A 56,351-nucleotide genomic window follows, 5' to 3' on the forward strand; every position below is an offset into this window, starting at 1 on the left:
TTTCTAGAATGACTTACAAAGGCCCTCTTACAGTATACTAATCTAGATCCTGAGAACCCAGAGGGCAAACAGCTCCTTATGACCCATTTCTTTTTGCAGAGCTTCCCTGACATTAGGGCTAAACTTAAGCATCTGGAGAGGGCCCCTGACCCCAAAGACAGAAGTCTTAGTGCTGGCTTTTAAGGTGTACCATGGGAGAGACAAGAAAGCCCATAAACAGGAATACCAAATGCTGGCCAAGGTCATCTGACCGGCTGCCTGAGGTTCCCCCAGGTCCTTATTTTAAATGTGGCTGAGAAAGTCATTAGGCTTGTACTTGCCCTGCCCCACATGGGCCACCAGGGCCATGTCCAAAGTGCCACCAAGAGGGGCACTGGTCAGTTGACTGCCCCCATGCACCACATGGCATGGGGGACATCAAATGCAGACCACCCTCCAGCCAACCTTCTAGGCTTGGCTATGGATGATTGAAGGCTCTGGTCCAAAACTGTTATCTCCCACAGGGAGCCTTGGGTAGCCATTACAGTATCAGGGTGATCCATTTCCTTTCTCATGGACACTGGGGCCACTTACTTGATCCTGAGGGAGTTTTGGGGACCCACCTCTCCTTGTATCCCTATTGTTGGGGTAGGGGGACAGCCTTACCTACCTTATCAGACCCCACCACTTAATTGTATTTTCAGGGGGATCCCTCTTACTCACACATTTTTGGTCATACTAGCTTGTCCTGCGCCCCTAATGAGAAGAGATTTTTTTAGCCAAGATAGGAGCTTCCATTTCATTTGCTTCCCCCATTGCCTGACCCCAGACTCGCCAGCAGCTCTCCTCCTCCTCCTCCTCCTCCTCCTCCTCCTACTACTACTACTACTACTACTACTACCACTACTACTTCTACTACTAGCCTTTACCCCACCCCCAACCAAGGGGAATTCTTCCTCATACACAGTGACATAAACAGAGCCCTGCTCTCTTAAGTTCCAGAAGACACTGAGATCAACTGCTTTGTTTCCAATTCCAGAAGAATGAGGTTTCATCCCACAACCGTACTCAATTCCACTGGGTTGGGAATGCCATATGTTTTTCTTCCTGATTCCCCCTCTGCATTCTCCTGTCTCGACCAAACACATTCTGCTTCATCAGTTTCCCTCTGTGTCTCTAACAACATATTCAAATGTCTAATGAACCACTCAGCTCTGTTACAGGACCATCAGCCATACAGCCAGAGGTGCAAGGACCACCAAATACACTCAGGCGGTAAGAGACAGTAACACTCCCGAGGTATTCACACCCCTAGACACAAAAGGGTCTGGACTCTGCAAAACAGACTTTAATATAACAGTTTATTACTGTTAATTGCCCTCAGCGATCAATCACCTGTGTCTCTTGGATGCTGAAGTGATACTGCAATAACGAAAGGAAACAGGTGCCTTAATGTTTGTCTCAGGTGAAGATAGGAAGCCTAATTGACAGTAATAGAAAAAAATGAAGCATGTTCCAGATTTATCTTTCTCTTTCTCTTCCTTCACTCTCATCCCCAGGGACTGGTCCCTGCCCCTTCTCTGCCCCTTCTCTCTCCCCTTCCCCTCAATAAACCTTCTCCATGGGCCTTGTTGTATGGTGTGATTCCTTCCTGCTGTTTTTCAAATACAACATCTTATACTTAAATTAACCCATAATTCTTATCTGTGTTTAGCCACAATGGCTTGGTACCTTTTCTCAGTATAGCATTCTCATCTTGCTTCCTTTGACTCCAGCTGGTGACTCCCAACTCCGCCCTTCTCCTTCCCAGCATCCTTAGTTTGGTTGCCATGCCTATACCCTTTTTTTTTTTTTTTTTTTTTTTTTTTTTTTTTTTTGGAGCTGAGGACTGAACCCAGGGCCTTGTGTTTACTAGGCAAGCGCTCTACCACTGAGCTAAATCTCCAACCCTTCTTTCTACTCTTTACATGGCTTTATTGACACCCATTAGCTCAAGATATTTTGCACATATTCTCCTTCAATCATGCCACTTAAATCAATAGATTTTATCTTTAAGTTAAAACATTCTTGTAATCAAAAAAATTGCTTTCTTTTATTTTGTACCTTAAAAATCCTTTTCAATCAACTTGTATTCTACTTCCTTTTATAGGGATATTCAAACTTCTTTTGAAAGTTATATACAGAAAAATTTTAAAGATTATATACGGAAACATGTATTTATTATGCTGGGCATTCTCTCTATATTCTTTTCTTCAGAAATCTCAACATACCTTAAAATTTCATAATGATGCCCATTATTTTATACAGTTAGCATATGCAAATAAAAAATAAATCTCAAGAAAACTCTAAATCATCCATATTCATCCCTTACTTTAAATATTTATAGAATGGAAGTATTTTTCTGTGCATTAATTTCAGGTAAACTCTAACATTCTAAGATACTAATATTTAAGATAATCTTAGCAAAGAGTTATCCCAGGTAGAACAAGCATAAGACCAGTCAGGTCTACTATCATGACAACATTTGGGGGAAAAATTTTATCTATAGGTAAAAGAAAAGTCCTTTAAGCTAAAATAAGCAAACAAAAACTTTTAATACAAACACTCACACATATACTTTAAACATATTTTAGAGATATTTTAAAATATGTAAAAAGCTTTCCAGAATTGGAGAAATGGACTCAATGGTTATCAATTGCTCTTCTAGAAAACCTGAGTTTGGTTCCTAGCATCCATGTCAAGCAGCTGACAACCAATGTAACTCCACTTCCCCAGAAATCAGACACTTCTAGACCCTGCAGGCACCTGCACTCAAGTGCAGTTACCCACTCACAGGCACACCATACATACAGGCATAATTAAAAATAATAAAAATAAATCTTTTTAAAAGGCTTTTTACTATAGACTATTCATCTCTACTGATAAGATTATTATTATAAACAAACACTTGAACAAAAATTTAACAATACAAATTGTTTTCATCTTTACACAAGACAAATCTTATTTTTTTTACACATTACTAACTCCAACATGTCTCTATTGACAGAATTATAGACAATTACAGTGTCAATTACTGAAAACTGGATAGTTTGTTTTCACTATCTTGAAACAAAACCTTTAAAAATTGTTTACACCCTATTGACAGAATTTCTAATAAATAAATAGTGATTTCAAAGCCATTTCAGCAGACGTAGGAACTATTAGGAGGAGGAAAAGAAATCAGCAAGACAGGGGCAAAAGGCACAAGAAAAGGCAGTGAGGTAGGGCAAATGAAAACAAATTATGCCGGTATATACATACAAAACTATAACACACCCCACAACTTTGCATATAACTTTTAAAAATTAATCACAAAACAGAAAAAATATTAAATAAAACCAGTAATATATATTCTTCAAATATATGTCATCATGAAAACCATAATTCAGATTTTCATGGACTGTTCCATCATGTTGTATTAATACTAAAAATTATAACAGTCATTACAATTGTTTTACCAATTTCCATATCTAGAGTTAAAAGACTAGGCAAAAACTAAAGGAAATATATAAAAAACAAGAGTCACTTGGTGGGAAAATATTTTCTTAAAATGAAGAAAGGCATTATGAAAGTCAAGGAGATCATGGATTGTCTGTAAGTTTATTTATTCTTTAGTTGTAAGAAATAAATTCAATGCAAGAATAAATCAAATGTTTTTAAAGTAAGAGGAAAATATATTGTCAAAAATAATTCAACTGTCAGGGAGCACATTTATATTAATCCAGGACTGAAAGGGACCTAGAGGCATTTTAATACCTTTGGTCTCTCTGTATTCACCTAATTTTCTTTTTTAAAAGAAATAATTTTGAGATAATATAATTACAACATTTTCCCTTTTCATTTTCTCTATCCAAACCCTCCCACATACATAGCCCTCCTTGGTCTTTTCAAGTCCATGGCCTCTTTTTCTTTAATTATTGTTAAATACAGAAATACGACCAGCTCAATTAATATAAAGTTATTTCTATGTTTGTTTTCAGAGTAACCATTTGGTAACCGACTGCCATGCTCTTCCCTAGGGGAGACTGTTTCTCCCACTCTCAGCATTCCTTAGCTGCCTGAGTGTATCACTTAATCTTCAAATACAACCCAGAAGCCTCTGAGAAACTTCAGAATTGACTTCGAATCTTTAAGACCCATGAACCTCAATATTCACATCAACAGGCTCAGGAGAAAGGGAAAGCATATACCCCAAAAGTCCAGCCCAAATGCCCCAAGGTTTATTCAGTTTAGAAGAGCTTTGGTCGCATCTTCTTAAGTAATATGCTCTAAATGGTGTGAGCTCACTAAGTCTTACCTGTGAAGTGAGGCATCAGGTCAACCCAATAGCAAATACTGTAGGAGAAGGAGCTGCACATAGACAAACCACAATTACTGAGCATCGTTGCTTCATATCTAATTATGTGACAGCTTACGCTTTTCCAGAAACCTCTTACACAGGATATTAAAGAACTTTACTTACTTTTTACTGGTTTCTGCCACTGCATAACAACAACCTTAGATTCTTAAAACAGTTATCATACCTAGTTATTATCTTACAGTTGTTATAAGTCCAAAGTCTAATATTTGTTCAGTGTGTCACAAAACTGAAATAAAAGTGCTATCTGAGATTCATTCTCATCTGGAGCGTGGGTCTATTTCCATGATTACTAGCTTTGGCAGAACTCAGTTTCTTGTGTTTGTAGAACTGGGCACTGGTTTTTTGGTCTACTAGGGACTGCTCCCAGCAACTAGGGGCCACTGTAAGGTCATTGCCTCGGTGGCTCCCCTCCAGTACAAAACCATCAATAAAGACCTTCTTTTGAACAGAAAACCTGTCACTTTTTCAATATTCTTACCAAGCTTCTGGCTCTGATCACAAGACACAGATTTTTAAAGCATTTTTATGACTCACTTAGGTGAGTTCCTTTATTAAAATAATCTGTAAAGATCCCTTCACAGCAAACATAAAGGCCCAGAATACTTTAGGATGATCATAGATTTCTTCCTGTCGCACTAATTAATTCTATATTTGCTTTTAAAAAGAATGAAGTAGGCAGGCTAGATCAAAGAGACTGCTATTTTTATAAGAAATCTATTTGCTTCATGGAAAATTTTACAAGAAGAGGTGGAAGATGAAGAAGGAGGAAGACACCAGGCGGAAGAGAAAGGAGAAAAGAGATGACTATGTCACAAGAAGAATCATCTGAAATGTAATAATAATAAATATTATAACATTTATTACAATTATTTCACCAGTTTCTATATTTAGATTTAAAATACTAATCAAAAACTAAAGGAAACTATAAATAACAAAAGTTGTGGGAAGAAAATAGAAAAATGAAACCAGAAGACACATAGAATTCTCTGGGATTTTATTTTAGTTGGATTTTTAAATTTTTTGTTTCATAAGCATGTCTAGTGACAAATATAAGGAACCTTAAGAGAAATAGATTTTAGGGGTATTTTTCAGAAAATAGATCCAGTTATAAACTAAATGTGGAGTATAGGTTAAGCACCTTCTACACATTCTTAGAAAGGACAGAAGAAAAGCCAAAGAAATTGCCCTTAAAATTCCAAATCAAATATTAGCTTATGGGAATTGTAATCATGGTGAATATTTTCTGTTTTGAGGTGATGAGCCACAGGAACCACATACAGCCTTTCAGGAAGGCAGCCCTACTTCCAAGGTTTGGGATGCAGAAGTGGAGCACTGCCCTCTAGAGGGACAAGCACTTCCTAAAGCAGGTAGCTATGTCATAGCAACCAAAGCACCTTTCTTCACACCACATCCAGATTTCAAGTAAAGGATTTTCTCTGGAGAATTGAAAAGAAATATAAAATACATTATGTGTAAATAATGGGAATTGTTTTAATACTTTCAGTAAGACTTTAAACAAAATACATACAGTAAAAACCTTTTACAGTGGAGGGCAATCTATAGGATAAGGAAGATTTCTTCACATGCCATGAAAATTACTTCTTCAACTCATACTCACCAGCCACCTCATGCTGACTTACATAATTAAGCAGGGCCCTCCTTACTTTAGGTATCACTCAAAGTGCTATGCTATATTTACAAACCTACACACATTTCAAAATATAAGAGTGGGAATATTTAATGATCTATTAAGGGAAATTAGCAACAAAATGTTCTGATTTGCTGTGTTGTTTTTCCACATACAAAAAAGTTAAATTAATCTTTCATAAAAGGGTGATCTGCAAAGCCCCAGCTCTTCCACATTTTGGTAAGTCATTACAGTACAAAATATCAGTCACTTGTTTTAAATAAAAGATAGACTAAGGCAGGGTTTTAGGACACAAACTTCTAGGCTTCCTTAGTGGTGGGATCTGAATTGTGCGGCTTACTCTATAACCCCACCTTGTCCTTCAATGAGAAAATTACCACCATTAGTTGCCCTACAACAGAGAGAATCAAACTGTCCCTGGCGTAGTTGCAGGAATCTCCATTTTTTCCTGATATGCACATTTACTGTCCTAAACTTCTGATGGGCAAGTAATTCTGAAGATCCTCTATTTCCTCAGCACTTCAGCTAAGCCAAATTCAACCCTCACTGCACTTCTTCAGCTTCCAGCCTCCTGATAGGCCAGTAGTAATCCCTCCCCCAACTAGACACTACATCTGTCTTCTTCAAAATAATTTCTTCCCCTAAAATAAGGTTTAAAATCAACTCTCTCATCAAATAAAATGTATGATATAACCAAGGAGAAGTAAACTCAGAATAAACATAGAATAATATTGTAGCCCCAGATTGAATAATATTGTAGACCCCATATTGGGGTCTAAAAGTTTAAGTGGGGATGTGGATTGGGAAATGGAGATGGAGAAGGTAGGAAAGAGGAAGGAGATGAGTTAATCAAACTAAGGATGTATTAAAAAGCACTATGAAACCCCACTAGTTTATAACTAATAGTATAGCAAAAAAAAGTAGTGTGAACTGAAGTACCTCATATTAGTGAAGAACGATGCTCCCAGAAGACAGAGGTTATTAAATGAAATCTTGGTGCTGGTTATGTTACCTCTTTACCAATTTTACTTGTCAGGGAAGCCTCAGAGACACCCAAAACAATACAAGATTCAGTTCTCAGTTGCCCACCCTGAGTAACTGGTAAGCTTCAATTGCCAAAGATATTGCACACTTTGGTTGTAGGACACAGACATACAGACATACAGGCACACACACACACACACACACACACACACACACACACACACACACACACACATACACAATTTTAAAACAAACGGAGTTCCAGGACAGCCAGGGCAGTTACACAGAGAAACCCTATCTCAAAAAAACAAAAATAAATAAACAAATGAACAAACAAATAAGTCAAAAGCAGAAGCCCAAGACTAGATATGGTTTATCTCTTTTCAAGCTGTTGGTCAGTGGTATCCCATAGAGCCCCTCACCAAACATCATAGACATCACCATTGCTCTTGGTTACCTCCCAAAACTAAACAGCAAGACCCTATTGACAAAGCCACCACATACTTGAATTACAGAACATGGAGAAATCAAGCTGGTACCAACCTGGAAACACCATCCCTACTGGTTAGCTTTTATGTGCTGGAAGACTCTGTATAGGATACTGGGGTAGGAAAGTCATCACAATCTTACCCAGATGTGAATTCGGCAAACTACAGTAACAACTAACCTTATCTCTATATCCATAGATTAGAGCATTTTCCAACTCTCATCAGAGAAGCTTTTCTCTGAAGTAGATGGCAATTAATGTCTCCTTACAAGTGGTCAAGTGCAGAGAATAAGAGGCAGTACTCAGCTCCAAATGGAATATCCATACCACACTCCCTCCAACCAAATCTCAGAAATCACTGTGGAAGAGAAGAGAGAAAGATTATAAGACCCAGAAGTAATGGGCATCTGAAGTCAAATAGTATTTGCTTGACATGAGAGGACCATAGTAGGCATGAACTAACAGCAGCTATGACTATATATACGAGATCAAGCCAAACAAAATCCCAGCACATGAAATCCCACCCCTAGCTGAGAAGCTATTAATGACTGCTTGGGGAGGGAGAGTCAGTTCCGATGCAGCCTCTTGGGCTAATTTATGCTCTAGTAGATGGTTCCATACATATACACACATCCTGGCATATATTAGAATCACTAAATGGAGTCAGTGTTTTTTCTTTCCAGCCCATGGACATAACATGGCTTCATATGGCAGCCCAGATATCCATGCAGCCTTCTGTGGGAAACAGACCACTGACATCCATATGGACTCAATCGCAGCATGGACGTCTGTCACAGGATGGTCTTTTAATTAAAAAAAAAAAAAAACAGAGCCAGATATCAAGATATCAGAGTGAAAGCTGAAAGATCAGAGAAGCAGAACAGCCAACCACTAGTTCTGACCTCTATGAAATCCTCAGCCTCAAGAGAGTGAGTTCCTGTTTCCTCACACCTTATATACATTTCTCTGCCCAGACATCACTTCCCGAGATTAAAGGCATGTGTATTTCCCAGTACTCGGATTAAAGTTGTGTGCTACCACTGCCTGACCTCTGTGTCTAACCTAGTGGCTGGCTCTGTCCTCTGATCCTCAGGCAAGTTTATTAGGGTACACAGTATATCACCATAGACCTTGGACCTCAACCTGGTCTCTGACTGCAGCTCAGACCACAGACATCAATATGGCCCTTGGCCACAACACAGACCACAGTCACCCTCATGGCACTGAGTGGCAACACAGGCCACTGACACCAACTTGGCTTCAGGTGGCAGCACAGACGACAGAACTCCATCTGGCCTTCAGTGGTAACATGGTCCATGGACATCAACACAGCACCTGCTTCCAAAAAGTCTAGCAAGGAAATATTATCCCAGAGATTCTTAAAATAAAGCAGAGAAGACCATCCATCAAGTTTAATTATAGTAAGAATTTTGCATCAACAAATTAGTTTTCTTCAGAATAAAGTCAATATTGTCTTCAAATAAATCAAGAGAGGGTACAGGTCAAGCACTATGCTTAACAGTACGTGAAAAGGAATATTTCAGCCAAGCACAATGGCACACTCTGGAAATCCTAGCACTCAAGCGGCTGAAACACTGAGAATGCTGAGTTCAAGGCCAGTCTGGAATACACAGAAGACTCTTCTCAAAACTTAGGCCAAACAAAAAGTATCATTTGAAACCATTCAAAGACCAAGTATTATCAATGAATAGTCTTCACTTAATTATTAATTCTTAGCATCCTCCATTCCAAATAGAAAATGAAGTCCTATACTTAGAACTCCATAAAGAACTATGCCTTTCAGTTTTGTCTGTTCCTTGTTCGTTAGTGCTGGTGACTAAATGTAGGGAGTCACATATGTCAATATATGTTCTGCTGCTGAGCCACCACCTTGTCCTCAGAATTCTGTTTGCAAAGTGTCTAGTTCCTCCACATTTTGTGAAATCTTCTATGTTCCTAAGTTGCTTAATTCTAAAAATTTCTTTAAGAGATTACTCTGCAGTTAAGAGCACTTTCTGTTTTCACAGAGGACCAGAGCTTGGTTCCTAACACCCATAACAGACAGCTAACAACTGCTTTCAACTCCAGTTCAAGAGACTCTAATGCCCAATTCAAGCTTCTGAGAATATCTGCAAATAGATACGTACATACACACAAGCAGGTACACCCATACACATATATAAAATATTTTTAATTTAAATAAATAAAATATAATATAAATATCTGAAAAGAAAAATAAAAATCACAGGAAGGTAAAGGAGCTTGGAGTAGAAACATAACAAATATATTTAACTAAAGGAAAAAAATAAAAAGAAAAGGCAGGGTATGGTGGCACATGTCCTTAATCCCAGCACTCAGGAGGTAGAGGTAGTCAGATCTCTGTGAATTTGAGGCCAATCTGGTCTACATAGTAAGTTCCAGGACAACCAGGGCTAGGTAGAGAAACACTGTCTCAAAAAAAAAAAAAGGCAAGTGCTGTGGATAACATTCTGTATAAATAAAACACTGATTGGCCAGTGACCAGGCAGGAAGTGTAGATGGGGAAGCAGAAGGCTGAGGAAAAGAGACACTGTCAGCCACCGACATGACAAGCAGCATGTGAAGATGCTGGTAAGCCACAAGCCATGTGACAAGGTATAGATTTATAGAAATGGATTAATATAAGATGTAAGAACAGTTAGCAAGAAGCCTGCCACAGCCATACAGTCTGTAAGCAATATAAGTCTCTGTGTGTTTACTCAGTTGGGTCTGAGCTACTGTGGGACTGGCAGGTTAGAGAGATTTGTCCTGACTGTGGGCCAGGCAGGACCAGAAAAACTCTAGCTACAGGCAAGCAAATATATATATCATGATATATATATCATGCCTATTAGAACTGCTAAACAAAACTAAGGCTGCACTATGAAATGATTAATTGCTTGCTTTTCTAAAGAATACAAGATCATAAACAAATAGATCATTTTTAAACCTAAATTCTATTTTTTTTAATTAATATACTTCTGAGGGCTAATTGATTGTCAACTCGACTGTGTCTGAAATCAACTAAAACCCAAGCAACTGAACATGCTTGTGAGGGATTTTCCTGACTGGATAATTTAGGGTAGGAAGACCTACCCTAATTGTGGGTGATACTTTTTGGTGATAGCTCACATAAAGGGACATGGAAGAAAAAAACTTTTGCTTTTCACCTGCTTGCCTTCACTCTCACTGGCAAATTTATGTGTTCTGCTGTACTCCTTTCACTGGTATTAGAATTTACTTTTGGATTCCAATACAGCCTGAAGACAAGCTCTCCAGGAATCATCTGGGATTCTAGAATCAGATTGGGACTGCTGAGACATCCAGTATCACAGATGGAACAAGTAACAGATTATTGGCCATTCCCTTGGGAGATAGCCATTGTTGAACTATGGATGGAACTAGAAAAAATCACCCTAAGTGAAATAACCCAGACCCAGAAAAATAAATATATGTGTTCACTTATATGTGAATATTAGCCATTAAATAAATGATAACCAACCTAAAATCCATAGACCCAAAGAGGTTAGGTATAGGAAGGGACTAGGGGTATATATGGATATCCCTGATATGGGTAAATAGAATCGATTTTGGGGGAGCACTGGGGGTGAGGGAGATGGGAAATGGGGGATCAGGTGGGTAGAGGGAAGGGAGATAGTGTTGAGGGAGGGAGGGAGGGGAGAGACAGCTGGAACTGAGGGGCATTTGAGGGATGATATGGAAACCTAGTGCAGTGAAAACTTCCTAAAATATATAAATGCAGTTCTAATGAGGTCTCCTAGTAATGGGGGATATGGAGTCCCAACTGGCCATCTCTTGTCACCAAAGAAGTCTTCCAGTAGAGGGACTGGGTTGCATTCAATTGGCCAAGGAAGTCACATAGAAATCTCCAAACAACCCAGGCTGTTACCAAAACAATGAGTTGCTCTGCACAAACTGACAGTGAGTCCCCATTGCTGAAGACAGCACTCATACAACTCACTGAACATGGAGAAGTAGAGTTGTCGCCTACATGGAGTCCTTACCCCTACATTCTAATGTCTTTGGTGTGGGAAGGTACTCTGCAGACTACCAAAAGAAAAACAAACACCAACCCAGGCACAAAACCTTTGACCTACAATCTGCCCTGCCTGCAAGATATGCTAAGGCAATGGTGACACAGAACTTATGGGAGTAGACAACCAATGTCTGATTTGACTTACAGCCCACTCCACAAGACAGAACCCATACCCAACACTGCTTGGGTGAACAAGCACAAGAGACTAGATAGCCCAGAGGCCTAGGGTAAAACCAAACACGACTGTGCTGTGGGATGTTCTGTATGCTATGAACATTTTACTCTGATTGATTGATACATAAAATGCTGATTGGCCAGTAGCCAGGCAGGAAGTATGGTGTAGGCAGGATAAGGAGAGAAGAGAATTCTGGGAAGTGGAAAGCTGAGTCAGGGAGACACTGTCAGCCGCCGCCATGAGAAGATGTTAAGATACCGGTAAGCCACGAGCCATGTGGCAACTTATAGATTAATAGAAATGGGTTAATTTAAGATATAAAATCTAGATAACAAGAAGCCTGAGCCATTAGGCCAAACAGTTTAAATAATATAAGTGTCTGTGTGTTTATTTGAGTTTGAGTGGCTGCTGGCCTGGGCAGGGACTGGTGGGTGAGAGAGATTTGTCCTGACTGTGGGCCAGGCAGGACCAGGAAACTTCAGCTACACTACTGGTCGAAAAATTAACAATAAGATGATTCCTAATGACATTCTGCTATACCCATAGATCAGGTCTTTATTCAGTCATAATCAGAGAAGCTGCCTTCTACAGCAGATAGGAACAGATGCTGAGTCTCACAGCCAGACATTACACAAAGAGAATCCTTGGAAAATGCAGCTCTAAATGGAATGTCCCCATTAAATCCCTTTGCTCAGAGCTCAGGGAACCCTTTGGAAGAGGAAGAAGAAACAGTGTAAGAGTCAGAGGGGATGGAGGACACCAAGAGAACAAGGCCCTCTGAATCAACTGAGCAAGGCTCACATGAACTCACAGAGACTGAAGCAGAAAGCTCAGGGCTGACAGGGGTCTGCAATAGTTCATCTACACATATATAGCTTTCAGTTTAATATTTTATGGGACTCCTGAGTGGGTCTCTGATTCTAGTGCTTACTCTTAGGGCTCTTTTCCTTCTGTTGGGTTGCCTTGTCCAGCCTTGATGAGATGGGTTTTGTTTTATGTTATATTTTGTTTTCTCATGTTTGGTTGTTATCTCTTAAAAGCCTATTCTTTTCTAATGAAAGGCAGAAAGAGAGTAGATTTGGAGGGGATGGGAGGTAGGGAGGAACTGGGAAGAGTAGAGGGAGGGGAAACTATAATCAAGATATATTGTATGAAGAAAAAAATCTATTTTCAATTAAAAATATAATAAACTAGAAAAAAAGAAAAAAGTAATAAATAAAAATTCTGTACAAAATTATATATCTGTTAAGAGTGAGAAATAAATTATGGAGGTTTTAAAACTGAAAAAAAACCACAAACATCACAAAAATTTAAAATAAATATATTTATATGTCTGACACTGTGATGTATTTTTCTTTTTTTTCCAAATCCATCTTCTGACCACTTCAAGTGTCAATTATTTGAAATATCATTTTCTATAACAACAAGAAAGCTAACTTAGTCTTTTTTCAAATAAGGGACTCTAAAACTTGTTTTTATCAAAAATAATTTTGTTCATACAACATATTCTGATACCAGATTCTCCTCTCTCACCTCCTTTCAGATCTTCCACACCTCCACACCCATACAACTTGATACATTCTTTCTCTTTCTTTCTCTCTCTCTCTCTCTCTCTCTCTCTCTCTCTCTCTCTCTCTCTCTCTCTCTCAAACAGACAAATAAAAAAATTAAAAGTAGTACTAGAAACACACATACACACAAAACCCATATAAAACAAAATCAGAAGCAATATAAAACAAAAGTTCGCCAGGTAGCAGTGGTGCGTGCCTTTAATCCCAGCACTCAGGAGGCAGAGCCAGGTGGATCTCTGTGAGCTCAAGGCCAGGCTGGTCTACAGAGTGAGCTCCAGGACAGACACCAAAATGATACAGAGAAACTGTCATAAAAAAAAAAAAAAAAAAAAGTAAGATTTTTTTTTAATGCCCAAACAAAGCGATATGAGGAAAAAAATATTTCAAAATACCATTGAGTTCATTTTATGTTGACCATCTATCACTGGGTATGGAGCCTGCCCTTAAGTGTTGTTTGTGTACCCAGTGAGAATTCGTTGGGGGAAACTATTTTTTCCTTTGCAACTGGCTGTCATTTTTCAATATCTTCTGGGTTAGGGATGGGAGCTAGTGTCCACTTTCCCTGTCAGTTTTGGGACCTGTGTATGCCCTGTGTGCGCTGCCACAGTCTGTGAGTTCCTATGTGCATCAGTCCTGTTGTGTCTGAAAGGCACTGTTTCTTTAGTGTCCTCCATGCCTACTGGCTCTTATTCTGCATAATTTCCTGATCTCTGAGGGGAGGGATTTGATGAAGACATCCCATTTATAACTACAGATTTAAAAGAAAAGAACCATTATTACATTCATAATATGCCATTATTACACTCATATAAGGCAAACTAGGGGGCAAATTGAATATATAACAACTAAATGTACAAGGCATGTCAAAATTTAATCAAATCTCTGTACATGAAAATCACAAAAGTCTAAACTGAAAAAACACACTGGAAAGAATTAACAGTGCATAAAACTAAAGTCCTTAAAGAAAAAACAAAGTAAAGAAAAACTTTGAGATAAATCCTGAAACATTTTTAAAATTATAAACTATAAACTCAGAGATCCATGAGTTTTTTAATCCCAAAGCAAAGAAGACTTGAAGAAACTACTTGTAAGCATATCAAAGAGTATAAACCAAACAATAAAGAGAAACTCTTTGGTCCTCCCTTGCTGTGGGATAAGGTTTTCATATACTGGTTTAATAAAATACTGATTGGCCAGTAGCCAGGCAGGAAGTATAGGCTGGGTGAGCAGACTAAAGGAATTCTGGGAAGAGCCAGGAGTCACCAGCCAGACACAGAGAAAGCAAGATGTGAAGGCAGAATTGAGAAAAGGTGCCAAGCCACGTGGCTAAACATAAATAAGAATTATGGGTTAATTTAAGTGTAAGAGCTAGTCAGTAATAAACCTGACCTAATGGCCAAGCAGTTTTAATTAATAATAAGCCTCTGTGTGTTTACTCGGGTCTGAGCGGCTATGGAACTGCAGGACCCAGGCAGGACCAGGAAAACTTCAGTTATACTCCCTGAACATAAACATTTAATAAAATATTTTTTGTCATGGTCCTAGTTCTTTAGAATAGTTTTATTGTTGTCATATTAATTCTAAATTTGCACCAATATAAAAATTATGTCATGGGGGGTACACGTGTATGTAAGTGTTCACAGAAGCCAGAAGAGGTCAATGGATCTCTTAGAGCTGGAGTTATAGTTATAGGTGGTTGTGAATGCCTGACACCAGTGATGGGAACTGAACTCTGGTCTTCTGCAAGAGTAGAAAGCCCTCTTAACCACTGAGACATTTCTCCAACCCAGAAGCTATGCTTTTCAAAGAACATTTAAAGCTTATGGAATTGATCAACAATAAATTGGGGGGGGGGAGTCATGTATTCTCACTTCTATGTAGCCTAGGCTGGCCTCACTTTCAAAATTCTCTTTCCTCAGCCCCTTTAAATACTGAGATAGCAGACGAACACCACCATACTAACTAATTCAACACTTTAAAAGTTTAGACACTATTGAATCTCATAAGGATACAACCTAATACATATACAGGATCCTTCCTTCAAAGTACTCATGTCTAGCAAAGAAAGTTAACAATTAAACACTTACCATTAAAAACGGTATGTTTTAAACAACAGAAACCAGATATTGTGACAACACTAAAAAAAAGGCCAAACATTGAAGACTAGAGAAGAATTATGGGGAAAATTGAGAAAGAACACTCACACTAGAGTGGTAGATATAAATTCACAAACTGTCAGTGGTAATGCATACCTTTAATCACTTGGTAGGCAGAGGCAATTGGACCTCTGAGTCCTTACCCTCTTGGAGGATTGGGTGGGGGTGGGGTAGTGGGGAGGTTGGGAAAGAGCAGGGGGAGGGGATGGATGGAGAACTGTGGATGGTATATAAAATGAAAAAAATGTATAATTAAAAAAAGAGGTTGCCTTAAAAAAAAGAAGCACCCTATTAAAGATGAATACCATGTTTATGTCATAATATGAATGCTCAAAATAGCTGTTGTAAGTTCTATACTTTTATGAGATTGTTTTGAAGTGCTTTTAGAAACTATAGTTCCTAAAAATAAATGAAATTTGAAAGGGTTATAATTATGGAAACACAAGGAGAAAAGAAAAATGGGGAAAATCTCGTTATTCAAGAGCTGATAATGAATGCTTTAGTTTTCCATCTTGTTAATTATTTTTCATTTATCACAAAATAAGTAGATATAGATTTATGAAAAAGAAATAAGTCTATTCTAAAATAATAAGGTTATAATTTAGTACACATTGGGATGTAGCATTGCAATAATAACCAAAAATCTCTATTAAACACTACTCATAGCCGGAAAGATCATAGACTTGAGACAAAAACCTACTACTTCCATTTTTGAAAACCAATATAATTCTAACTGTACTTTCAATGCCTACCCTAATACCACAGATAAGTGCAGCTCTCACCCTCATCAAAGAACTTTCCCTTTTCAGTAGAGACTGGTCAAAAGGCAGACAGTAAGGGACTCTGGGATGCCAAACACCAACTGTTACATTTGTAACACAACCCCTACACCTAAGGCTCAGAGAAAATCATGGAAGAGGGAGGAGGGAAATTAGTTTAAGAGCCAAAGGCTCTGGACACCTGTTACTAGATACTTTCCCCTATGTATTTCCCTATTATGTTGGAAAATGTACCTATGAAATCTTAAAAATAAATTGTCTGAACAAGTATAATGACAATAATAGGTAATGTGTCAACATGGAAAAGGGAAATTTCATGTGTTTCCACCTCTAGATAAAGAACTACCAATGGTCAGTGGCTGCTGAGAAAGAATCTGTTTCTCCAGGGATGAATTCCACCATAGGATGTCCAATCCTGCGTGGTTAACAAACTTTATCTACATCATAAAAGAATTTTTTAAATCATTAAAATAAAAACTATTTTGTGGGTCTCCTAGACTGCTTAAACTCAAGAATACATGACAACTCAAGAAGTGGGCTGGAGAGATGACTCAGTGGTTTAGAACCCTGGTTGCTATTCCAGAGTACTCTAGTACAATTCCCAGCACCTACATGGTGGCTCACAACCATCAGTAAGTCCAAAGGATCCAATATCCTCTTCTGACCTCCACAGGCACCTAGCTTGCATGTGGAGCACAAGCACCCATACACATTAATTAAATAACTAGATAACTAGATAGATAGATAGATAGATAGATAGATAGATAGATAGATAGATGATAGATAGATAGATAGACAAATAAATAGATAGATATTTAAAGAGAACTCAAAGAAAGTGAGAAGAACAAATTCTCTGGACTATAAATTCTAATGTCATAAACTCTTAATGAAGCAAATTTTGCCATATATTGTGGAAAGTGGAATGAAGCTTAAATGTTACCAGAACACTTTGTTTTCAATGACAATGCAAGATGTGAGTGTCAAGAGAAAGGCAGGTGGTTGGAAGCACCTTCAAAAACTTTGATGATTTTTTTGTCTTCTTCAGTAAACTACAATCTCTATAAGGGTAGAAGCTGTATACCTGCACATGCTTAGGTATACAGTATTTTAATAAATGAGTAGAATAAAAAAGCATATTGGATGCTAGTATGTATACTATAAATCTGCTAAATATCATAAAATGGAATTTCTGGTTAAATAGTAGAAACTAGAGAAAGTCTTGTCAAGTAGAGACAGTTTTAAAAATACAAGGACTTGAATCTAGTTGATGATTTTCCTTTCTAGATGTTCCTCTTGAATGAAAACCCTTCCCCTTCCATTTTTCCATTCTGTTGTGATACATAATGAGGCCCCTTGACAGAAACTAAATGATGCTAATCCATGCTCTGGAACCTCTGGACTGTGAGATAATAAACTTTTTTCCCACGAATTACCAACCTCAGGTTCTTTGGTATTGCAAATGTACTAACTCAAGAGTCTACGGCAAAAATAACAAGTGAGCTAAGTCAGAAAGTACAGGTAAAGCCCGTGGCATAGCATATGGTCAAAGCAATAGTCACTATAATTTGAATAAACAATAACTTTAATAACTAAAGTATAAAATCCATACCAGCAGTCTTTTTGGCTCACCCTTTCATACTTCAAAGACCTTTGAGGATTTTAATTTTGAACTGCTAAGAACCAGAGAACAGTAGCATAAATAGTTGTTGGTAAAGAATTAACTGCTAGCATTTCAGGGAACAAGGATCCTAGTAATACATTGGAGTCCTCTGCATCAATCCACATGACAAGGACATTAGGCAAATTTTCTTTAAAGAGTTCATAGTTGGAAGGGAAAGGCAACCAATGACAAATACAAGTGTAATGTGTGTATGTCATCAAATCACAACTACCAAAAAGAAAGGATGCACCAAGGAAGACTGGGAGACCAGTGTGGGTGGGTAGGTGCAAGCATCCTTCCAAATTCAGCAGAGATCTCCTGAGAAGAGATCATTTAGGGACACATTAAAGAGGAAAAAACTTGGCCATGTGGATATCATTCTGTAAACAAACGTGTAATCAAGACTGTCAATTTGTTAATTAGTTACCTAATTATTTTGGTTAATTCTTCATAATCATTTATCCTATTCCCATTCATATCAAATTTTTTTACTTTAAAAATTGGGTAATTCAGGAGAAACAATAATCAAAAGAAAGCTGAAGCTGAAAAAGGGTAGTGCCAGTGTCTCGGGAGGCTGATAACAGAGGATGGCCTGAGCTCAGGAATTTAAGTCCAGTCTGAGCAACATAATGAAAACCCATCTAAATAAAAATAAATAAATAAAAATTTACAATTTCACTTCATGAGCACTCAATAAGTATTTTAAAGCAAACTAAATTAGCATGCTTGAATTTCAGAGACCACCCTTCACCAGCTTCAATGTCTTAAGAGAATTCATATAACAATGTTATTTTTCTAACGTCAGTTTAATATGCCATCAGTATTTTTACCATGACATAAAATATGAATATGACTCTAAATAGGCAGACTAGCATACTTGTGGTTCTTATGAAGCAAGGCACATATACTGTACAGTTTCTAAAGAAAAGTATAATAGAAAAAGATGACATATAAAATGATTGGGAAAATCACAAGGATTGTTTTTAGTACTTAAATCTTGGTATGTGTTCCCAAAAGAAGAAATTATACAACTAGACTAATAAAATAATAATTCTAAAAATTTCAAGAAAAATAGAGAAACAATAAAAATGATTTAAGACCAGAAATGTTCAAGAGGAAAAAAATGAATCATGTAAGAGAGCACTGAACTCTCTACTAGTTCTGAAAAATGTTCATGTTAGATTATAAAATAAACATCCAAATATATATTTTAATATCCTCCCTAGTACATTTTAGTATTTCCCTGAACCAATTTTATTCATGTGTAATTTATGTTTCTATGTCAAACACCTGCATGTTATAAATATATTAGTACAAAAACCTATTTTAAGGTTTTTATTAAATCAGAAGTATGTATGAGTGCACTTTCAGTTGAAGAAGTTAATGCAAGAGTTGCTGGCTAGTTATGGTACAAAACTGAGCCAAGAAAAACATTCACTTATTTATATACTGCAGCACCTGAAAATGTCTCATTTACACTGTGCCCAGAACCACAAAATTTATCAAATAAATTTCCATACTCCCTAATCTAAGCAAAAGCTACATTTCCAAAAACACTGAAATTCACATTACCCTAAAAATAAAATACTAGCACTATGTAGTTGTATCAATATACAGGGAAAGGAAGATGTCATAGTCTATAAATTATGAAAATAATAAGTTGCAAAAGATTTTTTATTAAAAAGTACCTCAGATTAAAAAATGGGTCAGTAATAAAACTTATAAACATTTCATGCAAAAAGAAGAAAAACACCACATAAAGCTTAAAAATGAGGGGTCCAGGTATTAAACCAATTAATGCTATTGTAAAAAAAAAATGCTGAAAACAACATCATCTGCTCAAATTAGTTATTTATAATACCTACAGCCAGTCTTTTATATTAGCATGGAAAAGCTATGATATCTTGACTGCTTTTTATCAACTCTATTAGCAAGCACAGATAAAGTTCAGATAAAAGATCTCATAGTGATAATTCAGTACACTTCAGAACCATGTATAACTTTGCCCTCTTACCCAGGAGACATTTATCAATGTCTAGAGACATTGGGTTGCCATAATGGTGTGGGGGTGGGGGTGGCAGTGCCACACAAGTACCTAGTCTCTTGTTGACAAAGAACAGAATTATTCCTGACATGCTACAGTGAACAGGGCAGCCCTCTAAAAAGGCCAATGGCACCAATAATTATCCAGCCCCAGACATTAACAGCACCAAATTTTAAAGATTCTATGGCTTACTTTTCTGTTACCATAATAAAATACCTTGACAAATACAATTCAAAGGAGAAGGGGTTTATTTGGGCCCATAGTTCAAGGTTACAGTTCATCATGGTGGGGAAGACATGAAAGCATACAGGGAAGGCATCGGGCCAGAAGCAGGAGACTGGTTGGTAACACTGCATTCACAGTCAGAAAAGGGAACAGGAAGTGAGGGTGGGCTATAAAGCATCAAGCTCCATCTCCAGTGATCCACTAACTCCAGCAAGTCTCCCTCTCATATAGGTCTTATACCCTTCCAACTAACTCCACCAGCTGGGGGCCAAAGCATGTGAGTCTATGGGGGTACATTTCACATTCAAACCACAAGGCTTTGCTTACATAATGTCTTTGTTTAAAACCCAACCCCTTGCCTAGGACAATCAATATGACAAGAATTTCAAGGTCAAAAGAAACAAAGCATAATCTTTATAAAGAAGTTCTAAGCAAAGAACAATATATAGAATATGTACTGGCCTATATACGACAAGAAGACAGGGTGTGCTACTTTTAGCTACTACCTACCCTTCCTATTTGGCTAAAAGTATGTTCTACTCTTGTTTGTGTGTTTCTTTTTCACTTTTTATCATGATAATTCCTATGTATCTTCAAAATAAAGTGATATATCTACCATCCAGCTTTAACAAATGTCAACACTATGTCATTTTTTTAAACTCTAAGTTTCTGTCATTTTGGGTTAGTTGATTCTTCTTGGGTATCTAAAACCAAATGACAGAGGACATATTCTTATACCAGCTGATATTTAATGATTTTTTTTTCAGTATTTACCCTTGAAGGAAGTTGATCAATATGAGCCAGATACAGTGAGCCTATGAAGAAGTAAAAGAGGATTAATTAGATCACATGAGGAAGAGATGGCAGAAACCTGAGCAGTCATCTGAGATCCAAACTAATGGTAGGGCAAGACCTCTAAGAATTTACAACAAAAGCAGAGGGCTGGACAGAAAACTGTAGAGACACTGGTAGCTGTTGAAGTCAGACATAAAGGCAATTTGTAAGGATTTCTGGCCAGAGAGGTAGAAGTGAGAGGATGCCACAGAGATGCAAACAAAAAAAGTTCTGGATCAGGAATGTTAATAAGTCCTAGTGTCTTCCTAGCATTAACAATTTAACAGCTATGTGGAGTAAGATGATAAAACTGATACTCAAAGGAAGTAGGAAAATACAGATGAATGAAGAATAAGGAAATGGTCATACCTAAACCACAAGAAACCAGTAGGGGTTTCTTGTTTAGGAGCTGAGACAGGAAGGCAGAGGGGGAGACTGCCTGGAGCCACCGTCAGGACAAGGAAGATGTAAGGTACCAGTAAGCCACAAGCCATGTGGCAAAGTATAGATTAATAAAAAAATGGGTTAAATATAACAGTAAGAGCTAGACAATGATAGGCCTGAGCTAATGGCCAAGCAGTTTAAATAATATAAGCGTCTGTATGTTTATTTTATGAGTGGGCTAAGGGACTGCCGGGGCTTGGCAGGACCTGAAGAGAAAACTCTCCAGCAACAGCTAAACATAAATAAGAATTACGAGTTAATTTAAGTGAAAGAAGTCATCAGTAGTAAGTTTGAGCTAATGGCCATATAGTTCGTAAATAATATAAGCCTCTGTGTGTTTACTTGGGTCTGAGCGGCTACAGGACTGGCAGATGAGAGAGATTTGTCCTGACCTCGGGCCAGCCAGGACACAGGAAAACTTCAGCTACACTTTATGGTGATACTTTATTTGTACTGAAATGTGATTTTACTTGTATGTTAATAAATAAAGTTGCCTGGGGGTCAGAGCTAATAGCAAGCCATAGCAGAAGCTGGGCAGTGGTGGCACCCGCCTTTAATTTCAGCACTTGGGAGGCAGAGCTAGGCAGATTAACTCCATACAGCTATCATGGAGACACACACCTTTAATCTCAATACCAACCTTAGAAGACCTGGAGGTAAGTACATACAGGCAATGACAAGGAGGTCATGTGGTTAGGTTTACAACCAGAAGGCAGAACAGAAAGTCAATAAAAAGGACAGACACACAGGAAGTAGCGCTCTTGCTGAGAGGAAGGACAGCAGCGACAGCAAAGGGTAAGCTCAGCTCTCAGCTACTGCTCTGACCTCTTAGGCTTTTAACTCTGCAATTGGCTCTGTATTTCTTATTTAATAAGACTGTTCATCTACAACACTTACTGGCTTTCATCCCCTGGCTTGATTAGCCTGCTTTTTTATAGAACCCAGGACCACCAGCCCAGGGATGCCATCACCCACCATGGGCTGGGCTCGCCCCCATTGATCACTAAATGAGAAAATGCCTTACAGCTGGATCTCATGAAGGCATTTCCTCAGCTGAGGCTCAATCCTCTCTAATGACTTTAGCTTGTGTCAAGCTGACACACACAACCAGCCAGTATACCTGACCCTTGTCAACTTGACACACAAATGTAACACTATTAAGGCAAACCCTTCTTTTCTTATTCATTCTCAAGATATCACATTAAAATCATAAATAATTTTAAAAGTCCCATAGTCTTTACAAATTCAAGCACATCAAAATTTCAGTCTCTTTAAAATATCCAATATATCTAAAACTCCAAAACCCCTTTTTAAAGTTCAATACTTTCATCTGTGGGCTCCTTTAAAAAATTAAATACTTTCTTCAAGAGTGAAGAACTAGTGCACCATCACAATCTGAACCAAGCAAAACCAAACTCAAACAGTATAAATAACTCAATGTCCAATTATCTGGGATTCACTCACAATCTTAGAAATTCCTCCAAAGGGCTTAGGTCACTTCTTCAGCTCTGCCCTCTGCACATACACACAGTTTATCTTCTAGGCTCTGGCTCAATCCACTTCACTGCTGCTGCTGTTCTTGGTGGTCTTCCCAGCATGCTGGCATCTCCAAAACATGGGGTCCCTTGCTGCAACTGGGCTGAACATTCATCAATAGCCTCTCATAAGCTCTTTACATGGTGCCAAGCCTCAACTTATTTGCATGACCCATTCAGTCCTGGGCCTTCAACTGCCACTGAGGCTGCACCTTCACCCATGGCCTCTCCTGGCCTTTCACAATGCCAAGACTCAGCTGCTCTCCATGACTCCTTCATACCTTCAAAACCAGTACCACCTGGGTGACACACATTACCAATTCAAGCTACCAATATGAAGTACAACCATGGCTGCCTCTAAAATACAGCTTCTCCATGCTCTCAAACACTTCCCAGAAGATTTCACCTCAACAATGCTGGCCTCTTCTTAATCACTGCTAATTTCTTAGTTCCAGCTAACCATCATCAATTGTCCCAGTAACATAAAGGTTTCACTTTAGTATTTCTGGCATCTTGTTAGTTACAGCATATTATTCAGCCCCAGCTAACCAGAACCACCAGATTGCTTTAGTAGCTCTGGTATCTTGTTAATCACAGCTGATTCTTCAGCCCCAGCTAACCAGAACCACAGAATCTTAATTCAAAATAACAAATGGCCTTGATAGAGTCTTTAAACTTCCCTCTGAAACTTTACAGTTTATCCTCTGCACAGCTCTCAATGTTCTTACCTCCCAAGCTCCCACAGAACATCCCACAGAGCTCTTAATACTCAATGGTTCTTCTAGCCTGAGTTCCAAAGTCCTTCCACAAGATTACCAAAATCATGGTCAGGTCTGTCACAGTAATAACCCACTACAATTTATCAACTTGTCTTAGGGTTTCCATTGTTGCAACAAAACACCATGACCAAAAAGCAAGCTGGGGAGAAAAGGGTTTATTTGGCTTATACTTCTGGATCATAGTTCATCATTGGAGGGAGTCAGAACAAGAACTCAAGCAGGGCTGGAACCTGAAGGCAGGTGCTAATGCAGAGGGCATGTAGGGTAGCTGCTTACTAGCTTGCATCCCCTGGATTGCTCAGCCTGCTTTCTCATATAACCCAGGACCACCAGCCCAGGGATGCCATCACCCACAATGGGCCTTCCCTCATTGATCACTGAAAAAAAAACAAAAAAAAAAAAACAAAAAAACAATGCCTTACAGCTGGGTCTCATGGAGGCATTTCCTCAACTGAGGCTCCTTCCTCTCTGATGACTCTAGCTTGTGTGAAGTTGACACACAAAACCACAGAATTCAGGTCACACAGCATCATCGCTAAATGGATTCTCTATGAGGAGGGAAAGATCAAAATTCACTGAAAACACAGAATAAATAAGAAAACATGTAGATTATTGTAGCAGGAATCTTAAAAGTTCTTATTAATAAAATCAAACCTGAGGCCAGTTATTGGGGTGAATACAGGAAGGTCAGAGAGACAGAACAAGCCACAGCTATCTCACCTCACCAGTTCCTCAGCTGGTCCTGTTTCCTCAGACTGGAAGCCTCATCCAGAATGAATCCCAGCTGAACTGTGCTGCTTCAAAGCCTGAAAGCTTAACCAGCCGAATGCTTAACCAGCCAAATGCTTAACCAGTCAAATGCTTAACCAGCCACATGCTTAACCAGTCAAAAGCTTCTAGTTTCTGGTCCTCAAGCCTTATGTATCTTTCTGCCTTCTACCATCACTCCCTGGGATTAAAGGCTCGCTTTCTGGGATTAAAGGCGTGTGTCACCATGCTTAGCTGTTTCCAATGTGGCCTTGAACTCACAGAGATCCAGAGAGATTTCTGCCTCTGGGATGCTAGGATTAAAGGCGTGTGCTATCACTGCCTAACTAGTGGCTTTTCTGTTCTCTGACCCCAGATAAGTTTATTAAGGTACACAATATTTTGGGGAACACAATACCACCACAGGTTATAGATGTTTTACACTTTTGTGCTTTGAAATTATTTTAGACTTGAGGAAGTGTTACACAGAAGGTGCCACTTCCTTTAATCTCCCAATTTTAAATCCTGTTCTATTTATCAAAATGAGAATTTAAAGAGACAGCACAGAAACAGGAAGGGCAGTGAGAAGGAAGTAAAATGAGAACAAAAGGCAACCAGTGGGGGTTCAGTCAGCCTTTCTAGCTCCCTAACATCAGGTTACTGTTGACTACATAGTTCAAATAAATACATTATGGGAATTTTTTAAATGACATAGAATAATGAACCAAAGTTCAAATTTCACCAGGTTTTCCAGCAATGCTCTCTTTGTGTTCCAGTATCATTTAGTGTCTCCTTGGTCTCCTTCATCAAAGAGAGCTTGCATTAAGCAAATATCCTATACCATGCTGAACTCATTAGTTATGATCTATTTTTTTCATGCGTATGTATGCCTCGGAATTTCTGCATACAAATTATGTCATCTGTGAATAGAGATGATTTGACTTCCTTCTTCCTGGTCTGGATGCCTTATGTTGCCTTTTCTTGTCTAATTGCCCCTGTTTAATCCTCAGTACAAAGCTGAAGAGAAGTGTTTAGAACTGGCATCTTTATTTTGTTGCTATTCTTAACACCAAAGCCATCAATCTTTCACCACTAAGAAAAATATGGGATGCTCTGTTGGGTTGGGAAACTTGGTTTGCATAAGCATTTGGTCCCCAGAAATCCACAAAGATATCTCTACTATAGACTACTGGCAATGGTTGAGAGAGTGCTTGAGCTGACTTACTCTGGTGATCGGATGGCCAAACACCCTGTCATGATAGAACTCTCATCCAGTAACTGATGGAAGCAGAGGCAGAGATCCACAGCCAAACCCTAGGTGGAACTCCAGGAGCCCAATCAGTGAGAGAGAGGAGGGACTGTATGAGGGAGAGATATTGAGACCATGATTGGAAAAAGCATAAGGACAAATAGCCAAACCAGTGGAAACACGTGAACTGTGAACCAATAGCTGAGGAGCCCCCATGGAACTGGACCAGGCCCTCTGGATAAGTGAGACAGGTGATTAGCTTGAACTCTTTAGGGGGTCCCCAGGCAGTGAAACCAGGACCTGTCCTTGGTGCATGAGCTGGCTTTTTGGAACCTAGGGCCTATGCTGAGACACTTTGCTCAGCCTTGGTGCAGGGAGGAGGGGACTGGACCTGCCTCAACTGAATCTACCAGGCTAGGCTGACTCCCCAGGGGAGACCTTGCCTTGGAGGAGGTGGGAATGGGGGGTGGGTTGGGGTGGGAGAAGGCTGGGGGGTGGGAGGAGGAAGGACAGGGGAATCCGTGGCTGATATGTAAAACTAAATTAATTATAAAAATAAAAATATTTTTAAAAAAAGAAAAGAAAAGGAGTAGGGTTTTCTTTATATGCTTTAACTGCATCTTTGAAACTATCCTAACTGCAGTTTATATGCCCTATTCACCCTCATTATGACCTTTAGGTATCAGTACCACACAATCAGTGGTTCCATCCAGTGTTTGCACTGAGGTACCAGCCCAATGAGATAATGATCATGCCTCAGAGGCTAGAATTCCTTTTCACAGTATCATCTTCAAGCCTCTAAGAGTTAAAACCAAATAATCTTACATTTGTGACTTATGTACTTAAAGATATAATTGTTCTCTAAACATGGATAATTTTACATGCAATAACCTAATAAAATACTTGGCTTAACAAGTGACTCCTGATTAGATTCACACTCATTTAAAATCAAAACTATAAAACCTCACAGCAGACCCAGCCTTTTTCCCCAACCCCATCTCTTTGTGTCAGCTGCCAAAACCCAGAGGCTCTCTCTACCTAGGAACCCACAGAGCACACTGTCTTCCATTGCAAATTCCCCAGTTTCATCCCTAGCCCTGTAGCAAACCACATGCAGAGACCTATCCAACATCTTCAACACCACTCCCAGAGGAACCTGCTGAACCTCCACACAACAAACCCAACTTTCGTCCTTCTTGGGGACTCTCTCCTGCCCCCTCTTCTATCCCATCCCCATTCCTTCCTGTCATCCCCCAATACTTAGAAACACTTTCTACCCAGGACTCCCAGTGGCCAAACCTGCCATGGACTAGGAGCACTCCCTATGAGGCAACCCACAGCCATCGCATGTTCCAAAGACCCAGAAAGAGCAACAAAAACCAAGGAATGGAACAACCCCCAAACAAAGATAAGACCAGATATATACACCTAAAATCACAACCATCCCAAAGCCAAATGCCTAGACACCAACACAAAAACACAATCATTAATACTCAAGATAGTATGTCTCCACAAGAACCCAGCAACGCAACTACATTAAGTCCTGAGAAATACAAAATAGCTGAAGGACAAGACAAAGAGAGCAAAAAGGCTATTATTAATATGCTCAAGGATCTCAAAGGGGATAATAATCAACACATAAATGAAGTCTGTGAAAACACAAACAATGGAATAAAATCAAGAAAACTGTTCAATGCATGAAAGTGGGATGGAATCACCATATAAAACACAATGAAGGTGATCCTAAAAAGCAAGTTCATAGTACTAGTACCTGCATAAAATAACTGGAAAGAGGGGCTGGAGAGATGGATCAGAGGTTAAGAGCAGTGACTGCTCTTCCAGAGGTCCTGAGTTCAATCCCCAGCAACCACATGGTGGCTCACAACCATCTGTAATGAGATCTGGCGCCCTCTTCTGGCCTGTAGACATACATGCAGGCAGAACATTGTATACATAATAAATAAATAAATCTTAAAAAAATAATAACTGGAAAGAGCTCATTTTATCAATGTAATGGCTTACCTGAAAGCTCTAGAACAAACAAGAAATAACACCCAAAAGGAATGGATGGAAAGAGTATAAGCTCAGGGCTGAAATCAATAAAATAGAAACAGCAAAGAATCAATGACAGGAAAAATTGGTTCCTAGAGAAAAACCTATTAGACTGACAAACCCTTAGCCAAATTAACTAAAAAAAAATGAGAGAGGAGATTCAAATTAACAAAAGTAAAGATGAAAAGGAGGACATAGAGGCATACAGTAAGGAAATACAAAGAATCATAAGCACATACTTTAAAAATCTGTACTCTAACAAATTGGAAAAATTAAAATAAAATGAATAAACCTCTTGATATATACTACCCACTGAACTTAAACCAAGATCGGATAATCAATTTAAACAGCCACAACCCTTAGTAAGATAGGAGAAATAACTAAAAGTCTCCCAACTAAAAGAAGCCAAAGACCAGATAGATTCAGCACAGAATTCTATCAGACTTTCAAAGAAGAATTAATACCAATATTCCTCAAATTATTCTTCAAAATAGAAACAGAAGAAACATTATCTAATTACTTTTATGAGGCCACAATTACCCTGATATCTAAACCACACAAAGACCCAAGAAAGAAAAAGAATTACAGAGAAAATTTCTTTACAAGCATATATGCAAAATTCTCAATAAAATATTTGCAAACCAAATCTAAGAACACATCAAAAAGATCACCCATCATGACCAAGTAGGTTTCATCCCAGAAATGCAGGAATGGTTCAACATATGTAAATTGATAAATGTAATCCACCATATAAACTGACTGAACCAAAACCACATGATCAGCCAGGCTGATGGTGGTGCAGGCAGCTAGGTGATGGTGCATACCTTTAATCCCAGAACTTAGGAGGCAGAAGCAGATGGATCTTTGTGAGTTAGAGGCCAGTCTGGTCTACAAAGCCAATTCTGGGACAGCCAAGGATACACAGAAAAATCCTGTTTTGGAAAGACAAAATAAATAAGTAAATAAATAAACAAACAAACAAACACCAAAAACCACATCAGCGTCTCATAACTGCAGAAAAGGCCTTAGTCAAAATCCAATACCCCTTCACGATAAAAGTCCTGGAGACACTAGGGATGAAAGGAATATACCTCAACATAATAAAGTCAATTAAAAAAAAAATAGTAGCCAACATCAACCTAAATGGAGAGGAACTCAAAGCATTTCTACTAAAACCAGGAACAAGACAAGGTTGTCCACTCTCTCCATATTTATTCAATATAGTACTTGAAGACTTAGCTAGAGCAATAAGACAATTGAAGGAGATCAGGGAGATACAAATAGAAAAGGAAGAAGTCAAAGTATCTTTATTTGCAGATGACATGATTGTAGCACGAATCTTAACAGGTCTTATTAATAAAAACAAACCTGAGGCCAGTTATTGGGGTGAATGCTGAAAGATCAGAGAAGCAGAACAAGCCACAGCCTCACCTCGCCAATTCCTCAGCTGATCCTGTTTCCTCAGACTGGAAGCCTCTGAGTCCTTATCCAAATGGATCTTAGCTGAACTGCTTCTCGAAAGCCTAAAAGCTTAACCAGCTCTAGTTCCTGGTCCTCATGCCTTATATACCTTTCTGCTTTCTGCCATCACTTCCTGAGATTAAAGGCTCACTTCCTGGGATTAAAGGCATGAGTCACCATGCCTGGCTGTTTCCAGTGTGACTTTAAACTCACAGAAATCAGGATGGATCTCTACCTCCCAAGTGATAGGATTAAAGGCATGTGTGCCACCATTTTCTGGCCTCTATATCTAGTGGCTGTTCTGTCCTCTGACCCCAGATAAGTTTACTAGGGTGCACAAAATTTTGGGGAACATAATATCACCACACATGATTTTATATATAAATGATCCCCAAACACCAGGAAGCTTCTATAGCTTATAAACACTTCCAGAAAAATAGCATGATACAAAATTAATACACAAAAATCAGTAGTCTTCCTATATACAAATGACAAATGGACTGAGAAAGAAATAAGGGAAACAATACCTTTAAAACCTGAAAAAGTATATATCTAGAGGTAACTCTAAGCAAGGCTGTGAAAGAGTTGTATAATAAAAACTTCAAGACATAGAGGAAATATGAAAGAAATCTAAATGGACTCAGCAAATAATGGGGTAGACAAAACCCCAACTAGATACTCTCACAACCAAGTAAAACATCCAGTGTCAAGAACGGGTTTTATCTAGTTGAGTTTTTGGCCCAAGAAACCCCATAAAAACCCCAAAACCACCCAAGATATTGCCAAGGCTATTGGTTGCTCTCTACAAACTGATGGTTATGTCCTATTGCTGAAGACAACACCTACATAACTCACTGAACAGGGAGAAGTTGAGGTGGTGCCTAACTAGATCCTTCACCCCTACTGACTAATGTTGACAATACAGGAAGGTACACTGCATGCTACCAGAGGAAAAGGTAAATACCAACCCAGCTACAGTCCCTGTGATCTACAATGGTTACCTGCCTGCAGGATACACTGCTCCAATAGTGGCACAAATGTGGGAGCAACCAACCACTATTTGATGGGAGTTAAGGCCCAGTCTATGGAACCCATGCCCGACACTGCTCAGGTGGCCAAGAACCTGAAACTAAATAGGCCATGGACCTAGGGGAAAACCAAATACTTCTGTTCTGCTAAAGGAATGTAGCAATACAATGACATGTTGTGCCCAGATCGTAACCCCCAGAGAGACCACCAAGGGTGAGCATACCAGAATGCAAAAGCAAGGTTTATCTGTTACAAGTCATGACAGGGAACTGAACTCAAGCTATCTCAAGTGAGGCAGAGAAGAGTTACTCTTTCTTGGGGAAGTTAGTTTTTATAGGCAAAACCCATAAAATTTCTTAGAGGGGAGGGGGTTAGTACGGGTCCATCCTTGATTGGTCCAGTTTTTCCCCGGGCCTGGACTTTCTTATTCTAGCTTATCTGTTTGCCCTGTCAGGAGTTTTACAACTCCTCTCCGGGGTCTGGTCATGTTATCTCCAGAGAGGGGCATCTCGTGGTTAATTGGTTACCATCAGACATCCTGACTCTGTTCTTTTGTTCCTGGGGCTGGTGCCATCATTTCTGGGGACTTGAAACTGGCCTGGGTCTATCTATATTGAAATATCTTTGTCTAAGGCCCCCTTTTTGAGACAATAGAGTGAGGGTCTTGTTGTGCCTAGATCATGTCCCCAAAGCCGCCACTGGAGACTTTAGGTATAGAATGCAAATGTAAGGTGTTTTCTAAGTTTACAAGCCTCCAGGGAGGCTCTTCTAAATCTCTCACTCACAGCAGGGAGGTTGGAAGGAGTGCTCCCCTTTCTTTGTGAGGCTAGTTCTTAAAGGCACAGACCATACAATTTATTTTAACCTGCCTCCCTTTTTAGTCTTTTGGTCGAATATCCTGACTGTGTTTTCCAAAGTCCCTGTAGCAGATACAGCCACCTAGGGAAAAGGGCTCTAAGTTCTTATCTACACTTACGAATCCTGGTTTAAACTTCTCTTTGTCTGTAGGGATAGAGTGGGGGGTTTTACTGAGGTATTACAGACATACTGCTATACTCATAGATCAGTATTTTGTTCAGCCATCATCAAAGAAGCTTCCTCCCAGCCAGGTGATGGTAGCACACGCCTTTAATCCCAGCACTCAGGAGGCAGAGCCACGTGGATCTCTGTGAGTTCGAGGCCAGCCTGGTCTACAGAGCGAGATCAGGACAGGCACCAAAACTACACAGAGAAACCCTGTCTGGGGGTGAGGGGAGTTTCCTCCTTCAGCAGATGGGAACAAATACAGAAACCCACATGACAATGTGCAAAGAGTGAGAGACCTTGAAACACTCAGTCCTAAATGGGATGGTTCTATCAGATCCCTCCCCTCAGGGGTCAGGGAACTCTGTGGAAAAGGAAGTGGAAAGGTTGTTTGAGCTGGTGGGGATGGAAGACACCAAGGAAACAAGAGCTTCACATAAGAACTCAGAGACTGTATACAGGGCCTATATAGGTCCAAGCCAGATGGGATCCCAGAGCTGTTGTTGGTTGTTTTGCAATGTTGTAGAATATTATTTTAAGGTGTACTACTTTTGTTTATGTTGCATTTGTTTACCTCTGTGAAGCTGTGTTACTTTGCCTGTCTAAAACACCTGATGGTCTAATAAAGAACTGAATGGCCAAAAGTGAGGCAGGAGAAATAGGCTGGCAGGCAGAAAGGATAAATAGAAGGAGAAATCTGAGAGTGAAAAGGAGAAAGAGGAGGATGCAAGTCACCCAGCTACACAGCCAGACATGGAGTAAGAGGAATACTTAGGAATACTTTCCTGAGATGGCATAACTATAGTTCAGTAGCCTACTACCATATCTTTTTAAAACCCAGATTCAGCATAGGTTATGTTTGTCTTTCTGAATCTGGCTTATCTTATTAATGTGATGATCTCCAGCTCCACCCATTTTCATGCAAATATCATGGTTTCATTCATCTTTATGGATGAGTAATATCCCATAGTGTAGATATGTCACATTTTCTATATCCATTGATCCATTGTAGGAATGTAAATTTGTCCAGAAACTTTGAACACCAGTATAAAAATTCTTTAGAAAACTAAAAATAAAATATGAATTACAAGGGTAGAAAATTACCCAAAGCAGGAGCCATGAGAGTAAAGCCCAAGACAGGTTCAATATATTCAAACTGAATAATCAGTTGTAAGATATTTGTACACTGTGTGAAAGTGTATTTGCTGTGATTGATGTAATGAAAAGCTGAACGGCCAATAGTTAGGCAGGAGGTAGAGGCAGGATTTCGGGGGAGAGAAAGGAAGAAGAGGAGATAAATCTAGGTGCAAGAGACTCCAGGAAACTGAAGGAAGCAAAATGGGCAGTATGCGACAGAACGTAGATTAATACAAATGGGTTAATTTAAGTTACAAGAGCTAGTTAAAAACAATCCTAAACTAAGGCCAACCTTTCATAACTAATAATAAGTCTCTGTGTCATCATTTGGGAGCTGGCTGGCAGGACAAAGACTCGCTACAGTTGTTTCGGTGACTTTTACAAGAGGTACAGAATGTACCACTGTGGTAGAATATGATTTTAAGGTGTGTTACTTTTGTTTATGTTGCATTTGTTTAATTCTGTGAAGCTGTGTTACTTTGCCTGTCTAAAACACCTGATGGTCTAATAAAGAACTGAACGGCCAATACCAAGGCAGGAGAAAGGATAGGTAGGGCTGGCAGACAAAGAGAATATGTAGAAAAAGTAGCCAGAGAAGGAGGAGGACATCAGGGACCAGTCACCCAGCTACACAGCAAGCCACGGAGTAAGAGTAAGATTTACAAAAGTAAGAAAATGAAAAAGCCCAGAGGCCAAAGGTAGATGGGATAATTTAAAGTTAAGAAAAGCTGGCTAGAAACAAGACAAGCTAAGGTCAAACATTCATAATTAAGAATAAACTTCCATGTGCAATTTATTTGGGAGGTGGGTGGTGGGCTCCAAAAGGAAAAAAAAAACATGCCACCAATATTTATAGAAATAATGATAAATGAAGACCCCATGGGAATAGGAAGAAGCAAAGTGCTAAAGAGGTCCCTAGAAATCCACAAAGATATCTCCACAATAGACTACTGGCAATGGTCGAGAGAAAGCCTGAACTGACCTACTCAGGTGATAGGATGGCCAAACACCCTGTCGTGGTAGAACTCTCATCTAATGACTGATGGAAGCGGATGCAGAGATCCAATCGGCGAGAAAGAGGGATTGTATGAGCGAGAATTGTTGAGACCATGATTGGAAAAAGCACAGGGACAAATAGCCAAACTAACAGAAACACATGAACTATGAACCACTAGCTGAGGAGCTCCCAACTGATCAGGCCCTCTGGATAAGTGGGACAGTTGATTAGCTCGAACTCTTTAGGAGGCCCCCAGACAGTGGGACCTGGACCTGTCCTCAGTGCATGAGCTAGCTGTTTGGAGCCTTAGAGCCTGGGGCCTATGCAGGGACACTTTGCTCAGCCTGGGTGAAGGGAGAAGGGGACTGGACCTGCTTGGACTGAATCTACCAGGCTGAGCTGAATCCCCAGGGGAGTCCTTGCCCTGGAGGAGATGGGAATGGAGGGTGGGAGGTGGGCTGGGGAGGGAGAATAGGGGAATCCGTGGCTGATACGTAAAATTAAATTATAAAACAAATAAATAATAAAAGGTCTAAGAATGTTCAACAACAAGCTATCTTTGTATGAACTCTATTGTGAAAACTTTTATTTCATACAGGCACATGTTATATTTGCTTCTGTAAAGCAAATCATCTTAACAATAACTAACAGTGACAACCACACATCAATTAATGCCAAGCTTCAATTCTTAGCAAGCATGTCCCAGATTCAGAAATAAGTTTGGAGTATCCGGGTAATAGTAACTGAGGAAACGCCCTCACTGTTTTTAAAAAGCTGATTCCAACACTTGCAGATGTCCTTTGACTGTTCACAGCAGCTTAACCAAGTTTCACACTGTTGTTAATCTGCTGCTGCTGTTGTGAAGAAGGTACGGTATAGACATCTTTGTCTTGGGTAGAGCTCCACGATTCTAAGTAGGCATAGAGAGAAGAAGCAAGTCCAATAGAAGTCTCCCATAAACCCTTTCAATTGCTCCTGGACCCCCAGAAACATCAAAACGCGAGCTTCCAAAGAAGCGGGGGTAGGGAAGTAAGGAGAGCAGCTCCGCCTAACCGGTCCTGGGGTCCCCGTCCCGCCAGGCGGGCAGCAGAGGCTGAAGCCAGAGATTCCTAACCCAGCCTCCTCTGCGGGACAGGCGCAGGCGACCGAGATGCGGCGCGTGGCGCTCTGTCGCCTTCCCTCCGGTGGCTTTGCTGGCCTGGAGTCTCACTTGGTCATTTCCCTCCCTGCTTTTACAGTAGACAGTCTCAGCACTAAAGTAGACGCCGCCCGTAAGGGACAAAATTTGCCCCTCCCCTGACCTGAGCGCTGTTGCTTCCGGAAGTGAAGCCTTATTTCCGAATCAGGTCCTGGCAGCTCTGAAAAGTAACGTGTCATATTATGAGAAAAAGTTGCAACCCGCCAGATCAGTCACGTGTAAAAGAAAAAAAAAACTGAAAAAGCGAATAATCACCTTTCCCTGCTTTTTAGTTCTTAGACCAGAAAATGTAGCATCTTCCAGTACCAGTCAAGCAGGCGTTCTTACCTACTAACAAGTACTGTAAACACAGAGCGCCTGGGTGGGCCGGCAACCTGCAGAAAGCCCGCGAGATTACCCAGCGGCTTTGCGCGTCCGGTGTGAGCGTCGGCGCTGGAGCTGAGCCGGAGCTGAGCAAGCATGGGGAAGGTAAACGTGGCCAAGCTGAGGTACATGAGCAGAGATGACTTCAGGGTCCTCACCGCGGTAAGAAGCACACCTCTCTCGCCTGTCCACCCCGGTGGCGTCCTCTTCCTGCCCCTCTAAGGTCGCTGGGAGCTGAGCAATGGGGCTGGGATCTGGGTAAAGGGTACCAAGGTCTGACTTGCACTCAGCTTTTGTGGAGAGGAGTTGTCTTTTCCTGAAGACTGCAGAGCCTTCCTTTCCTCTTCTCGTTTTGCTTTAGAGGCGCTGGCGTCTGTGCTGCCCGGGAAACTTCAGTGACCCACGGCTTCCAAACTAGGGAGAGTGAGGATTTAAAAGTCCACCGCCCGGCGGTGGCTCACGCCTTTAATCCCAGCACTCGGGAGGCAGAGCCAGGCGGATCTCTGTGAGTTCGAGGCCAGCCTGGGCTACCAAGTGAGTTCCAGGAAGGCGCAAAACTATACAGAGAAACCCTGTCTCAAAAAAAAAAAAAAAAAAAAAAAAAAAAAAAAAAAAAAACAAAAAAAACTAAAAGTCCTTGAAGGAGGCCCCTTAGGTTCCCAGTAATAGACCCAGTAATGTTCCCTCTGATTCATTTAAAAAAAAAAAAAAAGTGTCTGGTTTTAGTAACAATTTTAGGCAGTTCAGCAGAGTGCAAAACAGACGGGGGCAGATACCTCCGGTCCTCAAGTAACCCAGTAAGTTAATAATGTCATTATCAAGTAATAAGGATCGTGAGGGTAACAAAGGATAAAGGAATAGAAAGTATCTATGTGGTGGAAGGTGAGGCAAGAGTACTACTATCTTTGAGTTGTATAGTGACGGAGACTGCCTAAATCCAAGAATCGTGTCTTTACTCCTATTTTAATTAAATCACAGAGTTGTTGGTTTGTGTCATGTCCCCGAAACAGGGGAATATTACCTATGGGAGAAGAGATGTCCTTGGAGAGAGTTCGAGATAAAGACCCTAATAAGAGCAAAAACCCAGAGATGGGGAAAAGTCTTCAGAGGAAGAAAAGGCCAGTGTGGCTGGGTCTAATGGTGGAAGATGTACATGGGAAAAAAAGCTGAGAACCAAATCATGTAGACCGTTGCCCTCGCAGGCCTAGTAACATTATGTTGGAAGCCAGTGAATGTTTTAATTAGGAAAATGACAAAATTTGATTGTGTCGCTTTAGTCTCATTGCACAGAGATCATGGCATACATCTTAGATTAGAGTCAGTCAGTCTTTGTTTAGGAATCACTGTCTTTTGGTAAGGAGAAGGACCATGTTAATGTAATTACATTATAGGATATGTAGTATGAGTTCCTTGGTTCATGTATTATTTTAAGCCTTTGTAGTCAAAGTTTTTGGAATTAGTCTTAAGTAGGTAGCACTTACAAATTAATCAATCAAATGCAAGGTCCTAAGAAATTTAGCATGCACTTTCTTTCTCCTATAGCTGTCTTAATTAACCTGGGCTTTTTCTTTAAATGGTATTTTTAAATAATGGCTCTCCTCAGTAGATTCGCTTATTTCTCAATGTCTAATGAGAATAAGGTAGTCAAGAAGTGTATTAGAAGATTGGGGAAGCAGAAACAGAACATTAAAAATGAGTTAAAAGTCTCAAATGCGTAGTTATGGTGAGACAACAGAGTAACAGATTTGTCTTCCAAAATTTCTAAGCTCCCTAAGGAATTACCTAGTCATTGAACTTAACATTCCAGACTCAGGCAGATGCTGCCAGTGTTATCTTTTCTTGCCCACCTCCTCTTTCTGTGAACTTCTTTGCCTCTATATCAATTATCTCAATTATGCTTAATATCTGGAATATCTGTGGGTTTTTTTTAAGACAGTGTTTAGGTGTTAAGTATTTTATTATGAACCACGTCATTAGCTTTTCAAGAACTAAGTTTTTACTCTTGAAGTTGACAGTATCAGTGATTAACTGTATTTACCAAGAAGGAATTTAACATGATGGAGACTAAAATAACTATATTGTAAGTCATATGCTGCCTTAAACTTTTTGTTTGGCCACAGAACATATGTTCAATAATCCTCTAAGATCATTCTATCTAGTGGCAGTATAACCATGGTAGTGCCCATTAACTTTGTAGCCTGCGTTTGCTTAACAGCACATTTCTCAAGATCTGTTTCTGTTAGGCTGCACAGCTGTGGTTAGAGATCTACTTAGTTGGGAACGTTTCAAGAGGCTAATTTAATTTCTTAGCAAGGTTTTAATAGACGAGGCTTCATGTTGCTTGTGGCATTATAATGATTCCTTTAATTTCAGGTCGAAATGGGCATGAAGAACCACGAGATTGTTCCCTGCAGTTTAGTTGCCTCTATAGCCAACCTGAAGCATGGTGGTTGTAACAAAGTGTTGAGAGAGTTAGTGAAGCATAAGCTTATAGCTTGGGAACGTACTAAAAGTAAGTATTTTATGCTACATTATTTGTCAGTTTTGAGCTAATTGGCTTTCTGTAGGGCATGAAGTACAGGTTGCCTGGTTAGACAACCAAGAACTGATATATTCTTATGCCATATTGAATTGGTCAAAAACAGTCACAGAGTCCACTCAAAGAGGGCAGAGAAAGTAGCGAGATCACACTGCAGAACAAATGGGATAGTCACACAGTTACCGCCACCTTTGGAAAATTCAGCCTCTAACAGGGCCAGAGCATTTCTTCTCAAGCCATCTGTGATGAGGGTTGAAGGTTTAAAAACCTGCTGCAGATCTTTTATAAATATAAGAGAAAGTAGTTATTGGAAAAAGTAAAGAGAATAATGGTTATATACAAAAATGGGCATAAATTCATGGCCAGATCAATATAAAATATCATGAACTTAAATCCTTTTGAGTTTATGTGCATATCTTTTCACAGACCCTCAAACTGGTGTCGATACATGAGTCACACTTTAAGTAGTTCTATAATAGAGAAGAAATTGGGAACTTATAAGTCTGTGTAGTTTATCTTTCTGTAGCTAAGACTTTCCATCTTTGATGGTTGGATTGAGTTGATGTATCTTGTTGCTACAGTGCAAGTAAATAATGTTCATATCTAATTTTTGTCTAGCTGTCCAGGGCTATCGATTGACAAATGCTGGTTATGATTACCTAGCTTTGAAAACACTGTCTTCTAGACAGGTAATTGAGTCTGTTGGAAACCAGATGGGTGTTGGCAAAGAGTCAGGTATGTACTAAAAGTATTGTTGAAAGCATTGTCTTTGCTTAAGTTTTTATTTTACTTTGAAAAAGCATTCTTTAATTTTATTACATACTTCAACAAAACAGTAAGTCAGAAAGTTGATCATAAGCAATAACAGATTTAGGTTTGTTTGTTATATTTATTAACAGTAATTTAGTAAGTTATAATTACCTCCATAAGTCCATTACTATCATTTCAATAATACCAAAAATTTCCAGAGTTCACACATGCTAGCACATTTTACCACTCAGCTATGCTTCAGGCCCTCATTTTCTTTTAATAGCTCACATCTTTGGTAAATATTATATTTGCTCTTACTTTAAATCTGATAAAGTATGCATTTGTAATACTTAAAATACATAGCAAAAGGAAGTAATGGAAGATAGTAAATATCAATACCACAGGCACATTGTTATGTCACAGCAACACAGAACTAAAAGCATTTTAAAATATCATTGAGCAAATAGTTGTATATTCATTTACTTCCTCTGTGAGAGACAAGAATAAAGACTAGGAGATGATTCTGAACCATAGCCTCCTATATACAGTTTTTGTCCTGTGCAGTTTTTCCTATCTAATTTACATTGTCAAAACTGGAGAGGCAAAATTAAACTTGGATAAATAATTATTAAGAAACCTACCCCAAAAAGGTCCTTCTGAGATTTTACATGGTTAGCATGCCTTCTGGGTTTAAATCTAAATTATGGTATGTATTTAAGAAATAATATTAGATAGAATGCTAAGTTGGAGTTGGGAGAACATGTGCACATGAAAATATGTATAAACACTGTGGGCTATCCCTTTGGGTAACGTAACCTTCCTGTTAATTGTTTTTGCTTTCAGTCATTACTTTTGAATTTTAAATTATGAATTAGCTATTGTAAATACTTCAATTATATGAAAACTAAGTTATGAAATAGATTCTGTTTATTTTTTTAATTTTTAAAAGATTAATTGAATAATAAAATAAGCATTAACATTGTAAAAATAGAAAATATAATAAAATCTAGTCCTTTTTTGGGATGGGGTGGGGAGCAGGGGTTTCGAGACAGGGTTTCTCTGTGTAGCTTTGCGCCTTTCCTGGAACTCACAGAGATCCACCTGTCTCTGCCTCCCAAGTGCTGGGATTAAAGGCGTGTGCCACCACCGCCTGGCGTCTTATTTCAAATATATATTTCAGTTAATTTTCTGTTGATTATATCCCATAACTAAGACAAATAGAAAAATTTTATTTAGTCTGAGAAAATTTCTATATAAAAACAGCTACATTTATGTGTATTTAGAGTTATTTTTGTGTTCACATGAGATTGTAGCCAAGAGTGGAAGTAAGCATTATTCAGGATTTTATACCTTAATTTTTTTCTGCTTTTCGCTCTTGTTGACATTGTGTATCAGCAGGTATCTTTCTCATAATTGTACATTGTTATAGTGGGATGGTTGCTCTTTGGTTGGTTTTTACCAATTTCTAAGCAGTAGTGATTTGAGTTTCCTTTATTCTTAATTGTGAGCAGTAATGGAAGTCCCTATCTTTAGATAGATACATTAAAGGTTAGTGCTTCAGTGGGGGAATTTTAAGGAACACAATTCAGTCCATAAAGGGTAAAAAGTATATAAATTTTGATATTATCAAGTTTCAGAAATGTGTAATGATTTATATTCTGTCAATAAAATGATAACCTATTATTAATAGAAATGATTAAAATTTCTTAATGTGTTCTAATTGTAATATCAGCATTACAAATAACTTACTTTGATAGTTGGCAAATTACTTAGTAAGATCACTAGTTTACTTACAGAAATAAATTCTAATTTATTGGTCATCAAAGCAATTGAACTGAAAATGTTGAAATGGAAGATGTTATATCACTTATCTTGGACTGAGAATATAATCGTATGATAAGAGATTGGCCTGCTGTATGCAAGGCCTGTGTTGGATCCCTAACACGTTTTTTCACTAGAACTGCTTTCTCAATGAATTGAATGATTGTTTTGACATAATGATAAATGTAAGTATTGAACATCTTCGAAAGCAGAAGTACCCTTTGGCTAAGTATACCTCTGCTTTCTTTTACAGCTACATATATGAACACATTCTGGGTTGTCATTTAGGATATGAAATATTTTGCACAAGAAGAATTAGGAAAAATAGCAGATACAATGAAAGGCAGTTAAAGTTAAAACTGTTTGACCCATTGCAGTAAAAGTGTCCTAACGATGCTTTTATAATTTTTGCTGTAGATATTTACATTGTTGCAAATGAAAAGGGGCAGCAGTTTGCACTGAAGCTTCACAGACTGGGAAGAACCTCCTTTCGAAATCTGAAAAATAAGCGTGATTATCATAAGCACAGGCATAATGTTTCTTGGCTTTATTTATCTCGTCTCTCTGCCATGAAGGAATTTGCTTATATGAAGGTATTTTTTAATGATTTTATATTTCTTTAAAAAAAGAAAAATGATAACCTGTAGCTCATTATAATCAACCATTATACAAAGACCTTAAATGACCCCCAACTCAGCCCCTACAGTCAACTTGAACTCTATCGATTATGTTCTTTTCCTAGAGGCTTCCTCTTAATGAAGGTATTTTACTGTTATGCAATTTATGTGTGTGACTATATAAATGTCCTTTTTATTGAAAATAGTATCTGGAGATCTTGTTTCAGATAAGTTGAGTAGTATTTTTCTTTAACATGAGAAAAAATACTAATTTACATATTTATATAATAAAATGGCATTTGTTACCTTTTTTGGTTTGTTGAGACAGGGTTTCTCTGTGTAGCTTTGCGCCTTTCCTGGAACTTGCTTGGTAGACCAGGCTGGCCTCGAACTCACAGAGATCTGCCTGCCTCTGCCTCCCGAGTGCTGGGATTAAAGGCGTGCTGCCGCCACCGCCACTGCTGCCGCCACCACCACCACCACCTGGCCTGTTACCTTTAAAAATAAGTGCCATGTAGATTTTTTAAAATATCTTCAATACTTAAATATTATCAACAACTGAGGTTAATAGAAAATAACATAGTTATTCTGTCTAGTAGGGTTTGTTAAAATTTACTTCATTATTTTTAGTTTTGCATAATGAATCCCCTTAAGTTGACTAAAATTTTGTAAAGCCTTGTTGCAGGAAAGTACATTCTTTTGTTCTTTTAAAAACATGATTTTATTAGCTTTTTATATTTTTCTGTTTTAGGCATTATATGAGAGGAAATTTCCAGTTCCAAAGCCAATTGATTACAATCGCCATGCAGTGATCATGGAGCTTATCAATGGTTATCCCTTGTAAGTATTTATTAAGCTTGAAAGCATAGGTCCTAATAAATAAATTTTTAAGTAAAACATTAAATTGTTGGAAGAAGTTAGAAATTTCTATGCAAAAATAAGTTGAAAGCTCAGTTTCATTCAGTTTGTCATCTCTACCATTTGTGAATTGATTTGTTCAGTATTTATAAAGGATCTGTTACATACAAATACTTTCAAATTCAGCAGTGAACAAAAAAGTTCCTGCCCTCAAACTGAACAGAAAAATACATAGTACATCTAGTATATCAGTAAATTTTATTGCTAAAGGTCAATGAAGAGGCTAGAGGTAGGAGATTCCTGTTTAATGTAGTCAGAAAAGTGTCATTCACGGGGTGAAATCTTAGGAAACTAGCTAAGGCAATATTTCAGGTAAAGAAAGGGCTTTGGTCCTTGGGTGTTGACAGTCGAGGTTGGAGAGAGAACAAACCAGTGTATAGAGCAGAGTGACTAAGGTGGAATGGGCAGGAGGAAGGGGAAATGTGAACAGTGAGATCCAAGAAATAGTCAGGGAAGGTAAGTTAGAAAACTTATAGCAGTCCAAGCAAGAGATGATAATATCTTTGGTCACAGTCGTAAAGGTGCTGAAAAGTGCTCAGAGTCTCAGTATGTTCTACAGATAGCAACGTGCTATATTTGGGATTGGGTTTGAATGTGAAAGAGGCGGTAAGTCAATTATAGTGAGGACTTTGGCCTCAGTAATAAACAGTAAAGAAAGAAAACCTGAAAGGCATGGTACCTGATAGTTAGGTGAAGTATTTCAGGAGAGGAAAGAAGTCAGCTGACTAGAAATGGAAATGACTAAGAATTTAGGCTTAAAAGCATAGAAGAAATTATCTTGAACCATTTTTGTTTAAATGAAGTGGAAGGAAATCTGTTGAAAGTAGAATGAGTGAAATTTGAAATGGCCTAAGTAAAAAGAGTTGAGCTGTAAGGAAAATTTGAGATAGGAGGTGACAGTGGAAAACAGATAGGATTGGAGCATGGTGTGGTCTTTTAATAGTTGAGGCACATATCTGTGATGAGAATAAGGAGGAAACTGGGAAGATTGGGAATTGAAATGACACCTACACATGCATTTTTATGCTCATTAAAATCATGAACATGTACAAATAACCTGTTTATAATTTTCATACTTTCAGGTGTCAGATACATCATGTTGAAGACCCTGCATCAGTTTATGATGAAGCTATGGAACTAATAGTCAAACTGGGAAATCATGGGCTGATTCATGGAGATTTCAATGAATTCAATCTCATTTTGGATAAAGATGACCACATCACCATGATTGATTTTCCACAGATGGTTTCTACTTCCCATCCAAATGCTGAATGGTATATGCTAAAACTGATTCTAGTTGTGGATGTTGGTGTATCATAAAATCATTTTTATTCATAATTTTTCAGGTTTCTATTTAGATCAGATTTGTTTTTTGAATAAAGGATATCTAATTACTAGAATTTTCCCTGTAAGAGAATCTTTACTACTCAGTATTTTAAAGTAAAGAAAACATATTTAAATCCAATTTTTAACCTAATCATTCATTATGCTTATCCTGTGTACTGAGAACCTAACATAAGTTACAGTGGAGAGAGCATTAAAAGGATTTGGAAAGCTACACAGAGAAACCCTGTCTCGAAAAACCAAAAAAAAAAAAAAAATCTTTAGCCGGGCGGTGGTGGCGCACGCCTTTAATCCCAGCACTCGGGAGGCAGAGGCAGGAGGATCTCTGTGAGTTCGAGGCCAGCCTGGGCTACCAAGTGAGTCCCAGGAAAGGCGCAAAGCTACACAGAGAAACCCTGTCTCGAAAAACCAAAAAAAAAGAAAAGAAAAAAAAAAAAAAAAAAAAGGATTTGGACTTAACATTCAAATCAAGCTTTCTTAGCCATAGAGCCAATTTGTTCAAACAGTGCTTTAAGAAGTCGGAGAAGCTGGGTGGTGGTAATACACACCTTTAATCCCAGCACTTGAGAGGCAGAGGCAGGCAGATTTCTTATGAGTTCAAGCCAGCCTGGTCTACAGAGCTAGTTCCAGGATAGCTGGGGATACTTGGAGAAATCTTGTCTCTAAAAACCAAAAAAAAAAAAAAAAAGTTTTAAAACCAAAGCTTGCTCAGAAGTAGGTAGATACATGGAGAGGCTATGTGTCCTGTATAGAAGTAAATAAATGGACAGTAGATAGAAAAGATAACATTAAAAGTGAATGTTTGCTTTTACAGGTATTTTGACAGAGATGTTAAATGCATTAGAGAGTTCTTCATGAAACGTTTTGGCTATGAAAGTGAGCTCTACCCCACTTTTAGTGACATCAGGTTTGTATTTAGTACTGCTTATCATGATAGAACCCCTGTGATAGATTATTTGCTTAATTCTAAAGTTAATTCTTTTGTCTGAATAATGTCCAGATACACAATTGCTGTTGAATATTTCTACTCTACAGCACATGAATGAAACTTGAAGATTTGAAAATACTTGCCGTCAGTCCGTTAAGATACCACAACTGAACTTCTGAATGTTGAATTTTTTTCTTATGAAGTCAACACCTTTCATTGTATTTTGAATGTTGCATCAAATGCTCATAACCCATTTATAAGAAATCAAGTGTTAAATCTAAATGAAATTAGTGTTTTGGTTTATAGGATTTTATTTTTAATTATGTGTATTTCTGTGTCTTAGTTAGGGTTTCACTTGTGATAAAACACCATGAACAAAAGCAGCTTGAGGAGGAAAGGGTTTATTTGTCTCACAGGTTATAGTCTATCATTGGGGAATCCGAGGCAGGAATTGAAGCAGAAGCCATGGAGGAGTTCTGCTTATTGGCCTGCTCTTTCATGGCTTGCTCAGTTTATTTTCTTAAACCTCCCAGGACCACCTGCCTTGGGGTGGCACTGCTCAAAGAGCTGGGCTCTCCCATATCAATCATGAATCAAGAAAATGCACAGGCTTGCTTATAGATCAATGTGGTGGGGACATTTTCTTTATTGGGGTTCCCTCTTCCCATAGGATTTTAGCCTGTGTTACATTGACAACACACTAACCAGCACGTAATGTGTGCACATGAGTGCAAGTACCAACAGAGGCCAGAGGAGAGTCAAATCCCCTGGAGCTGGTCATTGTGAGCCAACCAAAGTGGGTACTAGGAACCAAGACCCTCCACTAGAAAAGTAACATGCCGAGCCATGTCTCCAGCCTTGTATTTTTCTTTTATTCAAATTATGTATTTTTTAAGTTAATCTTTTTTTATTGGTTTTATACACTTTTAAGATATTTCCTGATTTGAGATTTGTTGCTATATAGTTTAAAAAGCAATCTTTTTTCCTTTTATCCCTTTATTTAAAATATTTTATAATTTTTTTAATTAATTTGTTTATATTCTCCCATATATTACATTCCAACCCCAGTTTCCCCTCCCTCCTCTTCTCCCAGCCTCTCTTACCTCCCCTCCCCCCCTAGATCCATTCCTCCTCCATTTCCCTTCAGAAAAGAGGAGGCCTCCCAGGGATATCAACCAAACGTGACTTAACAAGTTACAGTAAGACTAGGCACGTACCTTCATATCAAGGCTGAATGAGGCAACCCAGTGGAAGGAAAAGGGTCCTAAAAGCAGCCAAAAGAGTCAGACAGTTCCACTTCCACTATTAGAAATTCCACAAGAACACTAAGCTACACAGTCAAAACACAGATGTAAAAGACCTAGGTCAGACCCATGCAGGCTCCCTGATTGGTGCCTTGGTCTCTGAGCCCCTATGGACCCTGCTTAATTGTTTCTGTGGGCTGTGTCCTTGACCCCTCTGGCTCTTATAATCCTTTCTCCCCCTCTCTCGTGGAGTTCCCTTAGCTCCACCTAATGTTTAGCTGTGAGTTTCTGCATCTATTCCTATCAGTTGTTGGATGAAGTTTCTATAATGACAAATTATGCTAGGCTTAAAAAGCAATCCTTACCCTTTTTGAAAGTTAATCTACTAAGTTAATAAAAATCAACTGATTTCTATAATCTTTATTATGTTGCTTTTTAGTTATTCTTCAAATATTTTTATATTTGCATAATTAAATAATTTAAATACTATGTTTAAGATTAAATGTGGAAGACCATTTTAACTCACTTCAGTTTCGTCATTTGTTAGTGGTGCTGTTTATTTCAGATATCTCTTTTCTGTGTCAATTGATGCTAGTACCTTCTTTCCCTAGGAGGGAGGATTCTCTTGACGTTGAGGTGTCTGCTAGTGGTTACACAAAAGAAATGCAAGCAGATGATGAATTGCTACATCCAGTAGGTCCAGATGATAAAATTACTGAAACAGAAGACGAATCTGACTTCTCATTCTCTGATGAAGAGGTGTTAGAAAAACACAAAGTTTGGACATCAGAGATGGAAAATGAACTTAACCCAGTACATGAGTCAGGTGACCACTGTTGCTGCTCATCTGAAGACCTCAAGCAAATAAAGGAAGACAGTTTATCAGAGCAGAGTGCTGATGTATCCAGTTTTGAAGTGACTGAATTAAATCAAGCTTTAGAAGAAATGAAAAAGGAGGTTCTTAGCCACAGTTCTGTTACTGGGTTTTCTGAGGAGAGCAATAGTACTGAAAATGATACCAGACATGATGGCCAGACAGGTCAGTGGAGAAGCCCTGCTGGCTGTGAGGAGTGTGAGGATGAATGTCCTGATCTGATTGCCTTGTCATCATTGAACAAGGAGTTCAGGCCTTTCAGGTATAGATTTTTGTTTCCTTTTTCCTTTGATCTTGAGATTATTATATTCTTTGACTCTGACAAAGGAGCATATTGAAAAAGAACAAATAATATGACATAATTGTGCTGTGCCATCATCTGTAAAATGAAAGTTAACTTTTTTATATTGAAACAAATTTGTCTTTTCAATTAATCTGATTCCAGATAGTCTGTTGACTAAATTTTACAGAATTCTGCCTTAAACTAAAATTTATGACTTCATAGAATTAATGTAGCTCTTTTAATAAGTAAATCTGTTTTTAGACAGGGTAAGTTCTGCTTCATTAATACAATTAATTTATGTTTAAACTACAGAGAGGCATGTAAGTATGTAAGACATAGAGCAAATGTGATTTCTATCACATATCTACTGAGAATATTTTCTGGGGTTTTGGGCCTTCTGTCATTTGTTTGGGTTTTTTTGTGTGCACTTAAAGCCACGTAATAGTATTACATTTTAAGAATTTCCTTTTGTCTTGAGAGTGTTAAGCTCAACTTAAATTAGCAAAAGTCCTGAAACCTAATTTTTAGATTTGGGATAGTTTGTCTAGAACCAAACTATAGTTCATTGCAATAGTGATTTTTATTTACTTCAAAACATTCATGTACAAAACTAGATCAGCAGAGCATTGTTAAGCATTTCCCAGTGCATGTTCAGAAGTGCATCATTTATTACTTTAGAATTACTTTATTAAACTTTTAAGTGTACATAGACTTAATTTTTTTAAGATTTATTTATTTATTATGTATACAATGTTCTGCCTGCACATATGCCTATAGGCCAGAAGAAGGCACCGGATCTCATTACAGATGGTTGTGAGCCACCATGTGGTTGCTGGGAATTGAATTCAGGACCTCTGAAAGAACAGCCAGTGCTCTTAACCTCTGAGCCATCTCTCCAGACCCTAAAATTTATTTATTTATTTATTATGTATACAATGTTCTGCCTGCACACCAGAAGAGGGTACCAGATCTCATTACAGATGGTTGTGAGCCACCATGTGGTTGCTGGGAATTGAACTTAGGACTTCTGGAAGAACAGCCAGTGTTCTTAACCTCTGAGCCATCTCTCCAGCTCTGACTTAAAAGGGAAAAACTTTATGCTGTCTTATCATGATCCCAGCTAATACTTTTCAAAACCTTGAGAACCATTTTTAAAAAGTTACATGTCACTTGACATCTACAACAATAGTGTTACCACAGAAGGAATGCTTCTTTCTACACTCTTACAAAAGCCACCAGAAAGTTAAGCATCTCATGTTCTACCTACTGAGCTAGTCAGGCAAGAAAGAAAATTAGGAAACTAAGAAACTGTCTTATTCTTTTCTCTGCACTAAGATAATGTTATTAAATAATTCAACCATTCACAGAATTGCTCTCTGTGCTGCTCTGCTGTCTTCTGCCATATCACTGTACGCTTATGCATGACTGAGATAAAAGTTTCTTTAAAATTGTTATTTCAATAACCAGGAGCAGTTCTGTTCCTCTGGACTCTCCTCCCCTTATTGTACAGTGAAGCTCATGGCAAGTAAGAAGCTCTGTGTTAGTCCCTCTTACCATAACCCCCATTTCCTTCACTGTCACCAAGACCAGTTTCCTCTACCTTGTGATCACCTCATGTTCCTGCTACCACCAAATTTTCTCATGCTCATTGGCCCATCTTTACAGTGTTGCTGGTTATAATTTCCAGATCAGATCCCATAGCTTCCTCCTTCATGGTTGCCATAATTCCATAGCCCCTGCTCTGGTTGCTGTATCTAGGTTCTCCACCATTTTCATTTTCATAACCAGGGGCAGCTCCAAAATTGCTACCTCCAGGTCCTACAAACCCAATATATCTGTCTTTTAAAAAAAAATTAATATCTGTGTCTTAAGGACACCTTTATCTTTGTAGTTTTTGTTCATGAAGTAAAATGTGAGAATTGTGTTCCTTTTCCACATAGCTCTGTATCTTCTGCCTTTGGGCTGCCACCATTTAATAAACATGGGAAATTAAAGTAGAAGCATAAGAAAAAGTCAGCTAGTCAGAAGGGTTGCTGTGATAACACATTTTGATCTGATTTGGTCTGGGTTCTCTAGACCAAATAGAATCAATAGGAAATTTATTAAGGGTACTTCTTATCTTGGACTCACATTGTTATAAATCTGTTATAATTAGAAGGGAAATAAAAAAATGTTTGGTACACATGAACTGCCAAATATCATAGCTTAGAAAAAACCTATGGTAAAGTACATGTCGTTTGTCCTTGTGATTAGATCTTCAGACTGTTTTCCATCCTATCAAGAGTATCAGTACCACTTAATAACAGCCCTAGAGGAGATCAAAGTGTGGTTTTCACCAGGTGTACTAGCACTTTCACACTGTTACAAAGTTGAAGATTTTTAAGATCAGCCATACTAAGTCTGGGATTGACTTTATAAGGACTTGGCCTTTGGGGTTATATAAACTGAAGTGCCAAGGTCTACAATGAGCAAGCTGGAAACTCAGGACAGCCAATAGTATAGGCGCTAATCTGATTCCAGAGACAAGAATATTTATGTCCTAGCTCAAAGATAGTTGGGCAGAGATTCTCTTCCTCTGCCATTATAGTTCAGACTTCACTGAATTGGATGACATCTACCCACATTGAGAGGACAGTTTGCTTTACTCAGTTTACCAATTCAGAAGCACCTTCTGAGATATACCTACAATGTCTAGCAAATACCTAGCAAAACACTATATAGTGTTACTAGTCTTATTAAGCAGGGAGTAGGGTTAATGATTTGTTCTTGCTCTGAATAAATACTGTGCAAAATTTTATTCCTTGAATAGTCATTTCAACAGAAAATGTACAAACAAAAATAGATGTTGCAGAGCCAAGGAAATGGCTCAGAAGGTGAAGTCACTTGCTACCAAGTTCAATTCCTAGGACCGACATGTGGAAGGGAAAACTGACTCCTGCAAATTGTTCTCTGGCCTCTACATGAACACTGTGGCCTGTGCCATTCACACAGAAAGATAAATAAATGTAATTTTAAAAAATAGATGTTGTAGAAAAATACTGAACATCAGAAGTTAATGTTTTCTGGGTTTTTGTACATTGTTTATATTAAAATACTGAACATTGAAAAGCATAGACATATCCATGATTGTAATTTTTTTTTATGAAAGACACTCAGTGTGAGAAATAGACTTAGATAATTTGGTGGAAAACACAAATGAATTGTGGGAAAATGATAAAATTCAGTTACTGCAACATTCTATTTGGAAAGTTTGATGGTGACTCTTGTCAGACATTCCATGAATGTTCAAATGTAGTGGACTGAGTTGCAAGTAGTTTCACTTTTTACTTTAATAAATACCATTTTGAGGCATTTCATTGTAAGCTTCACTACGAAAAAAATTAATTTTTACATTATAAAAATTAAGATAAATTGTGTATTTCGTAAATTTTGTTTATTCTAGAGATGAAGATAGTATGAGGAGTGTTACTCAGCATAGAACAAGAACCCTGAGTGTTACATCGACAGGCAGTATCCTAAGCTGTTCAACAATTCCTCCAGTAAGTATTACACATAAACCAGCTGTTTGGGCCAGCACTGTGGAGAGAATAATGAACTTAGGTATTGTGAGGATTTCAGGTCATTTAGATATTTGTTTCTCATGTTTTAATGCTATAAAGTTAACAGCACTCAGAAATATAGTAAGAGAGGAGAGGGTTTACTTTTACCTGAAATAAGCAGTTTCCAGGGATATGGCAGCATAAAAATTAGTTTGAATTTGAGAGAGAAAATGTTATTTTGGATCCAGATGGGATTTTGTACTTTCCAATGTGATTCAGTCTTTTCTTTCTTTCTTTCTTTCTTTCTTTCTTTCTTTCTTTCTTTCTTTCTTTCTTTCTTTCTTTCTTCCTTCCTTCCTTCCTTCCTTCCTTCCTTCCTTCCTTCCTTCCTTCCTTCCTTCCTTCCTTCCTTCCTTCCTCTTTCTTTCTTTCTTTCTTTCTAATGATAATTTATTTTTATTTTGTTTGCATTGGTGTTTTGCCTGTTATATATATTTGAGGCTGTCAGATCCTGGAGTTAGAGACAGTTCTTAGCTGCCGTATGGGTGCTCAGAATTGAATCTGGGTCCTCTGGAAGAGCAGTCAATGCTCTGAACTACTGAGCCATCTCTCAGCTCCCCACCCTCCACCCCTACCCCCCAGTTGTTGATTTTTAACAAGGAAAGTTAGATGACTTTGCAGAAAGGTAAGGCCATGGCAGTATGGTTGAAATGTGAAGGTGTTCCATCCTCACTTTGTTACATTCTGGGAAATAGGTAATTTTAAATGCATTTGGTATCAAGTTTTTGTTGGTTCCTTGGACATTTAGCAATGGTAGGCAAACAATTTACAAAAAGACATTTTCTAGACAGGACAGTGAGCAAAATATTCTAGCCCAGACTGAGGTTTCTGGCGTGTAAGCCAGCCTTTGTTCTGGCCTACCCAGAAGGAAGAATCAGTGTGGAGATTATTACACTCCACAAAGCAAACCCCTTTCTGTGGCCTGTGGAGGAATTGTTTCTCCATCTACACAGTCAGGATTATAGATCTTATTCATTCCTGACATTTGGAAAGAGCAGGACCCAAATCAAAACTATGTTGGGTTTGCTTACTTTGCTGATTCTTTGTCAGCCACTGTGCAGATTTACAACCCACCTGCCTTATTTCAGGATTAGTGTTTTTGAAGAGTACTGTTTAATTGCACTTTCTAAAAGTTATTGTCTAACATTAAGAAAGTGAAATAGTAATTTATCAAATTTTTATATTATTAAAGTCATATAATTGTGTTGGATTTTTGTCTTCTGTTTATGTAAAATTGTGTGTTTTTAGAGATAATTTACTCATAGTGAACAAAGAAGGAAACAGTTTAGAAGGGAGGAAATGAAATGAAATAAATTCAAAAGATAAATAACTTCATTTTTCTAAACATTGAAAATTCAGATATGTGATTAGTGAATTAGAATGTTTTGTTTTGGATAAAATGAAATATAATATGAAATGATAGCCATCAAGAGTAAAGTAACAATTCAAGCTGGGAAGATGTTTCCATGAGTTTGTATCCTCAATGTCCATGTAAAAAGCCTGGTGGGTATGTCTATAACCCTAACACAAACAGGAGTTTGCTGCCAGCTAGTCAAATTGGTGAGCTCCAGGTTCAGTGAGAGACCCTAAAATAAGTGAGGGAGCAATAGAGGAAGACAACATGCATTTACCTCTGGCTTTAATATACACATACGCATGCACATATATGTGAACACCCTCATAAATACTTGCACACATGTACACAAGAATGCGTGTATATATACTGTACATACATGCACACACAAAAGAATAAAGTGAAAGTAGTTAACAGTAGTTTATATTGTAGTTCTGGGGCCTTTCAGAAACATTTAAAATTTGCTAGACCAGTGAAGGTAAATTCTCAAAATGTAATTGCCTTCTGTGTGGCTCAGATACAGTTGTCTATGCCTGTTTTAAGTAGGTGTTAAGCTTCTTGGTTCTTTTCTCTTTACCAGGCTCCAGTGTTTCAGAGTCTTGAGTGTTATGAGTTGTAATATGTAAGCCTGTGTTCTAAGGAGGGGTAAGACCTTCAGTCTAACTCCATGAACAATGATTTCTGTGCAGACTAGGCCTTGGAGTCTTTTTTTTTTTTTAATTGAAAATATTTTTTTCTTTCTTTTCTTTCTTTCTTTTTTTTTTTTTTTTTTTTTTTTTTTTTTGGTTTTTTTAGACAGGGTTTCTCTGTGTAGTTTTGGTGCCTGTCCTGGATCTCGCTCTGTATACCAGGCTGGCCTCGAACTCACAGAGAGCAACCTGGCTCTACCTCCCAAGTGCTGGGATTAAAGGCATGCGCCACCACTGCCTGGCGAAAATATTTTTTCATACAGTATATTCCAATCACAGTTTCTCCTCACCCTAGATCCTTCCACATTAATCCATACCCTTTCTTTCTCTCTTCATCTCATGCACCTGCCTCTTAACTGCTAGGATTACAGGCTGTACACCTAACTTCTCTTAAAATTTTTCTCATACTGTTTTCCTTCTGTTTTGTTAAAATGACAGGAGGGGACTGTTCATTACCTCAATGAACTTGATGGTGGTTTTGGAATTTATGCAAGGACAAAAAGAGTTTAAATTTCTTGAAATTATAGACATAAAATCTGTTTTATCTTTGATCATTCCCATTTATTGGACTTTTGCATTGCAAGGGGTCAAATCCAGGTTCTTCTGAAAGCTAGACATAAACTCTTAACACAGCCACCAGTCATTTGTAAATTCTGTCCTTGAATGTAACAGAATTAAGTAATTAAGGTATATTCCCCTTTAATAAATAAACATGTGGCTAGATCTAATAGGAAAATGTTTTTACTTACAACAACAAAAAGAGAAGATAGTTTAAATAACTATATATATTTTATTTTATTTATTTGAGACAAGGTTTCTCTGTGTAGCCCTGGCTGTCCTGGAATTCTCTGTAGACCAGGCTGGCCTTGAACTCTGAGATCCACCTGCCTCCCCCCTCCCAAGTGCTAGGATTAAAGGCATGTGCCACCACGCCCGGCTTCCCAATTCTGTTTTCAATCCCTAGCACAAACAAGGTGTGGCTATGTAATTCTAGCACTTGGAGTTGAACTCAGGAGGATTAAAAGATCAAGGTTATCTGGCTTCATTCCAGTTTAAGGCCAGCCTGGGCACCCAGGCTACATGAGACTGCCTCAAATAATAGTGGTAGTAATAATAATAATAAAATTAATTAATAATTTATGACAAAATCATGTCTCTTACCAAGAAAAAGGAATAATTTTCATCTTTATTTTCCCCACCATGCTCATGATCACTAGGTGGCACTGTGGTGATTTGTAATTTAAACTATTATGCTGCACTGACCCCTTTGGCTGTATAATTTGTATTTCTGCAAAGAATGTAAACTTTTAAGTTTTACAACAACTTCTCCTGGTTTATCTACTGTACATATAGTGTCATTAAGAATTTTAAAAATTCATACTCAACATGTAAATTTGAAAGGTATTAGCAATGTAAATCTTTGCTTTAATGATTTTCTGTTCCTTGTCAAAATTGTTATTAGTGATACTAACTTAGAAATCTTTCCAGGAACTGGTGAAGCAGAAGGTGAAACGTCAGTTGACAAGGCAGCAGATGTCAGCTGCCAGACGCCGGCTGCAGAAAGGAGAGGCCAATGTGTTTACCAAGCAGCGGAGGGAAAACATGCAGAATATTAAATCTAGTTTGGAAGCAGCCAGCTTTTGGGGAGACTGATATATTTCCGATATATATTTTTTAAGATACTGTAATTCTATTTTTAGCCACCTTTGGTCTTTTTTGGACCAAAATCACTATTTATAGAATAAACCCTCTTTAGACTATGAATTTGACTCATATGGCTTCTGGACATTAATTAGTAGTAATTCTGCTAAGCATTCTGTTTTTTTTCAAATAACTGTTAAATCTAAAATAACATGTTCAGTAAAACTTCATTAGCAGTATTTGCAAACTGTTAGTATCATTTTTATTTCATTGTGATGTTTGTGCCTTAAACAGGTAGATGGCTTGGCTTCAGGTCCTGGCTTTACATGTAATAAATAATAGAACAACTTAAATCAAGCTGTAGTTTTTCTCTTCCTTTCTTCTTCAGTCAGTCACTGATGAGTTAGTTTTAGGATTATATGAGACAGTACACAATTAATTGGTCATTGGAGTGAGTTGGGCTTCTGTTTCTTTAGACTCAGTAATAGAGATAAGTCAGTAATGGGTATTAATCAGCCTTTGGTCTATTTGGTGCTATTTTCATTGGCTTTGTGGTCATGGGGAAGGAAACAAGATAATCCTACCAGGATTTTTAGAGTTGTTGGCTTTTCCTCAAGTTTGAGCAGAAGTGGGAGAATGGGAAGAAATGAAGAGTGAAAGGCTCTTTCTCATTTTCTTATATCCATGACTCCAGAATGTGTTCCTACCTCAATATTAACCAGTACTTAGTACAGGAAAGAAAATATAAACCATGGTCCATTCCTAATCACGATCTAATTCAGTAAGATGGAGATGAGTGTAGGTCCCTTCAGCTTCCCTGAACAGAACCAGTAGTGAAGAACCGCTTCAGCAAGAAATGACCACCAGATGGCAATGTCTGCCAACAGTGACCTAACAGAATAAGACAATAAATAGATGCTTTTCCATGATAAAGACATCATATTCCCTTTTACATAAGTGAAATTAATTCTGGCTATTTGCAACTTATCATTATCTAATTTCATTTAAATATTTGGATTATAAGAATATATCAGATATGGTTTCTTTGAAAGTTAGACTTATTTTGGAAGTGTTGACATAGCCCTAATTTAAATTTTAGTTATTTCTTTAAGCTGAGGTACTCAGTTTTTATACTCTGCCAAAAGTATTTTTATAACATAAACTAATGTTGAGGACAGCTTAATAAGACCACAGAATGTTTATTTTGGAATACATTTTCTTATATCCAGAGTGTTGAAAGCAAATTGGGAATAAAAGTGTATGACCTCATCTTGGCTTTACTCCATTGGCTGAGTTGACGAGCACCTACTACATACAAAGCTCATTCCTATTGATAAAGAACATTAGAAGACAGATTTACATGGTTCTTACCCTTCATAGTCTAGAATTTCAGATGACCTACCAAACAAATTCAAATCAGAAACAGGTTTCAACCTAATTGGACAAAGATTCATGGAAGCTATTGAAGTTTTACTACTAAGTGATAAGGGATTTGGATTTGGGGGGTTTTGTTTTATTTAGAAACTTAAGATCTGATTGCAAGAGATTTCTTTTTTGTTTTTAAGATTTGGGGGGACAGGGGTACCTTTCCAGACAACTTTTTTTGTTTTTTCTTTGGTTTTTTTTTTTTTTTTTTTTTTTTTTTTTTTTTTTTTTTTTTTTTTTTTTTTTTTTTTTTTTCCGAGACAGGGTTTCTCTGTGCAGCTTTGCTCCTTTCCTGGAACTCACTTGGTAGCCCAGACTGGCCTTGAACTCACAGAGATCCGCTTGGCTCTGCCTCCCGAGTGCTGGGATTAAAGGCATGCGCCACCCCTGCACCACCACCACCACCCAGCTCAAGTCCTTTTTTTAATTTATTTTTATTTTATGTGCATTGGTGTTTTGCCTGCATGTATGTCTGTGTGAGGGGTGTCAGGTCTTGGAGTTATAAACAGTTGTGAGTTGCAATGTGGATGCCGGGAACTGAACCCAGGTCCTCTGGAAGAACAGTCAGTGCTCTCAACCTCTGAGCCATCTATCCAGCCCTCCAGACAAGTTCTAACCTACGTGTTTCAAAATATCCATAGTCAACAATTAAAAAGCAAAACTAAACCTATTTCTAATGCATTAAATCTGTATGTTGTGAGTTTAAATATTCCTGGGGGATCAGGATGTGCAAGACCTTGTTTGATTCACAACATGGGTGGGGGATAGTCTAGAGTTTCTAGTTTTAGATCTTTGCAACAAGTACCTTCTGTAGCCTTTCAGTTCATTCTTTTGATTTGTAAAATAGGAACATATAATGTCTATCATAGAGTTATGAGGACTGGATTAAAGAATTTTTGTAAATATTTGTAAAAAGGACTAGGGATAATGTAACTTGGTGATAGAGTATTTTTTTTACTTACTTTTGTGATACTTAGTATATGTACACATGCAAACCCTTACAAAGAACCAGGGTAGTGGTGCCTGCCTTTAATCCCAAGCACTCAGGAGGCAGCCTGGTCTACTAAGGTCCATGACAGCTAGAGTTAAGTAGAAAGGCCCTGTCTCAAAAAAAAAAAAAAAAAAAGAGCTTAAAGTAAAAATTCACTAGACCAACCATCTTTCCTATTTCATTTATACTTAAGCTGTGATCCTTTCTAGTATTACCACAACTCAGACCAAGTTAGCATAGTTGAATCCCTAGGTTCAGAACTCACCCAAACCCACACCCACCAAAATATGTCTGACAGAAGCTT

At 38.3% G+C, this 56,351-nt stretch overlaps 1 protein-coding gene and 1 long non-coding RNA gene across 2 annotated transcripts; one reads left to right on the plus strand and one right to left on the minus strand.

Moving 5' to 3' along the window:
- Positions 1-5,355: 5,355 nt before the first annotated feature.
- On the minus strand, positions 5,356-35,059 carry LOC121823057 (uncharacterized). The gene is made up of 4 exons (XR_013045185.1): positions 34,923-35,059; positions 34,771-34,827; positions 7,678-7,855; positions 5,356-5,814 (listed from the first exon to the last, which is right to left on the minus strand). It is a non-coding gene; the product is annotated as an uncharacterized LOC121823057 (long non-coding RNA).
- Riok2 (RIO kinase 2) lies at positions 35,054-53,988 on the plus strand. The gene is made up of 10 exons (XM_006975934.4): positions 35,054-35,192; positions 37,404-37,542; positions 38,188-38,304; positions 40,558-40,733; positions 41,509-41,597; positions 42,758-42,949; positions 43,834-43,926; positions 45,803-46,327; positions 49,791-49,887; positions 53,479-53,988. Exons 1-10 carry the CDS (start codon positions 35,127-35,129, stop codon positions 53,641-53,643), a joined length of 1,659 nt encoding a protein of 552 aa, XP_006975996.1. The 5' UTR covers positions 35,054-35,126; the 3' UTR covers positions 53,644-53,988.
- The last annotated feature ends 2,363 nt before the right edge of the window (positions 53,989-56,351 follow it).

Source organism: Peromyscus maniculatus, chromosome 16 (genome assembly GCF_049852395.1).
Source record: "Peromyscus maniculatus bairdii isolate BWxNUB_F1_BW_parent chromosome 16, HU_Pman_BW_mat_3.1, whole genome shotgun sequence".
NCBI lineage: Eukaryota > Metazoa > Chordata > Mammalia > Rodentia > Cricetidae > Peromyscus > Peromyscus maniculatus.

Bases quoted from the DNA above. Each gene is read 5' to 3' on its own strand.
- Riok2 (XM_006975934.4), top strand. From the start codon at position 35,127: ATGGGGAAGGTAAACGTGGCCAAGCTGAGGTACATGAGCAGAGATGAC. The intron at 41,598-42,757 runs GTAAGTATTTAT...TCATACTTTCAG, and splicing joins CTTATCAATGGTTATCCCTT to GTGTCAGATACATCATGTTG. The intron at 49,888-53,478 runs GTAAGTATTACA...AAATCTTTCCAG, and splicing joins GCTGTTCAACAATTCCTCCA to GAACTGGTGAAGCAGAAGGT.